The sequence below is a fragment of the Lagopus muta genome, chromosome 2 (assembly GCF_023343835.1).
Source record: "Lagopus muta isolate bLagMut1 chromosome 2, bLagMut1 primary, whole genome shotgun sequence".
Classification (NCBI taxonomy): Eukaryota; Metazoa; Chordata; class Aves; order Galliformes; family Phasianidae; genus Lagopus; species Lagopus muta.
Window position 1 is genome coordinate 71,713,554 of NC_064434.1, and position 65,371 is coordinate 71,778,924.

At 41.3% G+C, this 65,371-nt stretch overlaps 1 protein-coding gene across 1 annotated transcript; it reads left to right on the forward strand.

Annotated features, from left to right (window-relative positions):
- The first annotated feature begins 13,623 nt into the window (after positions 1-13,623).
- Positions 13,624-46,679, forward strand: KCNK1 (potassium two pore domain channel subfamily K member 1). The gene is made up of 3 exons (XM_048936254.1): positions 13,624-19,235; positions 40,722-41,117; positions 43,793-46,679. The coding sequence occupies exons 1-3, from the start codon at positions 18,881-18,883 to the stop codon at positions 44,050-44,052; spliced, it is 1,011 nt and encodes a 336-aa protein (XP_048792211.1). The 5' UTR covers positions 13,624-18,880; the 3' UTR covers positions 44,053-46,679.
- The last annotated feature ends 18,692 nt before the right edge of the window (positions 46,680-65,371 follow it).

A 65,371-nucleotide genomic window follows, 5' to 3' on the forward strand; every position in this document is an offset into this window, starting at 1 on the left:
AGTGAATGCAAATGATCAGGATGCATAAATCTTCAGTGTTGAGGGAAGAAGACAAAGCTGGTATGCAATGGAAGGATGAACCACTGGTCTCCAGATATCTTAATGTCATCTCCTCCCACTTGCTCTTTTAAGTGACTGATCCACTTTCACAATCTCTTTGAGGTATGTCAACTCCACAGTTCTTTGTTTTCTGCTAAGAGAAAAAAAAAAGATTCTTGCTCGATATCTTTTATGATTAAAGTGTTAAGGCACATCATTTGAAATCGAGGGGGAATCACTTTTGATTTCCTAGTCTTTAGAGGCATGGAGTATGTATTCCTAGCTCTGGGATAGGGATAACCATAGCTGTGTTGATATGTTATGTTTCTTTACTCCAAAGACTGAAGAAAAGAAGCTTCACTCCCTTTGAAGTTTATCCTTCTGAGCTTAGTGCTGGTACAAGCAAAGCTTCAGTGTTCCCCTTTGGATATGTCTCATTTCTGCCTCGAAGTTTCTTTCATTTTTTTCCCTTCAAACTTGATGAAGTTAAGAGAACACAGAGCAAGCATGAAGTCAATATGAGGAAGGTTGTATCACCTTGATTATAACCTGAGTGGAGAGGTATAACGTCAGCAGCAACAGATTTCATCCACTCCTGATAGAAAAACACGTTCTTCCCCCAGTCTCTTCATGGAGTGTTGCAGTGTGAAACGAAAGGGCACTCACACCACCTGTAACCAAGGCACCAGGTCAGATGCTCAGCTGAATGGCTCACTCCCTTAAGACACTCCCTCTATCTTCACTTGTGCTGTCATCTTCTGGAAGTGCCTCCTTCACCATGACTGCTGGGAATGGAGACCTATAGCTTTGGCACTTCCATGAGATACAGAAAGTCAGATTTTGCAGACACCCTACAGAGCCCCATCAAAACCTTTCACAAACTTCACCATTCCACTGTCTCCTTTGAGATACACATTTCTGGAGCTGTTATATATTTGATATTTTCCGAATACGTTTTAAGTGTTCATAATCAGCAGTTCATTTTACAGCACCATTCTGATTGTTCAAACTTTCTTCATTTAGTACACTATAAAGAGATATATAAAAAAGTGAGCTTCTCCCAGTCATTTTGAGTCATAGTTACTTTCTTCCATTTCTCATTTTTAATTGCCCTGTTATCTCTCTAGCTCCATTCCCATTCCAGTATATTGGGAAGAAAAAAAATATCCAACCTTCTGTTTTCTCCTAGCCCCCTTGACTAACAGTAACTCATTCTGGGACTTTAATTGCAATTTTAATTAAGGCTGCCTCAACCCTATTGGCTTAGAGCCTTTCATCACGCATAGCAGTTTTTAGTATGCAGTGCAGTGCAAGCCAGTCAGCAGGGACAGCCTGTGCATAGAGGCTGTAGGCACAGAGTGGAGCATATAACATATTTTGCTTTACAAACCTGGGTAGGGAATAAGGAGATGAGAGGTAATTTCTTAGCTGTCTCACTCATATATGAGTTTATTTTGTCACAACACTGTGTCAGTTCTCTGTCTTATCAGCTAGTTTTTTGAGGTAACAATACTCAGCCTCCATACGCCTTAGTCTAATCACCACTCTTAAACTTTGCAGCATTTCCTCATATAGGCACTAAACAGCACTCCCCTGCTCCAGCACTAGCAGTTCTTCTGTTTGCAGAATTCCAGAATGGCTTCCTTCCCCCTTGTGGATGCCACAAACCCAATATCAATTGCCTGTCCTGACCTAAAGCCTCCCCACCCACTTTCTTTTACACCCATTGAACATCTTCCAGGTGGCCCAGGACAAAGGTATGTGATCTCACCTGGGAGCAGAGAAAACCTGAGATGGCAGTTGTGCCATCTTAAGCAGAGCAGTCATCTATCGTTAATGCTTAGCTTTTAAAGCCTAAAGGACACTTATTACAGATGTGTTTCGTGATTTGCTATTACTTCACTGTATATGACTCATCTTACTGACCCAGTGCTAACATCAAGTCCAGATTTGTGTTAATAGAGTTATGTTTAAAGGGTTGTGAGTGGGTGCTCCTGACACTGCAGTTGCTAAAAACAGGATTAATTCATTTCCAAGAATACAGAAATTTTAGCTTTGATAACATAGCCAAAACCTGTATTTCATCATCTTCACAGGCAAACAGCTTCACTTCCTACCTTAAACCTTGTTGGGATGCCTAGACAGTGTACGCAGTGATGTACACAGTGGAGCTTTTACTGCATTTATATATTCCAAAAAGATTCTAAGAAGAAAAAACAGTGACAATATTCAAATCTACAAATGGTTGTCATTCCTCCAACTTTTCTGAGAATTACTGGTGTTTATAAAATGCACTGAATTTCTCTGATGAATTGTGAGCTGTAAGAACAGTCACTGTGACTAATCACAAATAAATCCCATGTCTCATAATTATTTTGGCTCCAGATTCTACAGATTTCATAATGCATTAGGAAAACATAACCAGCTATGTGATTGCATGGTAATTAGTTTAGGAAAAGCAACGTGGATTTTGTTTAAAACAAGCTAATGTTCTTCATTCATTTCAGCTTCTTCAGGAAAATCAATTTGGGAAGAAATTCATTCTGCATTCAGCAGCCAGAAGCTTGTGACAGTCACTGAGACAGGTGACTCAAACACAGTGTTCAGAACCCTGGTATCAGATCAGCCTTTCCTGTAGTGAAGCTATTGATCAGGTTCTGAGGACCAAATTATCACAAGGATGGAATCCACGGGTTCCCAATACCCTCCCCTCATAGTGACAGTCTCAACAATGAGAAACAGAGCAGCTACATAAATAAAGAATAAATTAGGAATACTTAATAAATAGCATTCAACAGATTTTTAGCATATCAAAGTTAGTTTACAATAGAAACTTATCTGTTCTGATACAGCACTCAGCAAGGTTTGTTCCTCAGAAGACATTTATCCAACAGAAGTGTCAGAAATTAGACAATCCCAAATGTCGCCTTTTCACGGCTGTTGTTACCCACCAAAGCCATTCACTTTTACAGGCAGTCCCATGAGTAAAGGGAAATTTTGTTCCAAACAAGAAATAACCACAGGCTTATGCTTTATAAATAATTGCAATAGCCATTCTTTCTCTTTCCCTCAAAGGCATGTAGGATTTGATAGACGTTCGTCCACATAGCAGAACACCAGAAGTAATTACAAAATATAAATGAGGCTTATCCATTCATCTCAGCTACTCTGTCAGATTGTGTAGACAGCAGGCATTTTATCACACCTTACACGATTAAGTTTTGTAATAGCTTACTTTCTTCATGCACTACAACACCTTCATGCACTTAAGCTATAATGAAGCTCCCTGGATTCCTCTTTGAGAATCACTTCTAAAGTACAACTCTTCAGCTTTTCTTACCAAACAAAAACAAAAAAAGAGGATGCCGTGAGAAAAGAAGAGGACTGTATAATTATAGGCAAGCTGCCCTCTTAACAGGAACTAAGCATAACTACACTGAATAGGGCTCAGTGACCATAAAGCAACAGGTGTTCATAGTGTTTTGGCTCCTCAGACTTGGTGCTCTAGAGCAGAAATTAATGAATTGGTTTCAGAGGGGGGGTCATAACATCTAATAGTGCATTTGTGGGTCTCACCAGCTCGGGCACACACAAAGCCCTCTAAAAATCACTACATTGCTTCTACAACCAAGTTGAACACCTACATATATGCTTTTCAGCAAGAAACGCAAATCAATTATTGTTACTTTGTCCAAGATGGCAAATCTAGTTGACATACAAAGAGCTTTAGTTCTGGTTGTAAGGAATATTTCTGTTTTCATTGATTCTGGGACAGATAAAAGACAGGAGCAAAAGAAATCTTTGCCTCCAGAGTTTCAGAAGATTCTTGAGATTGCCAAGTTTAATGATATTTCTCAAAACTTCACCAGGCTACTTTGAAAGCGTTTCACTCAGAATTATCTGTAGGTTACTGTTGGTTATACATTAATTTCATTAGTTACTTTACAAATCCTTAACTTTCACAATCTTTATGCTTACTGACATATCCATAGCAAAATCTTTTAGCTATCTTCTACCTTTTCCTAGTAGTGAAAATTTTCCTTTCTGTTTTTTTTTTCTTTGTATGACTTTTTTTTTCTTTGAAAGAGCATTTTTAAAGAACAGCTCAATATAACATATTTATTAGAAAATGAAAACTCTTGTAGGCTTTTGAAGCGCACTGAGTGCCCTGTGGAGTTTAGAGAGTTGCATCTTCTGTAGAATGCTGCAGGAAGTCTCAAGAGCACTACAAAAGGATATTCATAACTCTTCAGAGGTTTCAATAGTAATTTTCAGCAGTCTTTTCAATGTGTCCATAATTCTCTTATAACTTTAATAAGACCTCTTGGGACAATCCTAATGCATTCTTGTTTTGAATGCTCCATTTGCTTGGAAGTTTATGGTCTGAAGACTGAATTGTTACATATCCAAGGCTCTTATTTTTATACTATTTGGGCAATATCAGTGTGTCTTAGCATGAATATGTAGGCTAAAAAATGGAAATTAGGTACTATTAGGTACTATTTGTGTGAGCTCTTTTCGTCTGTTGGATTGGATTGAAGATAAGACTTCATTGTATGAAACCACTTCTTGGGTTCTTGTGGATGTGGACTTGGACTAATTCAAGAAGGAGAAGTTCTTTTTCAATTTTTACACCTTTGAATAATTTCTGTAAACCTATATTGGCTGCTTCTTGTCTTTTGCGTTTTCTTTGTTCGTCCATTTTTAAATAACCAGACATGCACACTATTACAGTTCAATTTGTTCTTCAATATTGATTTTTTAGTCTGACATAAGATTTGTGGTTGTTTGCAGTGACAGATCTTTGAAGCCTGGAGTTCTTGATAAAAGAAAATGTGCTGTTTCCTTCAGCTACATTGTCTGGAAGCCAAGAGGGCAAGGCATGCCAGGCCACCTGAGCTGCTCACCCTGGAGATGAAGGCTGTGCTTACAAGACCATTTAATGAATAGAACTCAAGTCCATTGTGTATGTCTTAATCAGATTTGGAATATCTGAATTTACCATTGTAAGGTAAAAAATATCCCAAAATGGGAGACGCTGCCTTACCTACCTAACATCACAAATGACAACATTCTTCCTTTCAAAGCAGGAGTCTGAAGTTCAAAGTTGGTTCAAGTTATATTCTAAAGTACAGTCAGGGTTTACTTATACTGAGATGTGATTTTTACAGTTTACTTCTGGCTAACAAGGGGAACTATTTCTTCTAAAAGTCAAAGGTCCTAAAGGGGAAACATTTCCATTGCTTTCTCTACCAATTGGTTCAAACACAAATCCAACAATGGGTGAACGCTCGGGAACAACAAAAAAGGCACCAGCAGCCTATGAGGGGAGTGCAGCTCTGCTCTTCTCAGGGCTGTTACCCACAGCTACTGAGCAGGAGGCGCCTATATCTAAAATGCAAATAACTCTTGGTGCACGTAGCATTGATCTCAGAGCAGCTTGAACAGAAAATGAACTCTGTCTACCCAAAGTCTAATAGATGGCCAGGTGGAATAAGCCATCTCCATTTGCTCTTCTTTGCTCTGATCAGTGCTGGAAGGGAAAAGGATCATAGAGGCTCCATAGCTCCATGGCTGCTACCATCTGTTAGAGCAGGAAATGTCTAGCAGCAGGACATAAGGCGGATGGCCAAGGTGGCCAGAGAATGCAGCAGTTCCCTCATGTCCCTCTTTTTCCTTACATAATCCCCCTGTCCACACACTGTGTGCTGTAGGAATATCCAGAAGGCATTAAAGCACAGCAACACCTTGGGAATTAGACAAAATATAGTATGATGCCAACAGTTATTGCAGGAGCCACCTCCTACTGTTCAAATTCTTTTTCAGATTCTTTTTTTAGACAAACAAACCTCACCTTACAAACAGCCATCACAAGTGGATCAACAAAAAAAAAAAACCTAGCCCATAAGAGATGACATTGATGTGGTATTAAAGGTAATGAAAATAATATTAAAAAAAAACAACCAAAAAACAAAAAGCGACATCTAGTCAGTTAGCATCTTTTCTGTTAGAGCGCATACATAATTTTTTTTTCCATATCAGTAACCTTTATTTATACACTAAGACTACAGAACAAAAGAAAATAGGACCGTTGTTGAAATTCCATTACTGTTTAAATTGAGTAAATAACATTTCATATATAGAAGTATCACTTGTACAGTATATAATACAGATACTAAAATTCTCTGCTATCTTTAGCTACAGAAGAATCATTTTCCTCTCAAGTTTATATCACACAAGAATATGTAGAGAAAAGCAAATGATAAAAAAATTTGTGCTACTGGAATGAGAAGAAACGAGTCCTCAAACACGCCAACTGTTAGATTGTCTTTTTTAGCTAAATGCAAACAAACTCTTTTGAAAGCATGCCATGAGATTGTAGTTTTAATAGGAGGAAGGCTTACTCTGAAACTATACATTTCATGAGCACTACAGTCTGGAGATATGCTAAAATATACAAAAAAAAAGATTCTAATTTTAACCTAATTATAAACAGATTTTCATATTCATCAATTTCCTCTGTGGTTTAGTGATGCTATACTTAATATTTTTCTTGAGTATTCTACTTTCATAATCAAAACTATTTCAATATAAAATATGAGGTGAAAATTCAGCTTTCTGCTTTAAGAACAAGCCGAAGAAAAATGTTCCAGGGACTTCATTTGTAGGGCTGGAGGGGAGATCTTTTCCTGCTGCAAAGCATTGAGCCGTTTGTCAACAACTTAAGATAAAAAAGAAGTATCTTGGGAATGAAGTCACAAAAGTATACTGCACAATTGTATGTAAAATACTGTGATATATATTTTTCATTAATGTTTAATGCCTTAGGATAGTTATATCCAGCTTTTCTTTCAATGTGAACTTCCCAGAAGACAGGCAGGATTTATATGTACTCTGGTAACAGTACATTTTGTTCTCCTGAAATAATGTCTATCTATCACAAGATATGAATGGGAATGTCTAAACTGACTGAAGCCTGTGGCTAAAAATTTCAGAGTGCCTACCTGCCAGCTCTGAATTAATGTTTAGGAAACGAACCACAAACCACTTGGCTTCCCTAAGGTGCTGTGCTCTTACAAGACCTTTTTAGTAGCGTTCCTTTGGGTCCCTTTGCTGGTAGAAATACTCATACAGATGCAGTGCCATGGGCCATACATTGCTGTACAGCAACATCTCCAGCATATGTTGCACATTTCCACCACAGTTCAGATGCCATAAGTAACTAAGGCCAGCTCTTCCAGAGCCATTGTCCCGGATGGTGCTGAGAAAAGCAAAAAGGTTTTGGCCCATGGAAAAAAGCCACTCAGTGGGGGATAATGGTGGGAGATATGGAGGCTCAGGTACCAAACTATGTCATCAGCAGAGAAGGGTGTCCAGTAGGAAGGACAAATGGTGCCTGGCAGCAGAGCGTCTGGGACACTGATGAGCATATGGGGAATGCCTGAATGCACACCAACACACATAAAAACCTGCAGGAAATAATGAAGGGCAAAGAGGTTGTCTGAGAATGGCAGAAAGGTAAGAAAGACCCTACCAAGGGTTTCTGGCAGAGGCCAGCTTGGAAATTGAGCATCTCTTCTATATGCTGTTGAAAATTTACTTTGCATGTGCATTGTTTCTTGACTTATTTGGTGGCAGTAAACAACTGATTCTGTCACTGTTTTCTCCTCCAAGCATGAGATGACACTAAACAGCAGTTAGTGGCTTCAGCCATTGAGGATTTGAGGTGGAGGATGCTGGCAAGTCCTTTGTGAGACTGCAAAAACTGCTATGAACTGTACATATCAACTTCCTAATGATTACATAGGCCTCTGCTGGTACTCTTTACTATGTTATTAAATGGCTATCCATGCCTCTTGATGGTTGAGGTTCAAAGTAATCTTCTGTTTCTGTAACTCAATATTCCAGATCTAAAATGAGGGAAATAGAACTTTCTGACTCAAAGGCTGTTGGGAGACTGAAAGCACTGATGCTTTCTCTCTTTTCAGTGCTGAAAATCAGTAAGCAGCTCAGTAATTATGGCATGATAATATCAAATAATAACTTATATAATTTTTGTGGGTAAAGAGATATGACAATAGACTAAGGATGTAATTATTCAGTAACATACCGAGGAGAAAGAACTTTGCAACTGTGAATTTGATTATTATAGTTTTATTTAGTAGGTATAAGCAACATTATTTCATTATCATCGTTACTTTATGATTGAAACACGTCTCCTATGAAGAAGAGCTGAGACTATTCAGGCTGGAGAAGGGGATCACATCAATGTGCACAACTACTTGAAGAGAGGATGCAAAGTTTCATTTACTTCTCATACCCCATATTAATTGCACAGATTTTCCCATTGCCTCATGTAGAACCAGGTCTTGGTTACAGCTGGGCATTCATTTGCAAGCAGATCACACTGCTGAACAACATATATACAGACCTCAACTACAGTAGTCTCAGCTGGTGAACACTCACCTCTGCAACTGAGCTCTGTGGAAAATGAAATATAAATTCAAAATCGTAGAGAAACTTGAAGAAGGCAGAGACTGGTCAGGAAGGAGAAAAGCAACTGGATTATCATATTAGCAGTCTTTGGAGCATTGATTTTGGCTGATTAATTTTCAGATAATTAAAAATGTAGTCAGATGTAAGGATTTTTTTGTTTATTAAAAAAAAAAAGGTCAAGAATTGGCCAATAATGCCATTCTCACAGCATGAGAGTCCTTGGGTGTACCTCTTGTTGATACAAACAAGCAATTGGTCCTGAGGAACCAGAAACACCTAACAACTAATAACAGTTGCTTATCTGGTACTATCATCTGAGTTTCGCAGTTTCCATTGTGAGCAAATTTGGAGCTTTGTAGCATAGCAGAACCGTTCTATAACACACCATCCTTGCAGTATATTTGTTGAAAACATCCACCAGCTGATAGTAATCAACTGTTTGTTCTGAGGTTGTTTCAGGGAAGAAGATTTTTATTAGCAAAACTGACTACAGCCAACCTCATTTTCTCTCTCTGGCAGCTTGCTCCTAGTCACACCTTACAGCATGTCTTGGAGATATTAATATAGTTGAATTATGCAGTTGTGGCTGCATAGTGAAAGCAAGGAAAGATCTTGCTTCTGGCACAAACTTGTCAAATCTAATAGCTACAATGACGGTTTATCAATAAAATGGAAAGTTTGGAAGATGTGTGATGTTAGGAGGTTAATGATGTGAGACTCAAGGATGCAGACTGTAATCTTGTTAGTATGCTATTATGGCAATACACATTCATAATTCAGATGTTTTATATACTTGGTGTTGATTAAAAGAATTAATCCAGCCAGCTCACCAAGGGCAATGTGCTAGCTGGCAGGCACTGGTAAACAACAAGGCAGAGCAGTGTAATCACCTGTAAGGATAAGCGTTGGTGACACAGTCACAACAGTAGAAAGTAGATCCCAGGCAGGCAGCAAACACTGCCATTGCCTATTTCTGGCCCGCTTGGACAGCCGTGGGGGGGAAGATCCACACTAGCATTTGGAAGGGCAAAGAAATCAAAGGACCAGGGACTCCTCAGTGAAGGAAGAGACATTTCAACAGCAAAAGAAAAAAAGATTTGACAAGCATGAAAAGTATTGGTGAGAGAACCTTTAATAAGAGGAGGGAAGGAAGAGCTGAAATAAGCTGAAAGCAACAGCGTTAAAATAAAGCAAGAGAAATCCAAACCAGAAAGATGTGACTCTGGGAAAAAGTTCTTTTCATAGACCACAGCATAGAAATGCTTAATATCAGTGAAGCCAAACATTTAGTATGTATCATCATGCACAACACTTATGAAAAAAAAACTTTCCTGTTTTCCATTCTGGTTCTGTTTCTCCTTGTAATCAAACACAGATTAACTAATGAAGAATACATAGCCTGAAAGATATTTCTTCTACAAACAATACATTCCATTTTGATTCATTAATGAATTTCGGATGTACTGAATTTTATCAGCAGATTTACTTTTGGTCCCCAACACTGGCTTGCACTGTTGCAGGTAAATTATATTCTAACAGACCTTTTTCAAAAAGAAACCTTTTGTGTGGTGTGGTAGCTGTACAAAAGCCTTTTAAGGTTTTATAAGTATAAATAAGTATCTGTATTTTGTAAGTATAAGTATTTTATTGTCAAACTAGACATGGTAAAAATGTAACAGCAATGCAATAGAAGATTTTACAACTATATAAAAATAATTTATTTATCTCTATTGACTAGTAATATTGAAATATATTTTAATACCCAGTAATATTAGGTTTTTCTGCTTCCTTCTTCCTTCTCTATGCACTGCCCAGAAAAAAAAGACAAACAAACTTCTGTTTACATAGTAAAGAGAAAGTAGAGTAATTGTCATTATGGCAATATTTCTGATAACTGTTAATTAAAACCTAAAAGTAGCTTCACCAAAACGTAAGAGGAGGAAGAAAGCACACAAAGACAGATCACAGGCTTAGCTAAACAGACAGTCTTCAGTAAGTGTATATGCTCTCTGTTCCTTCTTTGTTCAGCACTGCACAGCAGTAAAAACACCCCTCAGACCTTGGGAGAGTTCATTAACGGAAGGACAGCTTGAAACATATGCTTAGTGTTTAATTTATTTGATTTTCCTTTTTTGCAAAATATAGAATTAATTTTGAGGAATGTGTAGAAGTGGGGTTTAGCCAGAAGCATGAGGTTACTAGTTTAAACAAAGATGTGGGGAAGGTAGGGAAAATTATAATGCAACATAAAATCAGAATACACCATTGGCAGTGCTCCAAAGGGTTGCATATACTAGGCCTCAACCTCATCTTTCTGAAGTTTTTTGTCAATCTCTTCAGATGAAGCATGAGAGATCAGAAGAGAAAGTTGGCACTGTGGGAAATGTTTTTTTTTCCCTCTGGAAATTGAGTTTTTCATTTTCTTTATTCTCAGTTCCCAAGAAGACTAAAGACTTGTTTGAAGGACAGCAGCATGGATTCTGGGAAAGAGATTTCAGGAGGAAGGAGAGGGAATAAACTTCTAGCATATGTTGTCAGTTTCCTTCATGTTTCTTATGAGCTGGATGGATAGGATCAGCTCACAGATACATTTTCTGCCATAACAGTGAGGAAAAAAAAGTAGGTTCTTTCTTTCTTCCTTCCTTCCTTTTGATACTACTAGATAAAAATCAGTCAGCCCAGTAGCATAAAATCCCCTCATATTAAAGCTATCTTACTTCACAGACCTTCTTCTCTTCTCCTGTGATGTTCTTTTTATCCAAGTGTACTATTTCAGAGGAAAGTGTAAAATTTGGCCTCTGCCAAATGGTAATTTTTTCAAATCTTAAAGTATCTCACATAATTCAAGTTTTACAAAGATGCGTTTTAAGCGACAAATGGGTCCTTTTGTATTTCTGATAGGTTTGCTAGGTTGATTGAGAGTCAGTGGGTGAAAATAGGACTCAAATTCAGTTTTGATTGATGAGTCAGATGACACAGTTGAGAAAAAGTAGGGCACAGCAGCTTGTATTCCCTCTAAGTGGATAAAAATAAAGGACTAGATTTTCAAAAGATTCAGGTCACTGAAGTAGGCTTTGGTATTCATTATAGCAGGTGCATGTGGCAGTAGTATCCGTGGGCTGTTTCAGGCATTGGTTCAGTGACACAATGAATCACGGTTCTTAAAATTTAACTCTGCTGAGGCACAATTACCTGGGAAATTGATCTGTCCAAATAGCATGGCTAACCAGAAGTATCATAGATTAGATGGTTTTGCTTTGTGCTTCCTCATGGTAACTCCTAGCATCTTAACATTGTGTTTCCTCATGGTTTCCTCTGCTTACTACAATGTAATAATGTGGGACTTCAGCTGTGAGAAATAAAGACCAAAACTCATGTCTGGCATTCTATGCCACATTCCCAGTGCACTGCTATCAGTACTGAACATGTGAAGAGAAGAATTTGCACTGCAGCCATGGGTAGGGAAAGGTGTCTGCTTCACCAATGCCTTCCAACATGTGCTGGCTGTAAAGGCAAGAGGGTTGCCTGCATTCTCCATCCAGCTAGGGAACTTGTAGGAAAATACTGGAGTTTGTGCTAGCCTTCAGATCAAACTTCTTTGAGCTCTAGGATCCATCCAGCACAGGGAAGACCCAAGGTCAGATATGAGTGCTCCTTAGGTGTACCTTGTTTTCAGGTATAGCTGAGAACCTAGGCTAGAGACTAGCTGTAAAACGGATCTCACATTAGGACTCCCATTGAAATAAGTTAAGAGCCAGTTACTGAAAAGCCAAACTGCTGTATATTCTATCTCTCAGTTATAGGAGAGAGCAAGCCTTCCCTGTAGTTCCTCCTTCCAGGGTCCCTTACTTCTCAGTCTGCCATCCTAAGGACCTGCACTATTGGCTATGTAAGATGCACACACAAAAGCAATCACATCCATTGTCAGTCTCTCCTGTTACAGCAAAGTAATGTGGCCTGGAGGTGATGCATAGTTACCACAAGTTTTCATGTAGGCCAGGGACAGTCAAGGACACACAGCAACTCCTGTTACAAATGACAGGAGTCAAACTGCCCAGTGCAGAGTCAAAGAGCAGTTAGTGTCCTGAACTAGGCTTTGGCACACTGTCTCCAGTGCATGAGGAGATCCAAACATGCATACTCTTCAGACAGCACTAACTACCAAGGTCAGGGAGGCCTCGGAGAGCTGTGCTGAGCTGTGTACACACCTGGAGTGTCAGGAAAACAAATGGAATCAAAGAGAGTTGAAGCTGAAAGCCATTCTGGCAAGTTAATGTGACCTTTCTGTGAATAGGAGCGAGGGTGTGCTACTTGTCAGGGAAAACATCACTGCACAGCATGCAGGTGCACTTCTGTGAATCCCAAAGTAATTGCACGTCCAACTCAGCTGGATGCATATAACTATTTATATGAATACACAAACTCTGAGGCAATACAAACCGAATTAGAACAGGCAAAGGATTTACCAGTACTCACCAATGACAGTATTATAGTGAGAGACTGTGACTGCGTCTCAACAACCGACTGCAAATGGCAAACAAGGAAATAAGGTGTAACTACCGAATAAAGTAATGACAGACAGGCTGGTCAGTGCATAACCCTTTCTGGGGATGAATGTTTTGAAAATGACACAGAGAAAGCTGGTGGGCTTTCTGTCACCAGCACTTCTTGGGCACCCAAGAACCAGGACAACATCTTTAAGACAAACCCAAGTTCAGTCCAGGAGGTGATAAGATCAGGAGGAACAGCAGCTGTTTGAATCCACCTCAAACACTATGTTGTTTTTTTTTTTACACCATAACCATCTTTAACACCAGGCTTGGAAGACGTGGGAGGAAGTACAAAAAATTCTACAGTGCAGAAGGAAGAGAAATAAAATATTTTATGAGCCCTTATTTTCAGTACTACTGAAAACTAGTACTACTAACTACTTTTTTCCCCTCTTTCCAGAATCTTGAACAGAAATTAAAAAGACTGATTTGCTTGCTGACTGCCACAGGATTTAGGAGGACAAGGTCACTTTATTTAAAACACTAAATTTTATTTAATGTAGGTCACGTTGACATCCTGAATTCTCAGCCCATTGCGTTCCTTTAGCATTAACACAATCCTACAAATCACAGATAATTACCTTTTTACCAAGACATAGCACAATTTATGACATAAGTAACAATGAAAAGCTTGAGAAACCATACTATGATTTACATATTTTTCTTCACGTGGGCAGCCCTTGCACCCATTGGTCCCACACCTCTAAAGACTGACCAAGTTCCTTCGTGGATAACATCAGGATAAATTTGACGAGTCTATGCATGCGATTACTTTTTCCATGACGTCTCATTAAAATCGTTAAGTATCAGCTGTATTGCTTGCACACTGACATCACAGGTTATATATGAATCCTTACTGCAACTCTAAAGGAAATTACATTTACTCTGAACAAGGCATGACTCACTTGAGAAAGAATTTGTGCCTGACTATGCATATAAACTTTCTTGATTCTAAACACTACTACTTCATGATGTAAACCTTCCCCTAAATATACTCCCCTAAACCCAGCCATGTGCATTCATTCTTTTACTATCACAGTTCAGTGGTCTTAATCTCTATGGACAGTGTTAACAGGATAAAATGACTTTTCTGAGGCTGCCACTAAAACACAAGCCTTCTCTCTTCCCTTTCAAGTAGAATACAACCAGGCAGGATATTGGAAATGGTACAGACACACACTTTGCTGTCTCTTTTACTTCCACTGCAATATTTCTTCTGTCACCAGGTTGCTCGGTGATAAATTTTAAAGACCTAAATATGTCTGTACTCTCCTATCACATCTCCGTCCTCCTGCTGCATTAAGATAGGACTGAATCCGCTCTTCAAAGACTGCTTTTTCCTATAACGTCAGATTGTGTTGTTTCAATTTTTGCAAGGTTCACATGGTTTGACCCAAATCTAGATGATTCCTTTTAGCTAAAATAGAACACCTTACCCATCTGATGCACAGCAAATGGTAACCCATCTGACACACAGCACATGGTAACCCATCTGACAGCTTCTCAGCTACATTTGTGTTGGTGTCTGTGAGGACACGATTCCTACAAATTGACATCCCACATGCCCACAAGGACATAACATTCAATCAGAGCCACTGAATGACCTTATATTAACTTTTTGCAAAAGCTCACAAATGGAGTGTTCAGAAACAAAGGTTAAGGATACATTTTCTTCTACAAGAACAGGAAATAAATTATGCTCCTGCCTTCATTTAATAGACACGATAAATTATGAAGGATTTTCCTTTTTCCTCAGAACAATTAAATGTGGCAGAATCCTTAATGCAAGTGGATTCAGTGTATCTTACATTTATGCCTATCTTTCTTCACATATATTTAGGACTAATAAGAGAGACTTTCAACTTGAAATAACCGCTGAATTCACACTCTTGTTGCCAAATTTGAAGAAAAACCCTGGAGGACAAATCAGAATTATTGCTATTCAGTATTCAGCTGTCAGGGTGATAGCTTAGATGCTATTTCATGTTTTCCACAAGTAACAGTTTACTGGCCCCCACACTGCCCGGGTTCATCCTGCTCACCACCACCACCACCACCTCTGCTCAATGTACTGTGAGCTCATGCAGTAGGTATGCCAGAGCAGAACAGGAGTGTCAGGATTGTTAGTGCTGAGTAGCTGATTAGAGTTATTTATTTGTGTTCTTCAGCACAAGTATTTAGACTTTTATTTGAGAGGAAGGATATTTTCTTGTGAGACATGACAAAATGGAGAAGTTTGTAATGTTCCTTTGAAACTAGCTCTTTTGCAACAAAAAACAGCTTTCAGTCAACTTGAAATTCTCTGTATATTTGAATCCCTTTCAATTACCTCACTTAACTGATGAACGTAGCATATAGTTTTGTCATGAATAATTGTGCCCAGTGTGGTTGTTTCCCTTTCCCCAGACTCACCCCTCTCAGGGTGTAGAGCTCAGCAATGAGAGCAGCAGCACTCCAGCTTTCAATCTCTGCCATTTGCCATTCAGCAGAGGCCAGTCAGTAGAACAAAGGCCAGTGTGCACTGGCCTCTCTCCGTTCACTGTCTGCCACCAGGCTGTCATCTCCTCTCTGCCTACCATCATCTCTTGTTTTTTGGTGTTTGGAGCACTTCAGATTTTCAATGGAAATGTGTCAGTAATAAAAGATTTATTTACTTAATGTAAAAGCTCAAGGAAAACTAGGCTGTGTTTAACCCTCCTTACGTTGATTTCATCTCTCCTAACGGAAAACGTCAGTGATTCACACTGCTCTGAGAGGGCCTCGCTTTTGTGCATGTGAGAGAGGATTTTCTCAGCAAAGTTTAGCAGACTGTGTACTATACAAGAGAAGATGCTACCTAAGTGATGTGATGGGGATCGTCACATCTCCCTCAGTAGCACAGTTAGAGCTGACTACTACCTGTCTCTGTGGTTTTCTGGCACCCAAGAAAACAAACACAGTTTCTGTCTAAGTTGCATTTGTGAAATAGGACATTTTTTCCTCTTTTCTACTCTTCCCCATGAGTTCCCTCACAGGACAAGCAGCTTGTACCTGCATTTTTTTGTAGCTCAGAACTGAGTCTGGTGCAAAAAGAGAGCACCAATATGTACCGGTTGCAGGTTTCCTCACTCTGCTAGCAGCTAGACTCATTCAGTTGGGAGCCCAGCCATCACTGGGGTTAGCTAGTGGATGAGTGATAGAATTACGGGGTTTGTTTTATTAACTGGATCAATGGCTTATGATGAGGGATGATAGCAACAGAATGAAATGTTGCTGTAAAAAAGACTGATTTCTAATATGTTTCTCCAGAATTTCATTCACTCTTGCCAAGGCATTGTGTGTCTTTTTGTTATACAGCACATAATACTGAATTCAGCACACTCAGTCCCTCACTAGCTTGATCCTTGACTACAAAAATGACGTGAAAATGGACACAACATACTCTGTAATAAAACTGAAATGACATATTTGCATTCATATGTAGCATTACTATGGTAAGTTGCTGACAGTATTATCCAGCTAAACTCGGGCAACTGAACACTAGGACCCTTCTCTTTTTGCACATCTATCATGATGAAATCTATAATGTAATCATCAGGTATGTTAAGGGCTTTAGTTTAAAGCACAAACTTAAACAACAATGGCTAGAAGTCAGACACTTGCTTTGGAAGGAAGAACATGAATACTTGAGTGGTAAAGTTGTGCTGCTCTGCTGCTGTCCCCCAGCCTATGCTTTCAAAAACATTTTGGAGGAAAAAATCCTTGAGTTACAAGGGCAGCACAGGTTCGGTTTGGCAGAGTCCTGCACCTCCCTCTAGCCCAGCAAGCCTGCAAGTGTGAGAGGATTCTAAAAATGGAGAATGACTGACTCATAAAAATGGAAAACAGAAGGAGGCCCATGAATAAAACTGTTCAGCTACCCACCACAGCTTCCTGTAACCACTGAAGAGAGGTGTGTTCGTAGGCAAACACTTTCCAATCTTTAAGCAAATATTTGGCCTGAAGGTTGAGAAAATACTGTTTTATAGAGACATCCATGCCCTGTCAAGCATGCAGTGTACCTACCAGATGTTGCTATAAATCAGATCATATTATGAAACCTATTGTATCGGGCGAACTGGGAACACTTCATCAAAATGGAGGCCAGTATGTCACAAGTTTCGTTTTAAATGGCTTTTCTGTTATATATTGACATACTCAGTCACTTGGACATGGAGGGGACAAGTGATTAAGTAATTGGACAGAGTCAGCCAAGCATACCAAATAGGTTAACGAGGTTCCTTGACCTCTTTTTCTATAACAATGCTTAAATGCATGCTGTCCTAGTGCAGTACAATAATGCATTTGTTTGAAACACTCCCAAAGCCTGTCTGAATTACATTATTATTTCAGGCAGTATTCATTATTAATTGTCATTGATTTTGATTTAGGTAGCCTTTTTCCACTGTTTTACAGCAAAAAATGATCCTTGAAAGATACGCTGCCGATGATGAAAGGCACTGAAGTGATGGTGTAAGGATGTATCCATAGGGCTCACTCCCTGGCTGTGTGATGGAATGAGCACTCACAAGGTGTATACGCAAGCACAGCACACATACATCTGTAGGCTGAAGCACACCTGCACTCCTGGCACCTGATCTGCTTTTCTCAGGTGTGTACCGCCCACAGCATCGAAAGGCACACTTTGTCCAAGCATTCAAGCTCTGTGCTTTCAGGATGCCAATGTGAGTTCACAATAACAAGGGGTGCAAAATGCTGGCACAACTAAGCTGTAGGCAGCAGTGGTGTGGCCTGCTGGGCATGGTCATGGGACCTGCTCTGCTTCCTTTACCAGAAGCTGCCTTCAGCACTCTTGGGGTACGCCAGAGGGGCCAGAGTGTGTGCTGTTTCTTTTCATGTGAGGTAAACTTCTTTGAGGGCCATGAGGCAGCTGCCTATCTAAGATGTGCACCTTCCTCCTGAAATGTTCCTTTTTTTAGTGTCTGATCTAGTGGTTGACAGCTCTGCCCGTGGCAGGAGGAGGAACTAGATGATCTTTTCAGGTCTCTTCCAATCCAAGCCACTCTGTGATCCTATGAAGCTTAAGACATTTCATTTTGGACCATCACAGAGGGCTGGATGGACTTGTGTATTTGTACTTGTGTTTCTATTCGCTGTGGGCACCGCTCTGAGCTATTTATATACACTGCCACACACTTCTTGCTATTAAAAGAGTGAGGATTTTTGGGAATGAAGCACAGAATCGGAGCAGTTCAGCCTGGATGGGGCTTTTGTAGGTTCCCTGCTTCACACCTCAGCCCAAAGGGTCCCATTTTTACGTCGTAGCTCTGACGGAGGCCATCAGCTCCTGCCGCCAGAGCTACTTGGTGAACCCATCGCGCAGGTGAACAGCAGCTCCGCGTCCTGCTTCAGAGTGGCAGCTCTGTGGCATCACCCCCTCCTGCTTTGCTGAGCGGAGGGAAAGCTTTCGCTGGCGTCCGCGTTCCAGAGCGAGGCGGGGGGATCTCCCGCACTCCTGCGTACAAAGGGGAGGAGGATACGCGCCCTGCCCGGCTTCCCCGGCCGCCCCGCCCCAGCGGGTTGGACCGGGACTCCCGCCCAGCGTCCTCCAGGGAACGCCGACAGAGGCAGGGCGCGGGTAGGCCGTCCCGTCCCGCCCGGCGCGCCGGCGGCTGTCGGTTGGGCGGCCCCGGGCGCGCTACCTGCGCGGCGCCGCCACGTGAGCGCCACATCAGCGCCGCTCCGCGCGCTCCGAGCCGGCAGGCGCAGCAACTGCAGGCGGCAGCGGCCGCGCTCCCGCTCGGCGGCCCGGGAAGATGCTGCAGTCGCTGGCGGGCAGCTCCTGCGTGCGGCTCGTAGAGCAGCACCGCTCCGCCTGGTGCTTCGCCCTGCTGGTGCTGGGCTACCTGCTCTACCTGGTGTTCGGCGCCGTCGTCTTCTCCTCGGTGGAGCTGCCCTACGAGGACCTGCTGCGGCAGGAGCTGGGCAAGCTGAAGCAGCGCTTCCTGGTGGAGCACGCGTGCCTGTCGGAGCAGCAGCTGGAGCAGTTCCTGCTGCGGGTGCTGGAGGCCAGCAACTACGGCGTCTCGGTGCTCAGCAACGCCTCGGGCAACTGGAACTGGGACTTCACCTCCTCGCTCTTCTTCGCCAGCACCGTGCTCTCCACCACGGGTAAGGCGGCGGCGGGCCCGACACCGCGCGGCGCCGGAGGCCTCACCGAGCGGGGCTCCTCTCGGGGCCCCTCTCGCCGCGGGGAGCGGGGCGGCCTCTCGGGAACCCGCGGGGCCGCGGCCGGGCCGGGGCCTTGCGGCGGGAGGGCAACCGCCGAGCAGGCCGCCCCCGGCCGCGGGCGGAGCGACCGAGGCAGGGCGAGCCGAGGCGTCGTTCGTTTGGCTGTGGAAAAAACAACGGCTGGGTGGGTGCCTGGAAAGAGCGCGTCTTTAATTCGATGAGCCTCCGTGTCTGAGCGCGCTGCCCTACCGCACCTGGAAGCTGCGCTCGGCCGGCCGGTACCGCCGGCACAGCCAGCACCGGGGCGTCTGCTGCTCTGCCAGAGATCCGACGTTCTGCCTTTCTGTCAGTCTGAATGTAGCCCTCTGGTTCTGTGGGTCAGTGTCGGATTTGGAGCATCTCGCAATGGAGGCAAGAAGAGACTCTGTGTGCCTTGCACAGAGTCGGGGTGCAGAGGCTCTGAGTTGATCTCACTGATGTAACTTTCATCCCACCTGCCCTTGGCTTCAGGAGGGCGTCGGGCTGCCTTGTGACGGTCATAGCAAAGAGGCGCCCGCAAATGGCTGTAGGGCAGAGCAGGGGACATTCGAGCCACGCCTGATTTCCCAGGAGCTGCAGAATTCTCCTGTGTAAGAAGTGTCTCTGATGAATTAGTGGTGCCTCCCACAAACATCTACACTGATGTCCCTGTGCATGCTAAATTATTAAAAATGAAGCTGTATTTTTAAGTCCGCCCTACTAAGCACCGAGAGCAAAAGTATTGACTTTGCTCAGTCCTCAAAGAGGCAGGCAGTGTGCCAGGTTTACTCCTCCCCTTCCCCCCAGGAAGGTGCTTTTGGAAATCCAGCCAGATGCCCATCTTACAACTTCTCATTGCTTTTAGAAGCACTTATTATGAACTCAGCCTCTTTTGCATTTCTTTCAGTCTGAACTGAGGGGAAATACCTAGCTGTTAAATGATGGTGTTTTGGTTTGTGGCAGTTTCTTGGTGTGTGGGTTGATTGTTGTTATTTTTTTTTTTCCCGTTTACTGTCAGTTTTGGCTTAATGTTACATAATGCTCACTTGGTTCCAGATAGCAGGTTCATTGGTATTTTGAAAATCTCGAGTCAACATTCCTTTAGCCAAAGTTTTTGTAAGCACTTATTTTTCAAAACAGTTGTCTTTCAGGTATGGGTGTGTAATGGTCAGCCTCCCTGAGAAGAATGAGTTCAGGCATTTATGCTGGGAAGCTGAACTGTGAAAACCTGAACAATTGAGTTCCTCACTAAAATCAGTAGCAGAAGCTCTTTGATTAAGAAGAGCTTCAAAAACTTACCTAAAAGTTGTCCAGAGTGCTGCCCTTCCAGAGATCCAAGCCTTGGCAGTCAGGTGGTACTATACAAAATATGCCATGTTTTTTCCATTGCTCCAAAATGATCGCTCACACTACTAATGCAAACTTAATCAGCTGATACCAGTAATGGCATTGACTGTTTTGCAGTGTAGCTGATTTTAGCATTGCCTGAATTATTGGAACAAGCATTAACTTTTTTTTTTTTTTTTTAAGCCACTGAGTATACAGATCAGGTTGTCTGCTTATTACAGAGAGTTTTTATTTAACAGAAAGGTGAAAAGTTTTTTGACAGATGCAATTCTGCTGGTCCCAACTGATGGTGCCATGTTTTTAGGCTAGGAGAGGCAATATGAAATTGCAAGGAGCACTTGGAGGATGTTCCTTAGGTTCTGCTGATGGAATTTGCCATTCATCATGTGAACAAATGCATGTAAAACTCATAGGGAAAGTTTGATCTCAGCACCCCGAACTCCACTTCTTGTTCCCTCCCTTTCATTTTATGTGCACTGGCTTCATCCTAACTAGAAAAAAATCCTTGAAAAAGATAAGAAAGCCAGTTAAGAATTCTGAAATATTCTTCAATGGATGCCATTTGTAAAATAAAAACAGTAAGGTAATTATTACTTGGAAGAAATTCGTACGGGCTGTGTGTGCAGACTGCCCCAGGACAGCCACAAACTGCAACACATCCCTGCTGTGGGCTGGGGGTGAAGGTTCAGCAGGCTGTAGCAGTGACTGCGTTGAAACCACGTCTGTTTGCTCTTGTATGTAAAAATACAAACTTTATGATAGTTTAAACTTGGTTATCTCTGTCTCCAGTGGAAAACTGAGGCTTCCTTGTGTTGCTCCTGTGTGTAGCACTTGTGGATCATTTAAATACCTATGATAAATTGCAGCTACTCACCAGGGTGGAGATGCTAAACTTTGGGAGGGAACTTCGTTTCTCTTGTAGGAGTAACTAGTTACTTAGCAACAGCACTCACAGGAAAATGTGGTTTGCTCAAGATGCTGTAGGAGACAAAGCTAGATTGTGCAGCAGTGTGTGGTGGAATGTTCTTTATGCTGGAGCCTCAGTAAGGAAAGTGAAAGAAATGAAGAGGTGAGTCGGAGAAAGATGCCAAGGCGGGGTTACTTTTCAATGTGCTGACTGTTTGGATGTTGATTTAGGATGTAAGGAAACCACATTCTTTTCCCTCCTTTGGTTGGAGGAATTTGAACACAAACTCCTGGAGAATGGCTTAATGTTAGCTGGCACTGGAGAAACAGCCATAGCTGTTTGCTGTAGCTGTCTCCTTACAGATTGATCTGGAGGTGGTCCTAAAATCACAGAATGGCCAGGGTTGGAAGGGACCTCAAGGATCATGAATCTCCAACCCTCCCAGAATCAGGCGTGGTGTCCAGTCCCACCTCATAGCTTCAGTAGTCATGCACAGAGTGAAAGAGTCATTCTGTCTGCCTGTGTGTCTGCTCTCCTCTTAGGGTACATTTCCATTTTTACTGACTGCAGAGCAGCTCCAGACTTGCCACTGCCCTATTTCAGTCCACCCCCAGAGTGCTTTCATTTGGGGCACAGGAGAGTTTTAAGGTGAGGTTTGCTTTATGCTCTTCTCAGGACAAAGATTTGAACTAATGGTTTTCTCCTCTCTTGAGGAAAAAGAGAGAAAACAGCTTCATAAGACATACAGTGCTAGTCTGTAAGAGAAAACAAGACAAATAGGATGTAATAAGGTAGAAGGTAGATTGGATGCTTTGTGTCACAATCCCTGTCTTAGAGTGCATGGCAACATTAAACAAAGTTGAAACAACTTCAAATTTAAAACTATTAGATAAGGGACTTAAGTTTAAGAAAACAAAGCAAAAAACCTCCAACTCATCAGCCTGTCTGAGATTGAGGCAGATAAGTCACTTACATGACTATTTCCAAAATGCCAGTATTTGTAAAAATTAATGACAGCAAACATTTTGAGAAGGAAATATCCTTTTCTTAATGCTTCAGGATGTGAGTTGCTTTTTACTTACCAGAGGTGATAGTTCCAGCCAATAGCCTGGTGGCGTTACCTCTTGTATGCCTGAGACAAAGCCCTTGTGTTCTCTATTGACATAGAAGGTAGAAGAGAGGATATCCGGGTCTGTCTTCTCATGCAGGCTTGTAATTGCAGGTGTCTCATGTGACCACGGCCATCAGTTTGTACTTGTTGAAATAAAGGGTGGCAACCCTAGCTAGCTCTAATCCAGTGTTTATACTTTGCAGGCCAATGAGTAGTACAGGCTAAATCCTGGCAGAAACCAGAGAAGCTATGGAATAGCATTACTGCTTTGTTGTTCGGAGCAGTGGTGGCTGGTGGTGGATGGAGTGCTGCCCTTACCTGCTCTGTCCTCACTTCTGCATCCCGCTGTGCTGCCTGCCTTGCTCTCATCTCAGTGGTGTGGAGCTACTCCAGCAGCTCTCCACACTGGAAGGACTATTGTTGCTGCCTCTCTCATCCTTCTGTATTAGGTCTAAGGTCATTTTTTCTCTTCTGGAAGAAAAAAAAGAAAATGAATGAAGCAGTCCATTCAACCTAGTTTGATACACAGTGTAACTGGGGTCAGGACTGAGTTGATGATGTTCTATCCTGGGCTTGTTAATTGACTCCTTTTGTAAATGTTAATTTTGTTACTTCTCTGTTTCTGATGTGTTAAAATTATTTGCAGTTTCTCACAGATAGATGATGTGGCTTCTGATTTCCCTCTTATTATTTCTAATTATTACTCTGATTGGTTTTATTTTCTCCTCTGATACTTATATCTTGAAAGGAAGAGTAATCTCTTAAAAAATCTGCCTTTTGTTAAAAACTTTGTCATGCTTTTGCAAAGTTGGAGCTTTTATTGCCATTCTGCTGACATCTCTAAATTGAATCCTAAGCTAAAACTTACATACACCTTCAGAACAGGACTTCTAATGTTTATACAGTTAATAACCAAATCCTGCAGTTCCTAGCCATTACTGAATGCGATTTTCACTTCCACATGCATATAACTCAAAACAGCCATTTTCTAAAATCTATAGTTTTTTCAGTCTGTTGGCTGTTTTTTGTTCTCTGTTTCATTTTGATCCACTGCGTCATTTTAATCATCTGTACTTTTCCTTATAGAAGAACATCACAATCCCAGAGAAATTCCTGGTTGAGCCCCTGCTCCATGTTAATTATAAAGTAGGCTACAAGCTGCTAAAACATACAAAGATCACAATGTTTCCTGGCACGTACAGAAATTAAATCTTCTCAATTTGAGAAAGATTGGCATACCTGAGCAAGTTCAGGAGTAGAAAGTAGCAATAACTTTTTTTTTTCCTAGAGTTAGCTGCCTAAATTCCAGTTGTGTTTCTGGACCTCATGTCAGCTGCTTAAATGTTACAATATTCGTACAGTGTTTAGTTCCAATTCTAGAGTAGTTACTGGTGATGACCCTGTGGTCTGCTGCTTTTCCATCTGAGAACCTAGCAAAAATCTTTTGTAAGATTGCATTTCTCAAAGGACAAAGAGGTAATGTAATTAAAAACTGGAAAAGAAAGAAAGAAATGAAGGAAAGCTTTTCTAGTGGCTTTGCCTCAGAGAAGTATTGGAGTGGCTTTTTCAAGAACACATGAATTTTCTTTCCACTGGAAAGAAGGTGTGCATTCCCCTCTGAAAACAGAGAATGAAAACTTGGAGAAAACCCTCATATCAATCCAAGTGGTTCCCCAGCCACCACTAAAGCACGGACGTGAAACTGGTGAGTTTTCCTGCTGATGATCGTCAGTGTTACCATGGCTCTCAACTAATTTTCATACCAGTAGCTTAAGTTTCAGAAAGTATCACAGTACCTCTGAGGCTTCAGAGGAATAAAGATGTGGAAGCAATGAGAGTGCTTAAGTAGTGCTTCCTGACAGCAGCAGGGGAGTGAGGCTGGGCTGGGAAACAGGTTTCACCAGCAGAACAGACCAACCCAGTATTCTCCACACCACTATTTAGCATGCGAGAAAGCAGGGCGATGTCCTCCACCAAAGTTGCATGTTGTGTACCAGCAGAAACTTTAATAGCAGTTTCCTTGTCTTAAAAATCATGAATCTGGGCTGGTGTTAAGCTAACAGAGAATAGAGACTTTGTGCATCCTTTTACTGTCCTCTATTACAGTGCAAGAGTGTGTCTTAGTTTCAGGGAAAGGAAGTACTGAAATGACAGGGTTGAGTAATATGTTGTACAATGAAAAAAGGCACTAATTATTATTATTTTTTTGTAAGCAGAAACTTAATCTCAAGAATAGATGAATGTAACTTCAGGGCTCTGACTTTTACAAATGAAAGTGAAAATTAACATCAGGAAGCACTTATATTTTGGAACTTTGTTTCTTTGTTGTACTTGCTATATGACATTGCTGACTGCTGTGCTGAGGTGAGTATAAAGGGAGTCGTTTTCTAAATCAATACAAAAATATTTTATTTAGATGTTGAATATTTTTCAGCATTTACAGTAAAGGAACCGCATGCAGTTGGAATTGATGTGGTGGTATGCCATTAAAGTAGAAAGCTACGCATCTGATTCAGCTTAAATATTTTCGGCAGTGTTGGTAGAAGCTATTTGCCAGGTTTTTCTTAAAGAAACACACAGTGAGGGTAAAAGCATGAGCACAGGGTTTGTCTTTCGTACCTTTGAGAGAGAAAAGTAGTTTGATCTACAGAAAACTTCCCAATTGCTAAGCCTGTGGGAATTCTAGCACAAGTGCATGTCTGGTTTTGAATCTTCCTTTCCTAAATGTGCCTAAATGTGACTCACCTAGTGTCCTGAAGCTAAGTGACGTACAGAATTGCAGGGCAGAAGCCTTCTGTGTCGAGGAAAAAGGAAGCAGCCAAACAACAGTGATTGTAAAATTTACTGTTTTACAAAGTTGTTCTTCCTTTTTGTTACGTGCATGTGTTGAATACTTACTGTAATTGGTTTAAAATGCAATATGATTTCACAGCAAGAAGATGAGAAAGTGATGGAAGACTAAAGATGATGGTAGTGCTGAATTGAGTGGGACTTATGTGTGCTTTTATCTTAAAGCTTGTATTGAATTATCTCTTACGTGACAGTTGGACTTTTACTTTGTTATTTTAAACCTACAAGGAACACATTTTAAAATATGATTGCCAGGCTCAGACATTGCAACATACAATGCATAGTAGTGCCAAAGTCCAGAGGCAAGCTAGAGTGGGTGCTTTCCTTTGTTTATTATATAGTTTGAAAAGGGTTTTGTTCCTTCAGAGTCACCAAATGCAAAGGCAAGGCTAATACTATAATTTTGCCTGTTCCCCTGTAGTAAGTAGGCTGAATTCATAGGAGTCATGGCTTTAAAGCTGTAGTGGAAAGCAACAACTGTGCGTACAAATCTTTATGTGTAACTTCATAAAAGGTTGAGAAAAGCCATGAAGATTTCTTGTTGTATTGAACATTAACATGAAAAGGCCATGAGATCTCTACTCTCTGAATTATTTAAGTAGCTGTTAACCCACCATACACTGTACAAGAAAGGGATAAGTTTTTCCTGTTGAAGCCTACGCGAATGAGAAAACTGTCAAACTGTAGAACTATCATTTCTCCTAGAATTTTGGAATCTTCAGGCTGTAAGATCTACTGGGCAATTAAATTTTAAATAGTTTGCAGCATGTCTTGTAACATATTTTTATGGCCTAACTTTACTATATTGCCGTCTCAGTATTCCAAGATGGCTAAGATTCGAAGATGTGTTGTTACTGTTTGAAAGATGTCGCTACAGAGAAGTGTTAGAATGATGCACAGAACAAATGTAAAATGCCGTCAATCATCTGAATGGTTGGCATTTGGTAATGAAGCTCTGTTATATAACAGATGCTAATGCCCATAGGTGAGTTAAACAATGTCCTTTGAAAAATCCTCTCCCCCATTACTGTAACTCCCATTAGGCAAACAAACAGTGTGCAGAAATGTCTGATGTTGTGTTCTGTCAATCCGCAATTCACGTTGATAAGAAAAGAGAAAATCTGAGGAAGGACAAGTTCCTGCCCTACTTAGTTATGAAGTTATTTATTTATATTCCGCCTATCTATAGTGCAAAAATCTCTTAGTCAGACCTTTCAGTGCAGCTGTTTGTACTAATTGAAGCCAATTGCGTGTTCAGGTCAAGCTTTCTGGGGTAATTGCCATCTGACAGTTTTGCACACGGCTTAGAGGAAAATGTCATTCACATATTGTTACTAGTAATGGAGCTCACCCAAAACTAGGAACTCTCTTAACATCATTAACAGATTTTTGAGTTCCAGATTTTACCCTTGCATTATACCGTGTTTGTAGATTTCAAGAGGGAGAGAGTGATAATCTCTGATGTTTCTGAACCATCTTCTGTCAGTAGATAGTGAAGCATTTGCATCCAAGTACTGCTTTACTTTCTGGAGCACTTTCATTATGTTCCGTGTCTTATGTGACAGAGTGGCACTTCTGTATGCATTCTGCAAAAGGATAAAGTAAGGCAAAGAGGAGAAAAGACATTTGTGAAAGATTGTGTAGGAGTGATCGGGATAGGATCATGTGATGTTGCCTTGCAGTTCTTTGTTCCTGGGCCACGCTCCTTTACTGTAACCTGATTTTTTTTCCATCTTGCAGATACACTTCCTCATGACGTCATTTTCTTGCTTTGGATGGTTGTGGGGTTTGTTGTTGTTACTGGTTTTTGGCAGTTATACTTTTCCTCTTCAGTAGTAGTAGTAGTGAAAACTGCAGGTACTTGAACAAGGACTTAAAAACTCCATATCAGTCTGTAATACATACTTCCATATTTTTTTTTCAGTGGAGACTGCAGAAGTATTGCCACTCCCAGCTAGGAGGTTGTGCCGTTGTGTACTCAGTGCAGATAACAAGACTGTTATCAGCTAATACAGCCCAGATAACTTTTCAGATGCATGAGTAGCCTTTGTGGGAAGAAGGTACAGTTTGCTCAGCTTTAGTCTGCTGATTGCCTGTCCTTATTCATAGCAAAGTGTTTGCTCAGGATGTGTCACGTCCGTCCTGTCCGTGAAGAAAGGGAGGATTCACTAATCCTCCTGGTTAGATTAAGGTAAAACAGTATTCAAGATCCATACAGAAGAGGAAAAAAGATAAATTTTAATAGGAGACTTCTGCAAAACAGGTATCCTACATGCGTTGGCCTTCCCACAGTTCTATCTACCTAAGCAGTTGGATTTGATAGGAAATTCAAATAAGCCTTGCATTACTTAATAACTTTGAAAGAGAGAGGAAAAGGAGAAAGAGGAGTAAAGGCAGACAGAAAGATAACCAGGTTTGGATCCAGTGCCTGGCCTGCCACCATGGTGCTCCACGTGATGTAGAACTGAGAAGGGCAACAGCGGCAAAAAAGAGAGAGCAGGCCAGCCTCCCCCACCTCATACCCCTAGTTATAGCATCAGTGCAGAGAGGGAAGGGATGGTCTCTTCCAGTTTCTATTTGGAATTGTAGTTGGCTCCAGTCTCTGCCAAGTCTGGAACAGCAGCCACCAGCCAAACCAAAAAGGTAACACCAGGCCCAGTTCAGTGACTGAATGCTTCTCAGGTGTTGTTCTGGGCTGTTCCAAGAGTCATTGAGACATCAGCTTAGTTGTGCTCGGACTCATCCTTTATGAGGATGAAATAAAATCAAAATGCTGAGCTGTGTAACAACTCTGCTGCTGGATGGAGCGCAGCTTGGACTCCTGTCTGCCACCCTCTGGCCCTACCTTATTCTCTGTGCTAGGTCTATTGCTTCCTGGACCACAAGAGTTAGCCGAGTCAGCTTATCAGCCTAGGAAAAAAAAGTAATCACTTTCTGCAGGATTAGTTAGTTCTGAGTTGCTGCATTTAGATAAGCTACAACTTGTGCAATAGGGGTAGACCCACAAAGGGAAAAGATTTTCTTTCTCAGCAGAACATCTTAGATTAAATCAGGTGCCTCATGTAACAATTTGGTGAAAGTGTGAAAAGAATCCAAAGCGTGCAGCCAAATTGACGGCTGATGTAAGAAAGGGGCCAGCAACCTAAGAACGTGTTTCCTGTACTGATGATGCATCAGACAATTGCTGTCTGCGCCTTGTGAAGAAGCATTATTTCAAGCAAGATTAAAATGATAGCTAGCAAAACTGAAAAAAATTTACAGGGCTCCTCTGTTTGTTAAAACAGGTGCCATCACTGAAGTATTTCTACACCCTGACAGGAATCTATTTGCTGTACCTGAGATGTATGCATCTGGACGGGAGCTGTATTTTTTCCCACTAGATAATTAGTGTTATATGATAAATTTCATCATATATGAAACTAGGGAGCTAATACAGTCATACTACTCTGTTTAGTTGCTCTTTATAAATCCTGATCACTGACGATTACAAGAAACCAGGATGTGTTCCTAGGGCCAGATGCTTGCAAAGAAATACTTCCCTTGGTAAGATGTGCGAACTGTCAATTTACACTTTGCTGACCCGGGCTCTTCAGTGCCAGGCCTTTATTTTGGGATTACCAGCCGGTTTATCACCTTCTCCCCACAATGTACAGAGGTCTGAGAGCTCCTGCTTACAGCATCCCACTTCCCTTAGTCACGGGTTGCATCATTCTAGCCTTTTTCTTGTTGGCCATTTGCAAATGCACTGATAGAAGGGGGCTGAGTGGTTGCTAGGCAGATTCACATGCATATGTAACTTTAAGATACTGTGACTTAAGGAAATGAGATCTGAAGTCTGTTACTGTAGTTGCAAGAATTTCCAAAGATGTCAAATATCTGACCAAGAGGCATTTTGCTAGCAAACTAAAGAAACATCGTTTTAAAATAAATTACCATTAGTCTGAACAGGCAGTTCGGTGTTTGATGGTGATTGAAGTTGCTCTGTTCATATCTTTGTATTTTTGTCCAAATGTCTTGTATCTGTAGTTTGCCTTTCTCAACGTTACGTTGCTATTTATTTCTAAATAATTTCTAGTTGAACAAAGCTATCTATGCTTCTTCATCATAGCATGTGCAACTACAGTGCTGTTCTTTCCTTTTGCTTTCCTCTTACTTGTTGGTAGCACATAAACAGCAGTGATAATCCTGGCTATCCCGATTTTAGTCTGACTAATTGAGTTTATGGCTGCAGTTGGTGTTTGCTATTATGGGCTGTACTAAGCATGTGAATGATCCAATATTCAATATTTGTAGAATTTGTTTACAGTTCAGTGGCTTAGCTCTCATGACAGCTGAAGTATTTTCTTTATTTTGTAGTATATCTTTATGTTTTGAACATAAAGTGGTGAGTACATCCAGCTAGACTGTATGCAGATAGCAGAGTACTGTCAAACATCACGTTTAGGACTGTGATTTAACATAAGCCATTTCATCTGAGAAATATTTCAATTTGGCCCTTTTGTAAACTGTTAATTTTAGAAGCTGTAAGTGTTAACTTCAAGTTAGAAATAAATATTCCAGATGAAACGTACCTTCCGTGAAAGTGGAGACTGATGCAGTTTAGTTCTCTATATTTTGGTCAGTTGATTCACTGATTGCTGCTGCTCGTGTTGATTTGCTTCCTTTTTTGCTCTTTGTGTTTTTGAATTCTTCACATTTCTAAGAAGTAGCTATTAAAACTGCAGGTAAAGGATTTATTTACATGCCAATGCATTGTCACATCTGATTGGTTTGAGTTTGAAATATTGAGGCATCTTGTGAAGATACGTAAGTAGTGCGTGTCTTTCTCTGCCAAATGAGGGAGCTGGTGCTAGTCATTTTCCTGAGTTCCAGATATCAAATAAGCTGCAAGATTAGAAGTATAAATTCCTATTCCCCATTGTATTTAGTAGATAACACTCTCTTCCGTGTGAGGTTGCATTTTAATGGAAATATGCTGCTTACGGATTTGTTTTCAACTTCCCAGCATGAAATTGCTTAATTTTCATTGCTGCATGATAATTCTTTACTGCTCACAATGCCAGTTTCATTCACTGTTTTCATGCTCTGTTCTTCCTGATGGTGCAATAAAGCAATTTTTGTTCCAGAGTAGAGGTGGGAAGCATACTAATATGCAGCTGGTTGTTTCTTTTTATTCCCAGATGATAGGAAGAACAACTGTGGCTCATTTCAGTGCAAGAGATGATAACTTAGCAAGGCTAGATAGGTATTCTTCACTAATTAGATGTGATGAAAGTACTGCAGTAAGTGCCACTGCAACACATTCAAAGCTTTTGACACCTCCCAAGATAAATTCAGGATGGTACCAGGTGCTCATTATCAATTTTTAGAAGCCCCTTCCCAGTAAGCAGCACTAAACTCGTTCTTTTCAAGCTGAGTACTGTACTGCACAGGTGCTGGGCTCAGCAGTGGCAGCTGGCACATCCCTGTAGTATACCGCGCGTAAACAATGTCTTTCAGATGTTGGAAGACTGAAGTAGTTGATAGAATTTTAAATCCCATTTCAGGAAAATTAGAGGAGGTGGGGAAAGAGAAAATTGCAGCATGAAATGAAACCACAGTTCCAGACTTTTTCTGAGACAGAAGCAGCTCCATCTTTTGCTAGTCTCTTCAGAATGTGTGTATCTTCACAGGTTCACTGCCACTTAAATGCTAAGTACATTCCTAAGCTACTGAAATGAATTTTTCTGTAGGTGTCATTGTTGCAGACTGCCATATCTAAGGATGAAATCTGGAAGTATTACTGTTGTTCAAGGTATATCACTTACGCTGTAGTCAAGGCGAAAGTATCACAATGATTTTGCCAAATTACCACATGAAATGGGAAGATCACTGTCATGTACAAAGTAGTGACTAAATCTATTCAGTAACATTGCATTCTCTGTTTTGCGAAAGCATTTTCCATGTGGAGATTTATTTATCTTTCCTCCACACTGAACATTCTGGGCTGTGAATCCCAGGAAGAACTGCAGAAAGGTTTGTACCTTTTTCAATACTTCAGAATTGATGTTGAAGTTCTTAAGCTTTTTAATAAACCTGTTTCTTTGATTGCTTTTTTAAATCTTGGCAATCAGTCGCTTTAAAAACCCGTGATTGTAATATGCAATATTATATTGCAATATATAATATAATATGTATATATAATGTAGTACGCACGTGTGCAATATTGCTGCACGTGTGTAGTTAAACCTAACAGAGCAAAAACCCTTAACAAAAGATAAGTACAAAACCTTGCCTCGTTTTCTAACATTCACAGAACTACAAGTAGATGTTCCTTTCTAAAATCCATTCACGTTTCTCTTTTATCAAACTTTAGTTTCTGAGGCAGTTTTTCTATTAGGAAAAATGCATAATAAAGTAGCCTGGTAGGAGGGAGGGGGTACTTCGGAACAGATTTTTTTACCATCTGTTGCCTAGCAGGCAGGTAAGCTAATGAAACAATAACTGGAATTCTCTTTGCTGAATTCTCTGAGTAGCCCTCAGGAAGTCTAACCTTGCTTTTGACCTGTTGGTGTTATCTTTTATTCAGCAGACTTTTGTCATTTTTGTATTCCTCTTCCCCCTACATTAAATTATGAAGCTGAGATTTCAGGGGAACTCTTGATTCAAGATGCATGTTGCATTACTTATGCTAAATGACTGCTAGTGGCACTTTTAAAAATGTGATGCTCTGGTTTTGGATAAATATTTCTGGCAGTGTGCTGTTATTGAGAGCTGGGGGGAAGGCAAACACCAACAGAATTCTGGTTTGATTGCATTTTACCCTTATAGGGTCTTAAATCCAGAAGAACACTAAGAGGAACCGAATCCCAGTATACATATATAGTATATACAGTATAAAATATATATAATATATTTATGTACTTCAGGTTTTAAAACAACCTTAGTAAGTTTTGCTGCTGTTGTTTTTAACTAGCAAGCGCAGCAATGCCTGCATATCTTTTGACTGTCATCTGTGATAGAATTGAAGCCTGAATGCTTTGACACATCGATTTAGCAGCCTTGTTTGCTGAATACGCTCATGTATCCAGTCTTTGCTTCTGTCTTGAGCACTGTGTACACATAGAATGGCACATTTCTCCACAAAACGTGGTTGAAGCTATCAGGACTCTGTCCAGCCCCCACAAACCTCACATTGGGCTCAAGGTTTAGCATGCTGTTGGAGAATTTTCACAATTAATGGTTTTGTAGGAACTGGTTAGCTTACAGTAGGATTTAAAAAGAGCTGATTTTGTGTTCACACATGGCAAATGGGAAAGCTCTACCAACTGAGCGTCTGGAGAACTCAAGCTTATCCTATAGAGCATGTGTCCTTTCTAATGGCATGTTTAATAGCCCTGGAAATTGAGCCTTGCCTGGAGCTGTGCCACCGTAGTTTCAAGCAGCAGGCCCTTTTGTAGGGGCAAGCGATCTGCTTTTGTTTAGACTGTTTGAGGGTCCTCTTGGGCTGCTGATGAGTGCTTTACTCAGATGTAGTTTACCCAGGCAGGATTAGGGAGATCCTGTATCAGGCTGCGACATGAAAGAATGCTCTCATTTTTCACTTAAAGTTATTACCTTTTGAGCTGTGTTTCTCTCTAACCCTGAACTGAAAAGAAATGTTAATTCACCAACCACTCACCAATAATCATCTGGGGTGTGGAAAGGACTTACTAATTTCTGTACTTGATTTTTTTTTTTGCTTTATTTGGCTTGTGTAGTGAAACTACCATTTGCACAGCTCTGGTAGAACCCATTTTCCTGTGCAGCATTGTGCTGAGCACTTCCTTATAGCCACTGGTGTGTGACTAGTTCATCATTATAACTGTACAGCAGTGATGGTAATATTTTCCACTACATTAAATAGAAACTATAGGTAATAACTGACTAAAACAATAGTCACAGTAAATGATCAAAATATTACTAGCCATTCAGAGTGCCCATCCATCTGTAATCTTTGCATTGGCACGCATGATGTGATGAGTGAGACATGGAGTGAACCATGTGGTGGAAAAAAGTGTAGAATTAGGCTAGAATTAAGGAAGTATTAGTGTTTGTTTGGGTTGACTTAGTTATGTCTAGTTTCCTTCCAGATTATGGAGTGTCCTTGTATTTTCTTGAGCGACCTGTGGTTCAGGTAGCCCCGTGGAGTGTTAATGCTGTCATCGCTGATCTTCCATCTGTATGAGTCATCATGGCAATTCAGGAACTATTTATAAATGAAGGTATTTCCTATGAAAACTGGAGCCTGTCAGAGAAAAGGAAGCATTTCTCATATAAGGAGCTGCACTTTTAAACTGCTCTGGCAGGGGCCTGCTGAATGTGAGTGCAGGAGGTGATGCTGCAGAGGTACTTTTAAGTTAATTTTCAAACCTTTTGAAGGCTGCTGAAGTCTACCAGATTTCTTAGCCCTGTGTGGGTACATCTGCAGTAGTGCCTTGGTTCAGGTCAGGAGTGTGCTGCTGAACCAAGTCTCCTGATCATTCCACTGGTGGAATGCACCATGGACAGGCCTTGGAGCATGCAAACTGGATTTCTCTTCAGTGGAACAAAGCTGGTGGAGGCAACATTGAAGAGCTATGAAGTGCACCTCAACTACTAAAATGGGCATCCAGTCTCTGTGAAAAAAGTAAAGCAAATCTGAAGCTAAACTCCTGCTTTCCCAAATGTAATGACCTTAGGCCTGTGCAATCAGTTATTCTGCTGTACAGATCCACATCTACTGTGCTAATGCAAACAAAGTGGCTATGCAAGTCTTACCTTTTTTCCACCTTTATTTCTTCCATTGCTATACTTGATATTCCTATAGTTAAAGTAATTCGTTCTGGACAGGACTTGGCATATACTTAATGCCTTAGATAGTATGATCAAATGTTGGGGTTTTTTTTTTTTGTTTGTTTGTTTGTTTTGTAAAATTTAGATGAAAAATTTAAAATAAGATCTCAGCTCTTGTTGCACAACCAAGCTGTTTTCTTATTTTAAAGGACTAGTTTTGTCAACAAGTGAAACACAAAAGATTTCCTTTTTCATGACATCTTGTTATTTCTCCTGCTGCCTCTGGGTATCAAAATTGTCAAAATTTAAATAGAAAATTACCATTCCTAAGTATATAATTTTCAAAGGCCCCCCAGCACTGGCTGCAGCTTTTCTCTTGGTGATTGAAGTGGTAATAGGGTAGTTGTACTGCTTAATATTATGTCACTTGTACTTAGTTGAAAAAAATGTTTTTAACATGCATTGCTGTATTACTGTTTTATGGATAGAGACATAGCTAACTCAAGGGTGGAGCACTGCAAAGCTGTTTTTCATCAATCCTCAATAATGTTTTTTTCCCTAGTTTGTATGAACATGTTAAATTTTCATCTCTACTTGGTAGAAAAGATTAATAATAATTCATATGAAAGTATGTCAGAATTTGAAGACAAAAACAAAAGGATATTTGTGTTTTATTGTTACTTGTTCTGAATATTTACAGTGGCACAGTTCCTCTTGATGCATAATTGATATAGGAAAGAAAATAAAAGGACTTGGAAAGACATGCACATGGCACAATTTTGGTTTCCCATCTGGAGTATTTCATGGTATGTATGGTGATGTAGAGCAGTCTTAATATCATCCAGGCTAATGGTGTCTTGGGCTGCGTGAGGAGTGTTGCCAGCAGATGGAGGGAGGTGATCCTTCTCAATGCTCAGCACTGGTGAGACCACACTTGAAGTTTTGTGTCCTGTTCTGGGCTCCCCAGCATATGAGAGACATGGGGCCACAAAAATGATGATGGGACTTCAGCATCCCCTCCCATCAAGAAAATCTGGGGCTGTTTAGCCTGGAGAAGAGGATGCTTAGAGGCATCTAATCAGTGGTTGTAAATAAATGAAGAGAGAGTGCTAAGTGGACAGAGCCAGACTCTGTTGGAGCAGATGGACCCAGAAGTCCCCTCCAACCACAGCCTGTGATTCTGATTCTGTGAGAATGTATGAAAAAATGTGAGGCTAATTTTGAGATTGGGAGCTTAGAAGTTCTTCTCCAAAAGGGAATTGTAATATGCACATGCTGTTGTTTTTCTCTCCCATACTGCGCCATTTAATGATGATCTCCATTACAATGTTTTATTTCTCAAAATTGCTCTTTAAGTGTTTTTCTCATTGATGACTGCTACTTTAAAAATGGGGAAAAAAGGGAGGTAGGTTAAATAGTGATGATTCTGGTATAGACTCTGTCTCACAGTGCTCACTATAATCATTCCTTTTCCACTGTGTTTCTAGTGTGATAATAGGTATCTTTCTTACTGTTTTTATTTTGAATAGTTATTTGTATGTTGAGTTCCAAATGCTTACAACATACATTTAAAAATATAATTATTCATATATTATTTTTTTAAAAACTGACTAATTTTAATGTAATTTTTTTTGCTGCAAAGTATTTATTTCATTGAAGTAATTTCCCAACAGAAGCATTATCTTGTGCAAAGATCAAGCTCAATAAAACCTCATGCAGACTAAACTATTCACGTAGGATTGCTGTGCTTTCTGAAAATGGGTGTGTTATGTGTCAGTAGATCACTGTGTCTGTGTTTAGGCTGACCCATGGTGTGTTAGTAGGACAGGAATTAAACAGGAGTGGTTTTTTTCCAGCAGTGATACAAACCCTTTGGCGGTTCAATACCAAATGTAAGATCATAAAGCAAATATTTTATCACAATGTATTTACCTATGTATGGGGAATATTCCTTGCTCTCCTTCAGACATTTTCCACAGTTTTATTCATCAGCATCCCCTCTTCCTGAAATCTGTGGGCAGAGTTTCTAGACCTGTTTCTTTCTTCGGACAGGTAAAATATTCCTTCCTGTGTAAGAGCAGATGTGGTAACCTTTATATACTTTCCAAGATATAAATGCTTTGATGTACAACTGTTCTGGTAGAAATTAATTTTGAAGCCACCTTTAAATGTAGGTACCATTATATCCATGTCATTGGGTTGATACCTTAGATTCGGATGATCCTTACAGCCACGCAAGTGACTTACACAATCTTATTACAAAACTGACTGCGTTCAATGCCATTTCCACCTTTCTTGGTGCAGAAGGCAACGTTAATGAGCTCATTATATGAACCAGTTCTTTCTGAGCTAACTCCAGGCTCAGCTGGCAGGACGGTGGTTCTGAGGAATTAATAGTCTTCGGCATTGACGCAGTAGAAGATGGTTTCAGAAGGAACTGAAGCTGTGTACAGTCAGTCAGTACAGAGATGCATGTCAGTATGTTGGAGTCTCTTTGCTTTGGAAGAAACCTGTGTAATTTCACAGCGAATTACAATTGTAACTTGTAATTGGCAAAATAGAATTCTCTTTTCTGAGAAGTGATAAGGTGAAAAATCATTATGGGAAAGATGTAGTTTTTATGATTAACTTAATTGTTTAAATATTTTTCACCGCTTTTGTTCTAGAGACGTTGGAGGGATGTATCGTTGGAGGGAGCTGGAGCAGCACTAAATCAAGTCACTACAGCTGGGGAGTTTTAAATCACCCTTAATGCTGCTGTGTGAGCAAGGACTTAATGATTTCCTTTATGACAAAACTGTCTTAAGCAGTTTCTGCCACGCCCTTCGTCGCCTTCCTAATTAGGCTGCTGCAGCTGCTTGAGGACTGCACCATAAGCTTTAATTAGAGAAATGAACTAAGTTCCAAGCAAATTGCCTCCTCACTTTCCCTCATTTTTTTGACCCAGGTCACTTAATCAGTTCGGTTTACAGCATGTCTTCCTCCTCCCAGTGCACACAGAATCAGTTCCATTAGTGGCTCAGCTGAGGAGGCAGCGAAAATGTGATGCAAATGGATTTCCTTTGTTTAAAAATGCCCACCATAAAAGGGATTTTTTTTCTCCTTCTGTCCCGGCTGGACATCGGAGTTCTCAGACTTGTTTAAAGAAACTCAACTGTGACCTCTTGATTTTTTTTTTCCTTCTGCTTTTTTTCAAACAACTTTTAAATGTCGTCTTTTAGTTGTTTTAAAGTGTCTCAAACTTCTGGGTGAAAGTTCTGAAAAGTCCTTTCTAGCAGAAGTACAGCACTACTGATTTGCACTTTTTTTAATCTGTGAACCAGTTTTGGCCTATTTTTCCAGTCCTTCAAATTCTTTTTCCCATCTGTGATACAAAGGATAGAGGTTTACATCTGATGGTGTGCTAAGAAGTTGTTAACTACCTGCCTATGTATTCATCCCTAAAGTTGTTCACTTGTTTTTCCCAATGCATGGCTGATAGAAGTAGAAAAGGCAAAATACCTTTCCCAGGAGATAATTTGAGTCTGAGTAGGTGGTTTGGCATGTATAGATCTGCTGCATAATGTAGTGTTTCTTTCATTCTGTGTAGTAGGTGTCTGTTGTCTAATTTTATTGAGCATGTAGTTGACCTGTGTGACTCTCTGCAACAAAGTCAATATAAAAAAGTTAAAGCATATTAAATTATTTTTTAAAATAAGAAATTTTGTAGAATAGAGGGTCATTCAAAACTACATCCAAGCAGGTAAAGATGTTTTGTATATTTGTGTAAACTAACAACAACTGAAGCTCTCCAAGTCATAAGAGTTAAAATCTTTTAAGGTGACTTTTTCCAATACACAGACATAACTGAAAACCAGACGTGCACATCTTGAGTAGTTTTGCTCTGTGTATGAACGATCAAGTAAAAGTCCATGTCAGGATGCTGAACTAGATGGAGTGTTGATCTTATTTAATACGGCATATACTGCTGGTCTTGTATGCGTTTCTGTGTGAGTTTTCTGGAAGGAATGATGCTTCTAACTTATGAATAGTCAATAGAAAGAGTTAGGTATAAATAATACTCTTTAAACTCAGTGTCACTTTGCTGTGTTTTGGCAGCTTTTCTGAAAGTTTGGTTTTTCAAAGGTCCGTGTTTTTAAGGAAGTGATTGTAGTCTGGTGTTCAGATTATACATAAGAAATTACAGCCCATCATAAATCTTAGACTCTGTCTTGATAATCGGTGTGCCATTTCTCAGAGATGCTACGTGGGCAGGTTAATTCTTGTCCCCCTTAGTAATTCCATTCAACTCCTCTCTGACAGATTAAATATCATCAGTGTAATAAAGAGGATGTAAGTAATACTGTCTTTGTGAGGTTCCTTTGTCATAACAAAAGTTTTAGGGTTTTATAAAAATAAAAATGTTTTAGGATTGCAGTTGTTAAGGCTTCTGAATGTTATAGCTTTTGCTGAAAAGGCAAATGGGCATATGTTTTATTATCTGCGTAGAACCAGTGCATGCTATGAACTTTATAGAAGGATCATAGAAAGCCATTTCCCTGAAGAAGTAACGGTGCAAGGAAGCAACAAAAAGATGCAGAAATGGCTAAAAGTAGACATGGATACAAGAGAAAGATTAAACAAACAGAGGAAAAAAGAAGAAAAAAAAAAACAGTGGGGGAAAATGGATAATTCTTGAGGTAGATGACTGAAGCAGCTGAAGGAGCTGGGATTGTTCAGTCTGGGGAAGAGGAGGCTCAGGGAAACCTTATTGCTCTCTATAACTACCTGAAGGAAGGTTGTAGTGAGCTGGGGGTCAGCCTCTTCTCTCATGTAACCAGTGATAGAACTAGAGGGATTGGCTTCAAGCTGCACCAGGGGAGATTTAGGCTGGACGTTAGGAAATACTACTTTTCTGAAAGAGTGGTCAGGCACTGGAATGGGCTACACAGGGAGGTGGTGGAGTCACTGACCCTGAAGGTGTTCAAGGAGCATTTGGATTTTGTGTTGAGGGACATGGTTTAGTGAGTACTGTTGGTGATAGGTGGATGGTTGGACTGGATGATCTTGAAGGTCTTTTTCAATCTTGGTAATTTTGTGATTCCGTCACAAGGAATGTTCCTCAAAAGCCTTTTTTGGGATGAGTGCTGTTCAATTATATTAATGTGTTTGTAGATGAGCTAGAGAAGAGACTAAAGACACAAAATTAAGGTTGTAAGGATGGAAAAACCACTGGGCAACTGAATCATAAAATAGCACTCACTGGAAAGTGAGTAGGATAAAATGCTAAATGAAATACATAACAAATGCCATCATTTACATATGAAGTTACAGGATCTGCTTTGATGAATACTGGGACATCTCTGAGGGGCAAGGCCTGGGGTTCTGATGGAGAAGGCCAAGGAAATGTCAGCTCAGCACTTACTCATAGTCAAAAACAGTTTAGATGTCCAACGTTTCTAGGGATGGAGTAGAACAGAAAGTGGAAGCTTTACTGTTCTTTTTTGCACCCATGATTTGCACTTAAAACCAGGCTGAGCACGTTTGATGGCATAGCTGCTAGCGCTGTGTACAGGTGTAATTGCACCACACTTTGTGGAATTGAGATGTGCCTTGATTGCCTTGTAAAAAAACAAACAACAACAACAAAAAACAGTGGATACATTCCAGGCTGGATGTGGCTGTGGGCAGCCTGGTCTAGTGGTTGGTGACCCTGCACATAGCAGGGCAGTTGAAACTAGATGATCTTTCTTCAACCAAGGCAATTCTATGATTCTGTGATTCCTGCACTTGAAACAAATGATTGTTGGTATTTGTAGCACAAACAACAAGGCAGAAATCCAGCCATATTTGTTTGATCCCCTGAGTTTTCCTGTGAAAATCTTTGCTCTGCTCGTAATGCTGGATGCTTTATTATCTAAACAGTTCTTGGCAGTATGGAAGCGTACAGTCTGGAGTGTTGATTTAAATGCTTTAAGTCCAATTTCAATGTTTTTCACATAAGGACTTAGAGCATTTTACTACTGTGTAGATCTAGGAATACTTTTCTGGAGTATGAGTGATTCTTCTTGACAAGGTGAGTAAAAGAAGTTGCTGCATCACTTGGTAAAACTAAGCAAAAAGGTCAGTAGGAAAACCCAGAATTAAGCAGTTTTCCTGCTGTAGGTTTCCTGCTGTTGAGTACATGTTACATTTTTCTTAAAAATAAGCATTAATATAGTTACTTTTACCATTTTGAAATACAAGAATATTTTTGGATTTTTATTTCCTTCTTGTCAGTACTTAGACTCCATTTACCTGCTTAAGCCAGGTCAACAGATCCCATCACTATTCTTTATTTCACGCAGTATATCTAATATGAAATGGATACACGAAGTCTAAGCTTTGACTCAGCCTATGTTTTCCCTCTGCTTTATTCTAGGTTATGGACATACAGTGCCTTTATCTGATGGAGGGAAGGCCTTCTGCATCATCTACTCGGTCATCGGGATCCCCTTTACGCTGCTTTTCCTGACAGCAGTGGTACAGCGCATCATTGTTTACGTCACCAGGCGGCCTGTACTCTATTTCCACATTCGCTGGGGTTTCTCCAAGCAGATTGTTGCCATCATCCACGCTGTAGTCCTTGGGTTCATCACTGTCTCATGCTTTTTCTTTATCCCAGCAGCAATTTTTTCTGTTCTGGAAGATGACTGGAATTTTTTGGAGTCTTTTTACTTTTGTTTCATTTCCCTGAGCACTATTGGCCTAGGAGACTATGTGCCAGGAGAAGGCTACAATCAAAAATTCCGAGAGCTGTATAAAATTGGAATTACATGTAAGTGTTCAAGCTGACCAGTTACCTAAGAGACACTTTATTAAAAATTAAAAAAAAATAGGCATTATGTGTCTCTTCCAGAGTTGGTGATTGTTTTGTGAGCTGTCAGCTTGCAAACTGGGTGTTGTTGGTAACTATGCAATGTTGCAGCTGAAGGCAACTATAGGCAACTGTGCTTTAAATAGTCAGTTTCCTAGTTACGAAAGGAGAATCTGAAAACAAAACTCCGTTGTGCTAAAACATATCTACATACTCTCTTATTAATAATAGCCAAAAAATGTTCATGTTACTGTTATGAAAATGGATAGGAGCACATGGAGCTAAGATTACACGGAGCATCACAGAGTCAGAAAATGATCCTTGTAGCCCAAGGTCATCCTGTAAGGTGAGATGACAGGCAGGCAGAGATAAAGGAGGAATGGGAAATGGGCAGAAGAGCAAAATTTCTTACTCCAGTTGTAACATAAGCTAGCTGTAGCTGGCTTTAGGACATATCAGCTGTCAAAGTAATACAAATAGAGTGAAATGATGATACAGCAAGACTTTGAATGTTAAATTATAATTGCTTAATTAGGTCTGACACAGAGCAGTGGCACAGTGATCAGTGATTAGATGAAAAAGTAGAACCGAGAAAGTGATCTGTGTGTTGACGTTCTGAATGAACGTTTCTGATCTGGCTTCGGTCTGCACAGTCCTGGTTCAGCAGAGGCACTCATTGAAAGATTTAAGTAGCCAAAACAGCAAGCCATCCTGTCAGGTCCGTGTCTTAGGCTACCATGTCTTTATCTGGACTCCCATACGTGATCCAGTAATCGTAATGTAGTCAAAGTGTCCATTTGCTTGGTTTTATGTTTTGCATTCCTGGAAACAAGTCCTTGAACTAGCCAAAACTTAACATGAAACTACTGAGATTCCACAAGGCCGAGTGCAAGGTGTTGCACTTGGGTCAGGGCAATCCAACCTATGTGTACAGACTGGGAGAAGGACTTGGAGGTTCTGGTGGATGAAAAGCCAGACCTGAGCCTGCAGTGTGCTCTTGCAGCCTGAAAGGCCAACAATATCCTGGGCTGCATCAAAAGAGGGGGGAACAGCAAGGAGAGAGAGGTGATTGTCACCCTCTGCATTTGTGAGGCCCCATCTGGAGTGCAATATTTGGGCCATTTCAGATCTTTTCGTTTCCCCATCCTGTTTATGTTACCGGCAGTAGCTTTTAATTACTACCCTGCTGATCTCCAGAGTTAACCTGGTGATGCTAAATGATTGAGTGGTGAAAGTCATGCATAATAAATACATCGTAAAAATTCTGAAACCTTAAAAACTGTAAGATGACATTTGGGATTAATTTTTTTTTTTTTTAACCTGAAAAGTCAAGTTTTCTTTTTCAGTGCAGAGACAACTTTTCAATTTCAAGCTTTAGAATGCTTAGAAAACAAATAGAAAGAAATTCTAAATGGAAAAAGTAGCCAATAGGTAAAGTGATGTATTTCTAATTTGAAACAAAATAATCCAAGGTTGTAACTTTTGAATTAGCCTTTCTTCTCTCATGCAAACAAGTCATGGAACAAAACACAATGTGTAAAATATTTTTCTCTTTCTGAACCTAAATTTTCTTCCAAGAAAAGTTGTGGAGTCCCAGATCTGAAAACCCTTAATGATTACTGCAGGCTTTCCAAGGAAAATGCAGGTATCCTAAATGAAGTGTTGGATTACTTGGACAGTGTTTCAGAGATGATTAAAAGTTTTAAAAGTTTTCATTGCAGATTTATAGATGCCTTTTAATTGGCATAGCTTTGTTATTTCTTCCCTGTGCTAATGCATACATTCCATTTGAATTCATTAGATGACGATTAAAAACAGTTCATATATTTTAGCTATAGTGTTGATTTAGATCAGCTCTTGGTATTGCAGTATTGATTTAACAGTGCTCCTGGAAGAGAGAAGGAAATGTTATTTTTAGTGAATAATCTGCAACTGCTTGTAAAATATTTATGCCTTTTGGTAACAGAGCATTGTCCATGCGTAGATTGTAGTAATTAATCTGTGTTGATCTTTCAGCACATTTAATATTCAGCCTTTGGATGAGCATGTTTTATTAATAATTATACACTTCTGCTTGATTTACTCATTGAAATGATAAATTATTCAAGTTGTCATGATCCTTGATACATTGTAATGATGAGTTGCAAGGATCTAATGAAGCATTGGGATTAAGAAATGCTCATTTTAATGCCTTTACTCCAATTCAGTTACACATTGGAGTGAAAAACAAAAGAGCATAATGAGCTGCTAGTCATATGGAACCCCAATTCTAAAGGTCTCAGTCTGAGAGTTAAAAAATATTTTGAGAGTGTGTAATCAGTAAGCTTGTTAAGTTAAATTTTAAGATTCCAATTCGTTAAATGCTTTTACATACTTTTCTCTGGTACAGTTGCAACAGATTCTAAACCACTGCTGTTACTTTTTAAAAATTATTATGTGGAGTCTTGCTGATTGTAGAATGCAAGAGAGCAGGGGCTGGATTTGACAGCCCAAACTGGGTCAGAGAGAAGATTAACATAATATTCAGAGATGGCAGGGGTGGAATATATGGAGGAAGATACAGGGTTAAAAGTGTTCAAGCCCCACTCAATTTGATAACAATTACAGCCTTTTTTTTTTTTTCCTTTTGTACCCAGGTTACCTCTTGCTGGGCCTCATTGCGATGTTGGTGGTTCTTGAGACATTCTGTGAACTCCATGAGCTCAAAAAGTTTAGGAAGTTGTTTTATGTGAAGAAGGACAAGGAAGAGGACCACGTGCATATAATGGAACATGACCAGCTCTCTTTCTCCTCCATCTCAGACCAAGCAGCCTCCATGAAGGACGATCAGAAGGCAAACGAGCCTTTTGTGACTTCCCAGTCCCCAACTTCCAATGACAGCTCTCTAAACAATTAATACAGGGGCATCCACAACATTGTTTTGGTGCATATATGCTACTTACTATAAGAAATAGAATGTATCTTTTATTTTCCTGAAAATATTGAAGCTGGAAGACTGTGCTATTTTAAACAAAGATTCATCACTTCTAACATAGGAAGGACTTCTGGGGAAAAGTGTGGGAGCCACCCTGGGAATAGGGAAAGAAATGCAGGATGTGACTGGGAACATCAGGCCATTTTGCTTGAGAGATAAAGAGGTGGGAATATCACTTTCAGAGGTACCAGAGAGAAAGGCTCAGACAAGCAACTTCATCTGTCTTTAGGAGAGCAGGGCCTTCACTGAAATCCAGGTCATCTGATTGCATGCCCTGACTTACAGCTGGGTGAAACTTTGCAATACGTACTTTATCTCAGAAAGGTAGTCACAGATTTATTCCAAACACACCAAATATCTTCATCTGGAAAACATTTCCAGAGCAGTATCTGTAGACCTGCTGGAGGGGAGTATCTAGCTGATCCTTCTATTACCCAGTAAGTTGCATGTGCAAACAATAATGCTAGGAATGAAAAAGCAGGTTTCCATCCTCTGCCCAGGCCATTTGCATTCAAATTTCCTACTTCCTTAATATGTCTCCTAATCACAGGAAGAATGTTGTCCTGAAGAGAATGTGCCTTGAGTCTTCCATGCTGTTTTGCTTTGTAAAAAATACTTATGTAAACTCTGAGAGGTTGCAGGAGCCATTCGAAAGTGCTGGATAATAGGGCTGCAGGGAAAGGAGAGTCCTCTTCCCTTTGGAATGTGTAGGAATGTTTTGGGTTTTTTGGCTGAATGAAACAAAATGAAAAGGGGAACTGAAATTCAACATATGCTGTATTCGTCATAGTCAACTGCTTTAAGTATTTCTCCTAGATAAGGGTTGAAGTCTTATGAGCAGAGTAAGGGCTCAACTCTGTTTCATTTACAGTACAGCCCAGCATGTGCTGGGCTGTTAGGCATCTGGAGGAATAGAAGTAGTGTCATCTTTGAACACAGCCCCTTTTTCTTTATTTGGTTTTCTAGCTAGTACTCAGAGCACTTTGGAGGAGGATGGAATGTTTCCAGACAATTTTTCAGTTTTTCATATGGCAAGAAAACAGGAAAAATGTCATTTTGGTTCAGATGGAACCGGATGGAACCGAATTTTTTTCCCCTTGGGAAAAGTCACTACAGAGTCAATATCCCATCAACTTCTGAAGCTGGAACCTCTTTGGCTGTAACAGGAGAGGCATTTTACTCCAGCTACCTGTCACTGTGCTGAATGCAGGGACCTCAAAGTGAATTTCAGGGAGCAGGAGATGAGACTAAGTGGTGACAGTACTCTCTTCTGGCCTTAAGAATCTACAAAATGGGAATCTCGGTAATGTTTTGCAATGGATAAAAGATCTGGAGCACAAATAGCCATATTAGGACAACCTCCCACATAGGAATAGTGTAGAAGAGAGCCTTTTCCCTGCAGTGCAAGCATGCCAGATTGCCTGTAATTTGGCTTGTAGTGTTTAGAGCTGAAGAATATTTTACTGTAAAAGAAAAAAAAAAATGCAGCTTGTCTAGAATTAGCTCACATGGGAAAAATACTTGAAAGTAAATAACCCAAAATATTCTGTGTTTGAGCTTGATTATAGCTAGCATCAAACCAATTTTATATCTTTACTGGAAAAAACATACTTTATGGCTAAACTAACTAAAGGTCTTCAATTTATATTTGTAGAAAATCAGAGCTAAAGGTTTTGGTTGTTTTGGGTTTTATAGATTAGGTGAGAGCATACTGCGTTTGCATGTTCCCAGGAGAGTGGCTATTTTTATACTGCTTAAGTTAACAGTTCTATTTATAACAAATGTTAATCAATATATATGTACATATATACATAAATATATTTATATACTGTACATATATCATAAATCACCAGAGTTTAATCAATTTAGGCACAGCATTTTAGATTTTGTTTTCCTAGGTTTCTCTTTATACAGTGAATAATAGGAAACTATGGCATAAAATAAAACTGGCATAAAAATAAGCATACTGTATACCACAAGAAATATTGATACTGTTTTGGTTGGTTTTTTTAGTGAAATTTTATTGTTGTCAGTACCTTAAAATTTAAGGTTTCTTTTAATTTAGTGTAACATTAAGCTGTAAAGGATATGCACAGATACTAAATGGTATACAAAATAATTCTGCAATTTGTACACAGTTGCAAAACATAGACACGTTAAATGAAAGCACAGAATTCAAAGCAGAAGCGATAAACTAAGCAGTAATACTGTGATGTAGGTGAGTCTTTGTTTTTTTTAAACTTAAAACAAGTATGGCTTTTGGCTGCCTGCACTATGAAGTGAGGCGTATTTTCTTTAGTAGTGTGTGCGTGCACATACTGTGCAAAAAGCCTGTCTGCATTTGTCAAGATTGCGTGTCCTTTAGGTAGTCTTCCTCAACACAAGGAGAGACTGTTAATGCCAGAGCGTGCTACCTAACTTTGAAAATGATTGTAGCTTAGCGTTGTATTGGTTATTCGTATAGGGAAAAAAAGCATTCCGAAGTGTGTTTGTTTTTGTTTCAGATGCTGACTGAATATAGCAAATAAAAAATAGTGGCATAACATTTACCTTGTCTTTATAGACTAACTACTGCAGTATTTGAGGAAATGAATGAAAAACTGTCATTGCCTGTTATCAGTAGCACTGATCAAAATAGTGAGCTTCATTTCCTAGTGGATTTACATCTTTGTGTGAAATCAGTGCAGAAGGCTGGAGTGTTTAAAGCTGCAATCCAGTTTAGAAGACAACAGATTATTGTTCAAGAACCTTGGTATAAAATGTTTATCTTTCCTAGGAGCAAACTGTGAGGCATGTATGTGTAAACTCACATGGAGAGCATTGGTTGCAAAATGCCATTGCCTGAACAGAAGCTGCAAGAGAGAGTCAGAGAAGTGAGTAAGTTACCTATGGAGAATTGTCTGCATCCTGTTGTCACCTTCAGTTGATCAAAGAAAATGGAAGAACCACTTGAGTTTTGATGTTGGGTGACAGCCACGTTTGTCCCTCTGAGAACATGTTCTGTGCCCTAGGAGAGATTCTTCCCAGACATTACAGATGGCGTCTACTGAGAGCGAACACAAAACTTCTGGGGGTTGAAACGAGTAATTTTTTAAGTAACTTCAGAGAGTTGGGTGGTTTGCAGCTTTAATGCCAAAATTACACAGGTTACCTAACAGGGCATTTGTGGTGGTTATACAAGAACAGCAGTTCTGGATTACACTAAATGTCTGTTTAACCCAGTTATTTCTTTGGCCAACAGAAGATATGCGTGGGCTTCTATGAGGAGAAGGTAAGCTTGTAGCAATTGTTCCAAAGGATATCTTCCTAGCTCCCAGCCACATTTAGCTTTTGGTTTATAATGGTGCCTGGGAGGTACAGAGCCTCAGTGTAGGTGTGCTGTAAGGCGCAGTATGCTGATGTGCATGCTCTCAGCAAGTCAAAGGTTGTTGTGCACAAGATCAAATGAAGGTTACCCATTACTTTCCCACAAAACAGCTTGAGGATAGGTTCTTTGCAGCATCCAGGTGATCCAAGGAGCATAGTGACTGCGTGGGAGGGCCTCTTGAAAAAGGAAAGAAAAGCAGAGGAATTAATATTAGCTGCTGTTACTTGGACAGTGCTGTCCTTCGCATAGGTAGGAACAGAACCTTGCAGCTCAACGTTACTGTTTGCTTTGTAAATAGCAGTCAGGAAAGAACTGAGATGAACCCTAAAGCTGCTAAAACATTGCTCTCCCGATGCTCTATCATTATTACTCCGTCTAGATTCTGCTTTTTCACAGAATCACAGAATCACCCGGGTTGGAAGGGACCCCAAGGATCATGTAGTTCCAACCCCCCTGCCTAGCAGGGCCACCAAACATACACATTCAGATCAGGTTGCCCAGGACCCCGTCCAACCTGGCCTTAAACACGTCCAAGGACGGGGCATCCACAACCTCCCTGGGCAGCCCGTTCCAGGGCCTAACCACTCTCCTAGTAAAGAACTTCCCCCTAACATCCAACCTAAATCTTCCCTCCTTCAACTTAAAACCATTTCCCCTAGTCCTGCTGTTGTCAGCCCTTTTGAAGAGTTTACTCCCCTCCTGGGTGTAGGTTCCCTTCAGGTATTGATAGGCTGCAATGAGGTCACCCCGCAGCCTTCTCTTCTCCAGGCTGAACAAGCCCAACTCCCTCAGCCTGTCCTCATAGGGGAGGTGCTCCAGCCCCCTGATCATCTTAGTCGCCCTCCTCTGGACCCTTTCCAAAATCTCAGTGTCTTTCAATGCCTTTTTATGGAGGCAAAATGAAGTTATGATACTGAAAGCAGTGTCAATCCAAGTGTGCACCAGTATGAAAGTGCAGGGCTTTTCTTCTTTTCAGAGCTTCTCCTAGTAATGGTCATTAATGTCTTGTGTATCGAGAAGCTCTTAGCCAAAAAAGTATGTATCTTCATGTTGCTTGTTTCAAGCAGTAATTTTTGAAATCACCATGAATAGTTCTATAACTCATGTTCTTGCTAATGCATATTGATGTCCTTTTTAATGCCTATATTGTAAGTCTCTTCATTTCCTAAGTTATCACTCTATTTGTTTTATATTGTCGTCATCCTGCTGCCACTGATGTTGAATGCAGTTATTATGCTGGTCATGGTGCAGCTTTGTGCCTCAGCTAAGAAAGGGGCTGCCATGTATGTGCAGTCCAAATGGCAGAGTTGGGGAATGAGGAGGGATGGGGGCTGGGCAGGTGGTGGGGCTGCAGCCCATGGGTGGCACCTCTTGTCCCTCACAGCAGTCCCAAGGCCCAAAGCTGTACCATCGTGGTGGGATTTGCCCAGCTATTCTCTGTACGGCAGCCAGAGCGCTTGCTGTTTGTAACATGAGGGCTATATAAACCAGGAGCTCATCTAGAAGGATTAAATTATTTTCTTTTTAAGTTCCTCACTACTCTGCTTCTGGCCATTATTTAGAATCTAATTTTATCCTGGTCTGCAGTGCTGTGGTATCCTAGAGCTGTAAAGTGCCTGTTTCAGCCACGCATTGTGAAGATTAATTAAGATACTTGCATAAACAGAAGGCAACAAACTGTAATATTGGTTTAAATGGGAGTTAGCACATCCCAATTTTGCTTTCCAAGGCTGGTTTCCTGACTGTGGGCAAAAATCTGCTGGATCTGTTTTGCAGCTGGAAGTTGTGATTTGAAGCATTCTCTTGGAACAGATACAAAAAATACGAATGTGAGCTGAAGTCCTTGAAACATTCGCTTAGCGGCTTTGCAGGCCGCTCCTATTTGCATGAGGTAACAAGGCCTTGTCGAAATGTGTTTTGCAAAAATTCAATTCTGCTCTCCACTTAATGCAAATTCCATCTGAACAATCGGGGAAAAATACTAATAGAAACCCTAGAAGACAACTTTGCTTCATACTCCATTTCTCATGGAGCCCAACCTGTCTCACAGTGCTGCTGAACCACAGCCAAAGCTGAGGAACCCCCGCAGCAGAGCGTAGAGCCAGGCAGGCTGTGACCTGGGAAGGGCTTGGGCAGCATCTCTGCCTTGATGGGGCTGGAGGGAAGCAGGATACTAGGGTGGGATGTGGCAGTGGAGCTAGAATTGGAACCTGGGCAGGCTCCTTGCAGGCAGGGCACCACAGCTGCCATGAGGACGTGCATCTGATCCATCTGAAAACCTGCAGGTATCTTCCAAGGTACCAGTTCTTTTGATGGTGTGAGTATTCCTAGTTCATCTTTTCACTAAGGGGGCTAATGAGGTTTTTTTTCTTTGCATGTTGTGCATTGAAATGAAAACTCATCTCAAAACATCAATAGTTTTTCCAATGGTTTCAGACCTGAATGCTCTTAAATGTGAGTTTAGTGACTGAACAGAATAACGTATTGATCCATCTACAGACAGGGGTCCGAGGCTGAATGCTTGAAAAAAAAACATCCTCTGGGCAAACTGTTATCCAGGGCTGTGTTCCTCCACTGCAAAACTCAGGCCTGCAGGAAGCACCCAGAAATGATGGCAGAAGCAGAGAAGTAGGAAAAATGGACATGTTTATCACAGAAGACCTAATTTCAGCAGGACTCCAGCTAATGTTATCAGCTACAAACATTTGCTTCTGCTGCTTTTCTACCTTTTTGTCATTGTTATGCTTTACAGCTATCCTATAATCCAGGGGCTGCCACCCTTCTTGAATGCGATCCAAGCTAATTTTAAGTGATTTTTAGAGAATCATGACAGCATCCTAACACCTCTCTGTTGGCAGCTCTGTGAGACATTCTGAGACTGTGTGGTCAGTTGGGTACTGTAACAATCTCTCCGGTCTCACAGAGATTCTGTCCATTTTGTATTTGTGCTGCTGTTTTAACAGAGATGGAAATCACTGATGTTGGCAGATTGCCTGAGAGAATCAGAACCATTGTATGAGACCTGGGACTTCCTCTAGATCCCAGGAGCACAAGTGCAGCATCTCAGGCCTAAGTGGCCTTCCTTGTCTCAGGAAGCAATGGGACTGTGAGGAAACAAGAACAGGGGGCATGAATTCCTGTTCTCGTGCTTTGATTCAATTCCTATTACAGTCTTCCCTCCCTTCCCCCCCCAACAGCTGTGGTACACGATCCCATGGGAACTAATCAGTTTTACTGTAAATTTGGCCTTTTCTGCATTGCAAAAGCAGCAGCTTGAATGATGAGGCACAGGCTGCCCAGACAGATGTTGGAGTCACCGTTCCTGCAGGTGTTCCAGAAATGTCTAGATGTGGCACTGAAGGATGTGGCTAGTGGGCATGGTGGGGATGGGTTGGTGGTTGGACTAGGTGATCTTAAAGGTCTTTTCCAATCTTAGTGATTCTGTGATTAGCCATTCTACGTGGCACTCTTCAATCTGAACCCTAGCTAAATGGATTACATGGAAATCCTTGTGACACTTTAGGAGGTGCTGGATGAATATCATTTAGAGGGACAAACTCAAATATACTGTCTTGGGCTTCAGGTATGTAGTAAAGCTGTGCAGAATTGCATATGCTTTTAACAGGCTCAAGTCTTCACTGTTACCAGTCCTCTGAGACGTTGCTGTCAAACGGTTTTGCCTAAAGACATCTGCTGTTCAGTGGCTGGCCAGTATAGGTGCTGAAGGAGGTTTTGGATAAACAATGTTCCTGCTGAGGAAGAATGACTTTATGCGTATTTACATGGCAGATTAGTGGCTGACAATTATTCCTTGGTGAAAAATGTACACTTTAAATAACAGCTCCTTTGGTTGTGCTTACATGGGTCATTACCTCTTGGGGTATTTTTATGCAGTGATTTCTGTGTGTTGTCCCTTAACAGTATTTAGTTTTCTTGTTCTAATAAAACAAGAAAGCCTGGGAGAGCATTGGCTTGGGAATAGTATAGACTGAAAGCTCCACTTTGCAAATACTTGTCTGTGAACTGGTTTCTATAGGTCAAGTTCACTGAAATCAGTTTATCCAGCTGTATTGAAACACATACAGGAATAGAATCAGTCCAAGTCAGAGGAAGTCCATCAGGTGCAAGTACTTAATTGGTCATGCCTTTCTTCATCATGTTACTTTCTTTGGTTTCATGCTGTTAGCTGGCAAATCTGAGTACCCTCCCTTCAGATCTGATGGAACTTAAGAGAAAGTGGAACTCTCCTTTGGTTTCGGTTGACCTGATCCAGCCCAGGCCATGGGACACCAACTGATCAGATGCCTGAAAGTGTTACTGGTTCCACCATGTACCTGGAGCAGCACCCTGCTCTGCTTTCAGCTGCCCTGCTGCTCTAGGCATGAGTGGAACCCAAAATCAAAATGAACACCATCAAACCAGGCTATTTAATCTACCCTCACAAGATTAATCTTGTCTCTGCATGATCTGTATAGTCCTTTCCCTGCTTGTCTGTTGAATGTACTCCTTTTGTAAGGCAGGTGATGAGCAGTGCACGCTGACCTCTATCAGAGGCCATGACTGCCTCAGAGCTCAGCACCAGATCCTTCCCTGCTGCTGAGGCAAATTTCACCTCATGCCCCCCTGCCTCTCCAACGTAGGTGTATGTTTCACAGTGTGTCCAGATCAGCTTCCTCTGGCATCTCTTGATAACATCTAATTAAAGCAGCAACAGACCTTGTTCTTTGACCTCAGGTAAGTTATGCCGTGCTTATTCCATCACATTTCATACTTGCAGTGACTGCAGGACAGTGTGATTCTTCTGTAAAATAGTGCAGCCATCCATTATAAACACTTGTCTTGTCTTGTACCATAAACATCACAGGAACGGAGCTGCTTTGTGACCTGAGATACTTCTGTGTGCTGGTCATGCCTCTACCAATTAATCCCCTAGCACTACCCCTTTCCTCAAGCCCTTGCTCTCTTTGTAGTTCTCTTAACACCTCCCATCTTTGCAAACAAGTCCTTGGGAGGCACTGCACTGAATTCTTCTCTGTAGATGCGGCTAACAGATCTAAAGTGATTACTGAAAATTTCTTACTCTGCCAGTATGAACATGTACAAAATAACTTGCCATTTCTGTGATCACATTAACTTTTCAGTGAACACATCTGGTGTTATCTGCCCAGTTCTACCCCTGTGCACTGATAAAATGCATCAAAGACCAGAAATATTTGTCATGTTGCATGAATGAAAAGGGAAATGAACTGGTGGATAGAGCAGCACTGGCTCAGTGTATTACGAGATTCAATACCTGCTATGTTTTAACCTATTAGGTGTTTTCAAATGTCTTTCTTCCCTGTTTCCCTTAAAGAGTTTGCCACCCTGAGTCTGCTGCAGCCACTATATGCCACTCTCACAGTGTCAGAATCAGGTGACAGTGCAGCACCATGGCTGAGCGCACTCTTTGTGCCACCCGTTACAACCATCATCTCCACTCGTGTGCAACTTCATCTCTGAGGGACACATCCAGCTTCTTCCAGGTTGGAGGATGTCAGTGGTTTAGGCAAGTTTGTTTTACTTTGTACAAAGGGGCTTGCTCACGTATGAGTGTAGAAGAGAGGGTGATCACTAGTTTCTACCTGAGAAGTGGCAGAGACTGGCTAGTATCTCACCCATTTTGGTGTGGTCACATTTCCTGAATGTGGTGGTGTGGGAAGGTGTGTGCTGCCATGCCAAAAGGTGGAGTGTTCAGAGATGGGCTGTGGGCCTCCGGAGTGAGGCAGCCTCCTCAGAGGCAGTGAATCTTCAGGGGAGATTCTTCTTAACTCCCTGAAGGCACCGCCAAAACAGAGAGAGGCAGAGAATATCCAAAAGCACAGAGCAAACCTGTTGTGATAGTCTTGGGCTGCTGCCTCCTGGCCACAGAGGGCTGTGCTCAGCCAGTACAGCCCCCTCCTTCTGTGTGCCAGTGCCAGCCAGTGAAGTGACCCCATACACCCATTGTACTGTGTGTGGCAGCTCATGAAGTGCCCTGGAGATGCCTTCAGCCCTCATCCACTTACGGGCTGCATCTCACCTCCCCTTGCCCATAAGGAACAGCGTCCTGGCCAGGGCTGGCTACGTGCCTATAGCTGCTGATGAGCTCTTGGGCTTCTCACTTAGGGAGGATTACAGATAGATCTGGAAATCAAACCTCCTTCTACATCAGCCCATCTCCCTGCATCTTTGTTGATAATTTTTGTTTATGTTGCTTTTCTCAGAAAGGTCAAACATACGCTAGCTAACACCAGCTCATTTCCCCCCAGTCACTGCATGCGTCCATTTGCTGATGCTTCAGCTCTGCCAACTCTCCACAGCCCACATTTCACACAAAAGAAGGCTGCATCTCCACTCTGGTGTTCCTTTAATCATTTCCTCCTCAGAGCGCGGGTTGGTTTGTTTGTTTGTTTGCTTAATCATCTCCTGCTCTGTTGTTCCGAGCTCTAGCCCCATGCCTGCTGTTATTCTTGGCACCCAACTATCTGGTAGGTAATCAGCCTACGTTTTACCGACCGACATGTGTTCCACTGTCCACTTGCATTTCAGTTCCTGCTCTGAGACTGGCTGCTGCCCTGCTGTCTGCCTGTAGCTCCAGTTGCCATGCTGTGTATTGCACACCATGCCTGGCTCCACTCTGCAGCATTTCCACGTGTGCATTGGAACAGCTCGGTGCCCAGATCTGTGTCCCCACTTCCTGCCCAGATATTGTGGCAAATGTACTCTTGCATCTCCAGGTTCATGTGGTTATCATTCTGTACAGAATATTTATTAGTTTTAAGCCTAATATGATTAAGTGTTAAACAAATGCCTCCTGACAGGCATGTTCATACATTATAAAGCACCAGTCTGGCTATTTTAACATAGAGCTATTTTTGTATGTTCTGCTTTTGATAATCCAAGTCCTAAAAAGTATTTCACTGGATTCACACTTTTCCAGATTTGTATTTTATTGATCACTAACAGTGTGTATTGTGCTGAACAAATATAAGTGTAGCCACAGGAGAGGTGTCAGCCCACGGGACTGGATCAGGCTCTGTTTGTTGTGGATAAGACCACAATGAAAATAATCTTTGGGAAAAGCTGGTTTCTAAGTATCACCATTCCACCTCTCACACTCAGAATGTTCTAGGTCACATTTAAGGCAGCCTACCTATTGTCTAAAGAAATACCTACAGTACAGAAGACACCTTTGAGAGTGGCTCTCAGGCCCCACAGAAAGGTGTGCAGAGGCCCAAGTTTTCTCCTTTCCAAGGTGGCAGTTGCTCCCAGTGAGTGGCTGCTGGTGCTGTCAGCCATAAGGCAACTCGTGGACCCGGCTGGTCTCTTAACAGGGCAGTAGGTGAAACACCTGGAGCCTTACAGGTACGTAGATGCTAAAGGAAAGAAAAGCTTGTGTGGCTGTCTCCCAGACATTTATTAAACATCTAAAAAATGTATCCTCGGTTCCTTTGTGCCACACAAGTTCTTAAAACTGTATCCTGAATTCCTCTCCCTCTTGTGTTGGTTCCCACTTCCCAGATTATATATTTGGGTAAACGGGTGGGGATTTCATCATCCAGTTTACGAGAGAAGTCTCCTGGTCACGGCTGGGCAGCCAGGAGGAGCACTCCAAGCAGAGAAGCAAAACAGCGAAGATGAATATAGATTGTTTTTAAAAGAAGTTTCTCAGATGTAAGAAGCAATGAGCTAAGCCATTAAAAATCAAAGAAGAATCACAATTCTTTCCTTTTGATGTTGTGACTAAGGATGAGATAGAAGAGTTAACAAAGGATAAAATATTCTGAAAGAGATAAGATGTAGCAGTTCATTTAAAAATAATTGAAGACAGCCTGGATTTCAAGATAAGGAAAATGAGGATGCAAAAGGCGTCGTGAGCTCAGTGAGAGTCTGGCAGCTCTTTTGTGTGTCTTGATGCGTTTTCAAAACTAGGCAATATTGTCTGTTGGGCAGATGCTGATGGAGGACAAATATAACTGTATTTTTAGCAGCAGATAAAACAGATATCATCTTAAAGTGGGAGTAGTTATTCCTCAGTGGACCAAACCCTGCTCCCACCAAAACCATACTGGAAGCTCTCTGTACGATGTTGTCATTTTAAGCTGAAAGTGTTCGCTAACTTCAGTGGGTTAAATGTGAGTGAATGGGCTCAGGGCCATCTGCCAGGCTCCTTAAAACAGGGAAATGCCTCTCATCTGGGGGTTAGGCAGCCCTGCCTAGAGGTGGGCTGGGCAGGTGCGGGCAGTCAGCAGGCAGGCCAGGAGAGGCCTGCAGCATGCAGTCAGAGCAGCTTGTCCTCTGAGGAGGGTCAGGCTGGGAAGGGATATCGCAACAATCTAAGAAAGCACAGGGGAGCATCATTCTGCACCCCCAGCCCTGCTGGCCTTTGCTGTGAGCAAGGACTTGCACTGCAAACTGATGGTGGCAGTTGATGGTGATGGTGGCTTTTAGCTGTGCTGGCAGGCTGCCTCTCTGGGTCAGAGCAGCTGTGTGCGTGCAGAGGCTCTGGAGGAGGAAGGCAATGGCCAGGCCTGCTTGCTGCACCTTTCCCCAAGCCCAAGGCTGGCGTTGCAGAGCACATCCTGCCCCTTGTGGGTTGCCTGGCCCATTGGAGTGTGCCTGTGTCTTGGGGCAGCTCTGAGGGCTGGGGATAGTGCTGGGAGAGGGACACCGGGGCTGGTGGGAAGGCAGAGGGCTGGGCTGGAGCTAGGTTTGAGCCAGGGGTCCACTTCTGCTTGGGCTCTCATTGCTGCTGCTTGGAGGCCTAGGGAGAAAGGCTGAATTGTCTTTTAAGGGAGTTCTTTTTTTGTGGCAAGGCAAGGACAAAACCCTTGTTAGGAAAATGGCCAAACATATTTCTTTAAACAAGTTGGGTTTAAACCTCATCCATATGTTCATTAGTCCCAATTTACCTGAGCTATATGCCTCCTTGTATCTGCTTTTCCCTAACACATAGCAATGGAAAAAATGCTCAAAACATCTAAAGCATAAAATCTCAACTGTGTCCTATCAGTGTCATAAATCCATCACTGCCCAAAGTCCTCCTTACCTTACCTAAGAAGGGGTTGCCCACTCCTTGCTCCACCCAGTCCTTCCTTTCCCCTTTATGAACAACTGATCTCCTCCTAAGGCCATGCTCAGCTTGGTTTAGGTCAGATGAAATCTCATGGAGTAAATATGTTTCCTACATGCAACAATCTGAATGCATTTCCTGCTTGGTGCTAGCTGGTACAAGTAGGACAAAAGAAACCACGTTTTGTGTGTGGAGCCTGCAAGGAAGTGATCATTTATTAATGAGTCATTGAGCATACAAAAGAGCAAGCATGCCAGCCAGGCTGGGTATGAGCCAGTATGAAAGCAGCACTCAGCTGTGGGTGTCATCTGAGGGAAAGCACCAAACCCAACCTCTAGTGGAATGTACATTAGGAAGATCACTGATGGTGCTGAGTGCATCTTCCATCCTTTTTCACCCTCTGGACCCATTATCAGGTAAGCAAGCCAGATGGATGTGATATTGTTAGGACAACAGATTTGTTGTCTGGCTTCAGGCTGTCTTGATCAGTACACGGAGGTGACAGGTAATCTGCAGAACCCCAGATGGACAAGTTGCTTTATGTAGTAATCCCTTTTCACGTCTTTTTCTTTTCCGAATAAACCACCTGCTTCTGTTTAATCTTTTCCCATCGGCCCCAGATTTGCTGCTTTGGTCTTAGTGACAGCCAGTAAGCCAGCATCTCATATCATATTATGATATGATCAGCATCTCTTGAGATTTCTCCTGAAGAGTGTTCCTAACACCCCTCTTTCATGATCTGGTATCTCCTTGTAGTTTTTCCAGTTCCTGCTTTGTTAGTGCACTCCCAGGTATGGTCAGCCAGCTGCTTTTCCCTTCCATCATCTGCAGTGTTTGGCTATATTCCACACTGCTCTCCTATGAATTCAGCCTTGGGTCAGGGCTGGCCATCTGTATGCATACCTTAACAGCTGATGCTTCCTCCTGAAAACTACAGAGCACAAACCCTTTCTGGTGATGCTGAGGTTTGTTGCTTTCAAAAATGCCAAAAAATGCTGCTGTTTATTACTTTTGTCCTCTCTTCTTCCAAAAAGTAAGGCTGAATGAAAGGAAAACAGGCAAAGAAATACTGATCTCAATCTTCTGAATTTCATGTGCATTACACCAATGTCGAACAAGCTATCCACCTGGCGCAATCTTGAAGCACCTTGCTTCAAGGTTTCACACACTGTAATTTTGGGGGGCTATTAAATACTTCCCTTCAAGTTTACATGAGACTTTGTAGTAAATATTTGCTTTTTTTTTTTTATTAATTGGAAGAAGTAAGACCCCTTCAGGTGCTCAGCTCCAAGTTTTCAGCACGCCAATGCCTGTTCAACTTTGTGCCTTGTGTGGCCTCGCTTGCTCTTTGTGCCCTGCCTTTGCTGTGAGCACAATTGTGCCTTGTGCTGTCAGCGAGTCGGCTGAGTGCTCAGGGGCTGTTCAAGGCATAATCAATTGTTTTGCTTTTCGATCTTGGCTACAGGATGAGAAAACCCACTCTCGACTTTCTGTCCAAGTCTGTAGCATCTCCACATGTTGATTTACACTCTGATGTATTTGGGCTCAAGTGCTGCAGGAAGTGCTGGCAGAGCTGGGTGAGGTCCTGCGGGAGAGTCCAGCATTCTGAAAGTCTGGAAATCACGTTGCTTTTCCCAGTGAGGTGATGCAGTTATGAGAGTGTTGTGAGCCTATGAGAGAGAGCTCCCTGGCACTGAAATGTTGGCATCAGGCGAAGAGTTGCCCACATGCTTCTCCACCCCATACTGTGCTGCTGCCTGTATCACTACTTTGAAGCTGTGTGCACTCTCAGGAGCCGTCAGAGTGGCCTTATTTTAAAATTAGCATGGACAGCCACTTAGTAAGTGTGGCATAGTTACTTCTGCAAGCCATCAACAGAGCCATAAATAAAAAGCTTTGTCTGCATGCCTGTGCCATTATTAGGAGGCATACAAGCACACATTCACGTTCACCTGGGTTCTTTCCAGGCTGACATATTGCAGAGTCTGCCCCTTCCTTCCCCAATGGTATTAGTCATGCTGCTGTGCCCATACGAAAGCTGACACCCCTCATTTTGCTGTGCAGACAAATCCTTTAATATATACCTTGTTGCGTAGTGTAAGACTTATGAAAGCACTGAACACTTAAACACACAAATTACATAGCTAGGAAGTGGGCTTCAAAGCCAGAGGTTGTGCCAAGATGATGTACTGCTGGGCTATGAGAGAGATGGAGTATGTAAATAGTGCAAACAATGGTGCAAATAATATCCATAAGGTAAAATCCTTTGTGGCTCTCCCAGCACTATTATTTTGTCTGGAATACCTCAGTTAGTTCAAGTACCATGCTGTGCCAAGCATACCTATTGTTATAGAGTTATAGAATTATCATGTATTACAAATCTGTTTAATATAAGTGCTCTCAAAGGAGAAATCCAGTCTGTCTGAAGCTGGTACTGTAGTGAATGCATGGTCTGACATTTAAATTAATTTCTCTTGATCCTCCATCTATAAAAAGGAAGAGAAACCCAAAGTCCAGCACCTCTACATTGCCATGACAGTTAGCATACACCTATTTATGATATGTTCAGACCATGCACAGAAAAGTACAGTAAAAGCAACAATTCCCCATCACGAGAGAGCAGAAATACTGTGTGGTTAGATAAGGCAATGGAGGTGAGATAAAGTATTTGATAGCTGTACTGAGCAAGCTCCTGCTTCATTCAGTGTACAAATGGGCCCTGTAGAGAAAAGCAAAACAAAAGCAGAAAGGATCCACTAATCCAATACATTGTTTGAACAAATTACCTTTGTTGTGATGTCTCCTAGGATCTGAATAGTTCAACCAGCATTACAAGACCATTAATGTCACAGGGTGTGCTTTATTATACTCATAATCTGCGAAAAGGGAAGGAGAAGACAGATTTGTCACAGGCGCGTTTGGCAGAAATTCTGTACAAAGGTACATGGTTGGGATGCCAGGAGATGGCCTGCCTTGAATTTATGGTACTTGCCCTAGGACTGTAGGACTGAACAGCATCAGCACTGCAACTGCCCTGCAGTATGCTGCTTATTTGTCATAATTGTTAAAAAGAAGACTATAAATAATAGTGACATAGGCAAAGCAACAGCCTATCAGACGGTGCAGAGGGTGGTGACGCACTGAAACAGGTTGCCCAAGGAGGCTGTGGATGCCCCATCCCTGGAGGCATTCAAGGCCAGGCTGGATGTAGCTCTGGGCAGCCTGGTCTGGTGGTTGGTGACCCTGCACGTAGCAGGGGGGTTGAAAGTAGATGATCGTGGTGGTCCTTTTCAACCCAGGCCATTCTATGATTCCATGAACAGGATTTTGGAAATGGAATTCAGTGTGGGAAAGCATAGGTAGACGGCAGGTGTAGGGGAAGGGGCAAGGAACAGCTAGCCATGGGCCTGGTTTTACTTCCTCCTGCTTATCATTCAGCTACTCTATATAGTCAGCTGTACACAAAGCTCTCTTATACAGAGGGTCGTTATCTTCCATCGTTTGTGCTCAGCTAAGAGGATCTCCTTATCAGTTCAAGCCTTTCTGGCAAAATAAATAAATAAATAAATAAATAGAAATTTCATCTTGACTATAGATAAGCTGAACAGTCTTCATTTTATCTGTTCAGAAGAACATGGTTTACAGTATGCAGGACATGAAAGTACTGTGAATTACTCAATATGATGGACATCAATAGATGCCATATATCATCCTTACATACTTTCTGCCTGACTTCATACAGTAGGTGAGGTGCATCTACTGATAGACATGGAGTACTCCTACTTGAAGAAAAATAGAGGTGAAGACATGCATAATATAAAAAGCTGGAAATAAATAGCCAGCAACTGTGCTCATGCAAATATGGTATATAAAAGTAGTGTGCAGAAATAGAATTTATAAATCTAACTAGCTCCTGAAAGAATAGTCTTCTGGGATCACAGAGTCTTGATTGCAAACTTCATTGTATTCGTCAAGTAGATGAATTCTCTAATGCCTTGAGTAAGAAAGCAGCCTGGGGTTCAAAAGCTCCAGACCACTTGTGGTTTTCAGAAGTCTAAATAGACTCTTGAATTCCTAATGAAGATTTTGAATAACAAACTCTAATAAACAAGATGTTCTGTATAATAACATGGAAATTCTTGCATAAGTCTCTCTTCCACTGATGTGGAAAAAGAAATTCAGTGAAAACTGCATGCAAATAGTAGTCATAAAGTCTTAACGTACTGCGCTATCTATCATCTTCAGCTGGACCTAAATCTGAATCCATTGTGGAGTTGTGATTTCTTTTTACAAGTATACACTCTCCATGCTGAAAAGGAAATTAAATGAGCCTCCAGTGAACTGCTGCCTGGTGGGAGGCAGAAGGGACTGTCACTTGGCACAGAACTACTTGCAGTAATCACCAATGAATTGGAAAGAGCGAGCATCTGACTGGATGGGGTGACCTGCTGCCAGGCAGTGCTACCATATCCAGCCATAGGAAGGACCTTGACAGGAGATCCTTCTTGAGCGTTCAGGACCTGCATTGTAGTGGGCAAATTCAAGTCTGATGAGTCCTGCCATAGCGCTATCACTATCAGTAGCAAAATGCATGCTTAGTCTCTATCTTGATTTTCCAAAGCAAGGTATTTCCACTGGCTCAGAATTTGTCTGTGTCTGTGAGATAGAATTGTCTCTAAAAATGTTCCAAATTTAATAATTCCTGCAGCTACCTATAAGCAGGGGATGATGTTAACGCAGCTTCATGGAGGAGGAGAGCATGGTTCTGGTGTTAATCAGAGAAACTAGGAGCTGTGCTCAAAAGATAAACATGCTGATAGAAAGCTGCAAGGGTGAAAAATGTGGCCAAAATAAAGGCTGCTAAATAACTCCTTTGCTATCTAAAGAAAAAGATTTATTTCAGATTAATATGTACACAAGCATATATTTCACGTATACCTATTTACATGCATATATTTACATATGTATATGAAAACATGTCATTGCTTATTAAGATATTTACATTATGGAAAGAGAGATGGGGGGAGTATTCAGTCAAGGCTGAGGGCCAGACAGAATGAGGCTCTGAGCAACCCGACCGAGCTGTGGGACCTTGTTCTTGCAGGGCAGTTGGACTAGATGGCCTTTAAGGGTCTCTTCCAACTCAAACAGTTCTATGATGATAAGATATTAAGCTGACAGGTACAGACACAGCTCTGTTTTGTCTTCTGTAAACAGTAATTAATTTTAAAATAACAACAGTCTATTGTTGATTGATACCAAGGACCAAAATAGGGATTGGGACCTGATTAATTAAGAGGCTTGTGTTTTGTGAGCGATAGGGAATCATCCAGAGCACTGCACCGCTCTGTGACAACAGCGCATCTGCCTGGCACTGAGTAAGAGGATACATAAGCAGGGTAGTATCACATGAGCATGTTGTTTGTGAACAGGATAATAATACCACCCCACAGGAATATAATGGCTTGCTTTAGGGCTAATACTTTTTCTCTGTGTGCTTCATGCAAAAGGATGCAAGAAATTTTTTAACGTGAGGAAAAGATATCAAATCTAAGCTATTCTCTTACTGCAGTTAAAGGTTAGAAGGTGGCTTGATCACAATTCACATGCATGTGAATAAGAGATGGGGTTGAGTGTTTAGAGAGAAAACCATCAGAAATAAACCTTCAGTGCTTTTCTGATAACCCATCACACCTCTACTCTCCCTGCTCAGTTTGAATTCAGAGAACCTGAAATGTGGCCATCCAGATGAAAAGAGTGAGGGCCTGCAAATTAAAAAGGCCTCAAAACTGTATCTGCTCACTTGATTCACTCTGCAGAAAGGTTCTGCAGAAAGGCTGGCACAGTCTGGCAGATCAGAGCAGCCACAGTCTGGCAGGGCAGAGCATCCAAGTCCTCATAAATAATATTGCAAGAGCAGCAATAGAGAAGAATCTGAAAGTGAAAGACTTTTCTGAGAAAAAGGGTGATAAATTTGAAATAAGTCACTAACTCGAGAGGAAGTGGTTATTAAAAATGAGTCTATGTGACCAAGGCCTGCCGAGTGGGAGCTGAAAAGTCCCCTACAGATATGCTATTAAGTTCTGTAACATCTGGATGAAGATGCACTGCAAATGTGTTCCTAACTGGAGTCTTATTTGGCAGGAAAGAGGATTACTACTATGCATATATTTAACTTGCCTTGATGAAACTAGCTTCTCTATTCAGTATTCAATCTTTCACACCCTTTTCAGTGATTTTAGTGCAAAAATTCAAATAGCTTTTAAACCTGTAACAGTTAATACTGCTCTGGAAACTTGCCCCAGAAATGTACCAGTACAAACCCTACACAATGCATACTTCTTCCTACTCAGATGCAAGGATGTTAAATCTAAGCAACACAAAAGATTATTTGTAGCTTATTTTCATTAAAAGTACACTGTGCATGTCTGGTGGATCTGACAGAAAGTTCTGTTTTTTGTCATGAAATATATATTTTTAGGCTCATTTTTAGGTGTTTCAGGCTCCAGTTTTATCCTTTCAGCAGGTTTACAGCAGTCAGCATGATTACTTGTGGCAGGAATCATTTTTCTCTGTACACAGACGTTTTCTGAAAGAATAGACCAGATTATCAGTCTTATGTCATGTGAAAGTGCTAGCTATTCATTACACATTTTCAGGCTGATACATACGATCCAATGCTAATTAAGCCCCTGCGATCTCTGCTTCTGTGAAAAGTGACTCCCTGATGTTTCTTGCTGTCTTTCATTTGCAATTATGGGAACTCAACAGGAATCAGCTTTTTCTCTTTCTTTTGTATCATGCAATTTATATTCTTAACTTGCAAAATGATTATCTGCAGAACAGTCCTGATCACTCTGAAAATTGCACCTAGCTCATGAATGCTGCAATTGCTTTAAAAATGGTGGCTATTGTTACTTCCAGCAATCTCAGAGCATGTCTGAATGCGCTAAACTTTGTCTAAATTTACTGGGCAGCACTGTAGAAGTTTCATTCTCTGGAACCAGTGGTTTTCATTTGCAAATTTTAATGAGTCTGTGACCTCCCACAATATCAGCTTGCATCTCCTAGTAATACTAATAGGAGTTGCTTTGAGGGAGTAGTGGCTTTGTAAGAGTATTTATGTGCGAGGATTTTCATGCAGCTATTGAATAAGTCTTCTGTGCTGCATTACCACCCACAATACCCAAATAAATACAGTTCAGTAAAGAGTTCCTGTTCAAATGGATTCCAACCTCTTTTCCCTTTCATCCAATGGTAGTCATGGTAGCCCACCACATTTCAGATCTTCAGCCTCCTTTGTTCCTCCCCTCTATCTTAGCAATTATAGAAATCTGAGAGTGAAGTGTTGCCATCTCAGTCTACATGGATAAGTTATTTGCAAACAGTTATTTAGAAGAGCTCAGGCAACATGCAGTATAAGTCAAGATACATCTCTCTGGTGTCTTGTAGAAAAACCTTAACAACTGAGTCAAATACACCTGTCAGTGAACTCTTATTGTGTTGGATGCTACTCCCAAAGTGGGGCCAGCAAGTAGCTAAAAACTGGGTGGCCAGGCTTATCACTCAGTCAGTGTGTCCACCGACACATTTGATCAAAGCTTCCTGGCAAGGTCAATACTGCTGTATTTTTCCCCTTATCAATGCATGGCAAAACAACATGTCTATACCCCAGTGTGGCCTCAGATTTAGTGCAATTTCTGGTAAGTATAATTCTGCAGTCGTTGCCGGAGCTGTTTTGTAGAACATCCAAGTTATTTCTCCCTTGGTAAGCTGAACTGATATTTTGATGCAGTGTTGGGTGGTTTTGTTGTTGTTTTTCACTAGCATCTCCGTGAAGGTCAAAATTACTTCTCTCATTCTAACCTGGCACAGCCATTTACAGGAGCACACAATGCAATGACTATGATCCTTTGCTTGCCATCTCAGATGAGCTACAAACTGTTAGCAATGGGCATTTCGTGTTTGGTAGATCAAGATCCAAGTGTGCTGGTGATGTAGTGGATGTATCCAGAAAGAGCCATCCCCCTGAGTCAAAACTACCCACATGCTGTACATTCTCATACATAAATTTGCTGCAGTGGGGTTGAGGGAGGTGTTCCTCCCCATCTGCTCTGCTCTGGTGAGTCCACATCAGGAGCATTGTGTTCAGTTCTGGGCTCCCCAGTTCTACAAAGACAGGGAAGTGCTGTAGAATGTGCAGGGGCCTGGAGCATCTCAAGTATGAGGAACTGAGCAACCTGTGACTGTTCAGCCTAGAAAGGGAAGGCTGGGAAGAGATCTTATCAATGCTTATAAATACCTAAAGGATGTGTGTCAAGGGGGCACTGGGCACAAACTAGAACACAGGAAGTTCTGTGCGAACATGAGGAAAAACTTCTTTGCTGTGAGGGTAACAGAGCATTGCAACAGGATGTCCAGAGATGTTGTAGAATCTCCTTCTCTAAAGATAGTCAAAACCCACCCGGACACTCTCCTATGTAAGTTACAGTAGGGAACCTTCTTTAACTGGCAGGTAGGGCAAGATGATCTCCAGAGGTCCCTTCCCTCCCCTATATTCTATGATTCTATGAACCTCAGTCAGGGGAAAAGGCCAGGTTCAGGGTGGAAGGACTCCTCTGACATCTGTCTACAAACAGCTTCTCTACAAGGCATAATTGCTCCCCTGTATGAGTGCATTAGGCTCTGGCTCATCTCTGTGGAGTGGATCAGTGTTTATAGTCCCATTTGCCACCTGAAAGATGCTGAGGAGACTGCACTGGGCAGTCTTGAGTGATCATAAG

Coding starts and splice junctions, on each gene's coding strand:
- KCNK1 (XM_048936254.1), top strand. CDS start 18,881: ATGCTGCAGTCGCTGGCGGGCAGCTCCTGCGTGCGGCTCGTAGAGCAG. Junction 19,236..40,721: donor CACCGTGCTCTCCACCACGG/GTAAGGCGGCGG, acceptor GCTTTATTCTAG/GTTATGGACATACAGTGCCT. Junction 41,118..43,792: donor GTATAAAATTGGAATTACAT/GTAAGTGTTCAA, acceptor TTTTGTACCCAG/GTTACCTCTTGCTGGGCCTC.